This window comes from Tubulanus polymorphus, chromosome 4 (assembly GCF_964204645.1).
Source record: "Tubulanus polymorphus chromosome 4, tnTubPoly1.2, whole genome shotgun sequence".
NCBI lineage: Eukaryota > Metazoa > Nemertea > Palaeonemertea > Tubulaniformes > Tubulanidae > Tubulanus > Tubulanus polymorphus.
The window spans coordinates 20136759-20208677 of record NC_134028.1 but is presented as its reverse complement, the minus strand read 5'-3'; the positions used below and the strand labels follow the sequence as shown (position 1 = coordinate 20208677).

General features: G+C 38.6%; 4 protein-coding genes across 4 annotated transcripts in view; 2 read left to right on the top strand and 2 right to left on the bottom strand.

Moving 5' to 3' along the window:
• Positions 1–3522: 3522 nt before the first annotated feature.
• LOC141904396 (neuropeptides capa receptor-like) lies at positions 3523–4677 on the bottom strand. The gene has a single exon (XM_074792981.1). The coding sequence runs from the start codon at positions 4675–4677 to the stop codon at positions 3523–3525; it is 1155 nt and encodes a 384-aa protein (XP_074649082.1).
• Positions 4678–6667: 1990 nt separating this feature from the next.
• LOC141904395 (uncharacterized) lies at positions 6668–7567 on the top strand. The gene has a single exon (XM_074792980.1). The coding sequence runs from the start codon at positions 6668–6670 to the stop codon at positions 7565–7567; it is 900 nt and encodes a 299-aa protein (XP_074649081.1).
• A 3805-nt stretch (positions 7568–11372) lies between these two features.
• Positions 11373–51251, bottom strand: LOC141904733 (uncharacterized). The gene is made up of 4 exons (XM_074793380.1): positions 51176–51251; positions 23454–23760; positions 13973–14245; positions 11373–11509 (listed from the first exon to the last, which is right to left on the bottom strand). Exons 2-4 carry the CDS (start codon positions 23545–23547, stop codon positions 11448–11450), a joined length of 429 nt encoding a protein of 142 aa, XP_074649481.1. The 5' UTR covers positions 23548–23760; positions 51176–51251; the 3' UTR covers positions 11373–11447.
• A 13528-nt stretch (positions 51252–64779) lies between these two features.
• Positions 64780–71919, top strand: part of LOC141904394 (uncharacterized) — an 11679-nt gene continuing 4539 nt past the window's right edge. The window contains exons 1-4 of the mRNA XM_074792979.1: positions 64780–64797; positions 66325–66421; positions 70511–70576; positions 71360–71523. Of these exons, the coding sequence (XP_074649080.1) occupies positions 64780–64797; positions 66325–66421; positions 70511–70576; positions 71360–71523 (345 nt within the window). The remainder of the gene's footprint in view (positions 64798–66324; positions 66422–70510; positions 70577–71359; positions 71524–71919) is intronic.

Genomic DNA, 71919 nt, shown 5'->3' with positions numbered 1-71919 from the left:
AAAACGTGGCTACATGTAATAATTTATTGATTCGACGTTTCGAATTAAACCTATAATAGCCATCTTCAGGAATACTGAGTTAACAAAAATATGAGGTTTATATATACCAAGATCAAAGAGGCAAATTAAGTTATTTAGTGCGAGGCAAACTAGGGCTATTACAACATAGAAAAGTTGCAAACAAAACAAATTCAAGCAAAGCAAACTAGGGAGTAATTAATAGAACAATAGGGAATATAAGTGAAGTAACCATACCATATCATGCGATTAGTATTGACTATTCACTATCTTGTATGTATTGTGTTGATTTACGAAAATATATAGTATATAAATATCAGTGATGGTGAAAAAGTAGAGTGAGTAACAGAAAATGAGTGAAAAATATTACAAAAGTAAGGGAAGATACAAAAGATCAAAGGATACATTAGAGTTTAACCGAATGCGGAGAAATTGAAAATAAGTTCGTTATGAGAGGAATAATTGTAAATATCTCTTGATGTCACTCTCTGTATATCTTTTCGATAAGATGTATCTTGTCGACATCGTTGAGGTGATAAGATAATTTGGAGTTTATTTATTCATTCTATTTAGACAAATGCCACGTTGCATAATAACCACAAGTGGAAAAGAACACACGCATATATATCTTACATTGACTACTAACAATTACAATTGTATGCAACTCTCATGTTCTTGTAGCCTTATAAAACTTCGCTTATTCCGGGAACACCATAACCGTATTGTATTTTACAAACATAGATAGTACTCATGATAAAATATCAAATATAGCTGCAAAGCAGCGATAACGTGTTTTCTGCACAGCCGAAACCTTCATATTCGAAATGAAGGGAATCGAAAATTCGAACAAAAATCAGTGTCGGCGATTTCTTACCTGATATGATCCTAGAATACCTAGAATATCACTATCTAAACTTACGTGATTTTGAAAATAAAAACAAACTGAATTTCTGGATTCTTACTAGTATTTAAGATTAGTCGATAGAATTCAATTTGGATTTATACTCAATATGCTCACGAGTATTGTTGAACATAAAAACTATCTTACATTATTTTATGACAATAACAATTCAAAGCGATAAGCGATTACATCGGACTGGATCTGCTGTGTCAAGAACCCTGTTTCGTTCCCGGGCAGGTGTGGTAGATTACAAATTGTATCCCAATTTACAAAAGTGATCCGACCGATTAGGAGAAACGAGGTATCATTTTATTTTTGCCTTAATTATTAAGTTTAATTCGAATTTGCTTAGAAGTAAATGTTTTAATATTACGTCAATTGCCTTTTCGACAACATGTATAAAGCGGGTTAAACTAAAAGGATAAAAGAATATTTCCTACGATATTGAGGATTCCAATTCCCAGACTGCCGACTTGGAAGTCTATGGGCGACATTTCCCTAAAAAAGAATTTTTTTGTTTGTTTCACGTACCATAAAAGACAATTCCGCGCCGTGAAGTCATGCGCCAAAATGTCAGCAGATGGCGCCACGTACATGTAAATGACGTCACCACGGATAACCCGTTATTAATATGGTTTAATTCGATACAATATAAGCATGGTACTTAAGCTCCGTTTCATAGTAGATTCGGAATTTGATCTGTTATACTTCAAAAATAAAATTTATGAAATGGGGACTGCATGAATAAATCATTTAGAGTATATTGATTGTGACATCAACTATACTGACAAGATACATATGCCAAAATGTCATGCGCCAAAATGTCAGCAGATGGCGCCACGTACATGTAAATGACGTCACCACGGATAACCCGTTATTAATATGGTTTAATTCGATACAATATAAGCATGGTACTTAAGCTCCGTTTCATAGTAGATTCGCAATTTGATCTGTTATACTTCAAAAATAAAATTTATGAAATGGGGACTGCATGAATAAATTATTTAGAGTATATTGATTGTGACATCAACTATACTGACAAGATACATATATACATGAAGTATTACGCGGTAAGATTAGTATGTAAAATGCTGTATCTATTTCAGGTTTCCCCAGACGACATTTAAAATTTCGCACACATTTCTAACCGAAACGTCGACTAACAGCTATAATGACAACAATGTTGTAAAAATTAATGAAATTGATTCGCACATTTTGATTTCCGGGTTTTCCAAGATGACATCATTAACGTGTACGTGGGTCCATCTGCCGACATTTCGGCACATAACATCGCGGCGCAGAATTGTCTATTACGTGAAACAAAACATTGTCTTTTTAAAGGGATGAGTCACTTCAATTCCTGCTGGTAGGGGAGTTTCCTTCGACAGAGTTTTACATTCGCATAACATTGTTTTAATTCGAATTGGTATTAGAATTTTAGCGTGCTTATAACAGTACACAGTGAATATGTGCTTTCAAGGAAGATTGTTATATTTTCATCAGTATTAAGCATTGTGCTTAGTGAAAATTGCTGAAGTCGACTCGACAGGACATATATTCTATGAAAACTATTCATATAGCCGGTACTCATAATATTAGCGAGTTTTTGTGAGAAATTAGGACAAATCACAGAAAATCTTTGTGCAAGTAAAATGCCTTTGAAACGTTTTTGTTGAACTTTGAGGTATGAATCCAAAACATGATGATAATCACGACAGGGCTTCTGCCGAACGGATAGAAAACCTAAAAAGGTTAATCAAGAGACATAAAGGTCTTCGAAATTCTTTTTCGAAAAGCCCATACAGTTGCAGTTTCAGCACGCAAACTAATGATTAAGATGAGACTGCAGAAATAAAGCATGGTATACCATAAAACCGCCTTAGAATAAACTTGTTTGAGATATGATATAACAACCCTTATTATGTGAACCCAAGCAATTCTTTGAGGTAAGTAGGATCGAGAGCTTGAAAAATTCTAAAAGCGAGGAAACACCTCAGAAACTTGCGTTTACAGACCGGTTATCTAATGTATAGCTGATAATGGATTGCATGGAGTATGATCATATGTTCAGGTTTTTGTAGTTAGACAAGGTAATAAATAGATATTCATATACATATACGTATTTCGAACCAGTATTTCAATAAATGCTTCGACGAGGTCATCACCTTGCGCAAACGTGGGCCCCTTATCCTCTTTATAAAGATATACATTTTACAATTTATGAATACATATAGCTCGAATAACATAAACCCATTCCATCGAGACAACATACTACAATGTATATTAATCTTTGAAAAGAGGCTTGAAATCCGAGTCTCAATGAATTACATTTGAATAATCGTAATGATTACTCAGTTACATAAGGTGTAACGAGTCTGCATAGAGAATGGTGCATTACAAAAAGGGTACATTATCATTATTATGTATTGACTATTTTCAGTAGTACGCGCGAGACGTGTCTTATAATCGAAGGATAAAGTTAGCCTAATGTATAACTAGTCCTGTGTTATATACCAAGGATGTCGTTCCTCATAAATAGGGACGATCCCCACATAACGATACAGCGCGAATTTTGATGATTTAAATCGAATTTTATTGGAACCTTAGAGTTCATCGTTATCCGCTGTCCCAGCTGGTTCTACGGGTTTATCTGGTGCTGTTCTGCGCGGCCTTTGCTCTTCTGTATTAAACGCCACTGTTTCAGACATTTCATCGTAAGCGACGATCGTTTCACCGGTGAGTTTCGGGCAGACTATCGCGCGCGCTTCAGACCGGAACCAGTCCACTGTTAGGATATAGACCACGTAGTTAAAACAGTTATTCAAATAAACAAATCGATACACGAAATCTGCAGTAGCCCCGGTATAAGCATCGGAATACATCTTTCTCAATCCGAATTTATTATTCACGGTAATTTCATAATTGACCACACTGTCCCAGATACTGAAGATGGCGGCTGGAGTCGTGAACACTAGAAACATCGTAGAAACGACGATCAATTGTATGAATATTTTACGATTTTTCAAAATTCGATCACGTCCATTTTGTCCCTCATCGCTTTCCAACATGGTGACGTTCAGGTTCCGGTTCCGGTGCATAGCGACTAGGATGGCTCCGTTACCGAGCCACACGAGACTTACCGGTACCGTATAGACGACGCAGTAAAGAAAAAACGGCCCCAAATAACTGAATAAACCTTCATTTGAGGGAAAGTATAAACATTCGATGAATATACCGTCGTCATCGATATTGAACGATGTCAGAACGGGAACCATTAGAATTCCGCCCAGAACCGAGAAGATTGACAGCGTCACCAGACGACATTTTCTTGTTAAAGAACAATAATCAAGTTTCAAACGTAAGAATCTTTCAGCGGTAAAAATAACGACGATCCACGAAGCGATGAAAGCAGACGTATAACTGATATAAGTGATTATTTTACACGAAGCCGGAGTCGATACTATGTTTGTTTTAATGTCTCTAGTTCCACCAATAGCGTGCGGCATATCCAAGTGAAGCCACTTCAGAAAAGCCCCAAATATCAGGAACATTAGGTCGGCGACCGATAACGGGAATATATAATCAAATACATCCGTGAATCTCAATCTGCGGCTTTTAATGAAAACAAATATAGCGAATAGGTTGCCTGCAATTCCCTGTATGTAGAAAACAGGGAAAATGTAAGCGACAAAAACCAGTAATCCTTTACTGAACGCATCTGGAACTTGGTTGTCCGTGCTGTTTGTTACGTTATCCATAATTCTAGACTCGCAGGATTTGATTTCAACCCGTCGAATGGTCGTGTGCCAGTATCAAGTTTCTGTGTTCAGCTTCTTTGAAAACAGCTGATTATATTGTAGCCAATTGGTTATTGCGTTCACAGCTGTGTACCTAAGTTATTTTTTCCGTTGCTTTGAACTTCAGGCATTGGATGGAAAGTAAAATGTGACAGATGTCGTCCATTAGAAATTCGCATACATAATACGTACGCTATTGCTATGGAATCCGAGAGGGGTTGCGAGATCATATTTCCAAATTGTGATCAGAATGAATAGCTGAAAAATCTAAAACCGAAATTGTTGTTGACCCTAGAATATATTTTGCGCTGATAAGCAAAGCAAGAAAAAGCTAAGAAAAAGTTATTAGATTATACATGTGGTGACAGACCAGTCAGGAGAGTCGTAGTGACCAGTTGTGTATAATGGTTGTCGTCAAGTGCTCTATTTACTCACAATGTCCATCATTATCATTTTCTTCGATTGGAGAAGTGCATCGCATTCGGTGCATTCATCAGGAGGTTCTTATCAATAGCTTCAGGCCTGGTAATCTATATGATATATTTCAGGATTAGGACTAACGAATTATACACATCCACGCAACGTAATGTATATACTGAATTGAAATCTATTGAATTTATTTTCTCTTTCTTGTCACAGATGTCATTTTCTGCCGCGCAATGTTGTATGTATCGCAATATATTCGCATTTCTATCAAATGAACTCTATTCAGTTATAATCTATGTAAACCTTGTGCGCTGTAACGCGGTAAAGAAGCGCAGCGCTCGAATAAATCAAACTATTGTTATCGTTATCAATGCGCTTGTTTTTGCCATTCAATTTCGAGAAGATCGATAGGTCACGCAAGGAGATACCATTGTTTCTCATCAGCCTTTTGTGGAAAAGTGACGAGGGCAGCAGGTTTTTATTTCTACATCCCTCTTTTTAAAAAGAGAGCAAAAACCCTAATTCCAAATTCCATAAGTGATGAGGGCGACTATTCTCTCATTTTTGAATGGGGAAATTTAGGCCTTAACGCGGCCTTGAATCAGGTCGGAAAGCACTTCGTTACCGAAATACTCGCCTTCCACAGTAACAATTGGGTAGCGACCGCGAATAAAATAATCAAAAAAGTGTGATGAGGTTGTTTATCGTGTGCGGGAGTGTTTTACTTAGAAACGAAAACAGATTTTTGCATGCGGGATGCGCATATTTATTTTCATTCTTTACTGACGATAATTTTTGACGCGCGCGGAAAATGAAACTGATGAGAATTAGAAACAAGCAATTCTTTTTTTTGCGTGGACTAAGATAGGCGCTTCAGGTTCCCCGAAGAACTATCCCATATGACTCATATTCTGATTTTGCTCATACCATGAATATTCTGATCATGGTTTAACTGACATACATACATTCGTATTACGGTAATTGATTTGAATAAACCATTTGTGCGAACATTTCAAAGTTATAATGATAAAACTAGAACCACCATTCTACCTAATATTGTAAGCAACTGGGGACCATAGCTACATCCGTTTTACAAAATGAGTAAGTTTAGCATCAAGATATTATTGATAATACTTAAACAAGAACGTTTTCTATGACGTGAAACCATTGGAGGGGTATTTACTGATTTTTTAACAACAATACGCGAGAGAGGTTTTTGTGAACTTCAAAACGGTCGGACAATCTCAATTTTCATTGCTATTCAACTTTTGAAATGGACAACATAACCAATAGTACGGATAACCGAGTTCCAGATGCGATCATCAAAGGTTTGATGGTTTTTGTCGCTTACATTTTCCCTATTTTCTACATACAGGGAATTGCAGGCAACCTATTCGCTATATTTGTTTTCATTAAAAGCCGCAGATTGAGATTAACGGATGTCTTTGATTATATATTCCCGTTATCAGTCGCCGACCTAATGTTCCTGATATTTGGGGCTTTTCTGAAGTGGCTTCACTTGGATATGCCGCACGCTATTGGTGGAGCTAGAGACATTAAAACAAACATATTATCGACTCCGGCTTCGTGTAAAATAATCACTTATATCAGTTATACGTCTGCTTTCATCGCTTCGTGGATCGTCGTTATTTTTACCGCTGAAAGATTCTTACGTTTGAAACTTGATTATTGTTCTTTAACAAGAAAATGTCGTCTGGTGACGCTGTCAATCTTCTCGGTTCTGGGTGGAATTTTAATGGTTCCCGTTCTGACATCGTTCAATATCGATGACGACGGTATATTCATCGAATGTTTATACTTTCCCTCAAATGAAGGTTTATTCAGTTATTTTGGGCCGTTTTTCCTTTACTGTGTCGTCTATACGGTACCGGTAAGTCTCGTGTGGCTCGGTAACGGAGCCATCCTAGTCGCTATGTACCGGAACCGGAACCTGAACGTCACCATGTTGGAAAGCGATGAGGGACAAAATGGATGTGACCGAATTTTGAAAAATCGCAAAATATTCATACAATTGATCGTCGTTTCTACGATGTTTCTAGTGTTCACCACTCCAGCCGTGATTCTAAGCATTTGGCAATGCACCATCGATTATGAAATTAATGTGAATAAGAAATATGGACTTAGAAGATTATTCGGCGATTATGCGGTTGCTACTGGCGACTTTTTGTATCGATTTGTTTTTTTGAATAACTGTTTTAACTACGTGGTCTATATCCTAACAGTGGACTGGTTCCGGTCTGATGCGCGCGCGATAGTCTGCCCGAAACTCACCGGTGAAACGATCGTCGCTTACGATGAAATGTCTGAAACAGTGGCGTTTAATACAGAAGAGCAAAGGCCGCGCAGAACAGCACCAGATAAACCCGTAGAACCAGCTGGGACAGCGGATAACGATGAACTCTAAGGTTCCAATAAAATTCGATTCAAAACAGTTTTTAAAATTCGCGCTGTATCGTTATGTGGATCCTAAGTATATAACACAGAACTAGCTCTAAAAATATGCTTGTTTGATTCTGCGATCTTTTTGAGACACGTCTCACGCGTGCTACTGAAAATAGTCTATACATAATAATGATAATGCACTCTTCTTATATAGCACCATTCTCTATGCAGACTCGTTACGCCTTATGTGACTGAGTAATCATTACGATTATTTAAATGTAATTCATTAAAGCTCGAATTTAAAGCCTCTTTTCAAAGATTAACAGAATGTTTCATCTCGATCGAATGAGTTAATGATATTCAAGGCGTTTTCATAAATTGTAAATGTATCATCTTTGTAAAGAAGATACGGGTCCCACGTTTGTGCGACCTCTCCAAAACAATTATTGAAATTCTGGTTTGAAATACGTATATGTATATGAATATCTATTTATCAGCTTGTCTAATTACGTCCAATTATTGTCCCATCCATTATCATCTATATTTGATAACCGGCCTGTGTACGCATTAGGGTTAAGGTGTTTTTTCGATTTTATAATTATTCAAGGTCTCGCTCCTGCTTACCTCCTAGAATTGCTGAGGCTCATAATTAGGTGCTACATCTCAACCAAGTTGATTCTATGGCGGTTTTTATCGTAAAAGATGCCGCTTTATTTTTGCAGTCCCATCTTTATGAAATAGTTTGCCAGAATACCAAGGGGGATCGTAGGACTGCGTCTAACAACCACTTATTAGAAGATACCGTGACACTTGTATTAATGTCAGATTGAACATAAATGCACAATTCGTCGGTGGTTTTTCTGAACATGTCATCATCTCATTGTAAATACGGTAAGCCGAACTGCACCTGATAACCAGAGACACAGTCAAAACATCCCTCCTCCCCCGGCAGGGATTCGAACCTAATAGCATCGGGATTGCCACGGTACGAAACCCTGCCACACTAGATTGAGTGCGCAGATACTCGCGTAGTTTAGATTATGTCATTATTAGCCAATCAGAAATCCCGTTTTATTTTAGCCCGGGTTTTCCCATTCATAGTTCTTCCGTGTAATTTGCCTCAGCGATTATACAACGAGCAATCTGATTGATGCCGCAAGTTTTCGCACGGCAAAGCTGCGCGTGTTCCCGCGCCACCCGGTCTTCTGTGGTAGGGGTTCGTGCCGTGGCTGAGTGTAGCGATGCCATCGGGTTCGAATCCCTGCCGTGGGAGGATGAACCATTCTTGAAACCTGAGACGTATGCTTTGTTAAATCGATAAGTTATTCACTCTAAATTGAAATTCAACGCGAGCTGTGCAAAAATGTAGATCTAATGTTAATCAAATGAGCATAATTAAACAATATCTGTCTGCTTGATTTTTAACTGTGGTTCAGACTGTTGCCAGAGTGTCAAACTTGTGTCGTATGAATAATTTATTGCAAGTTTACGTGTGACTTTCTGTTCATCTACTGGTTATCTATACGATTGTTTCGTTTGTTCCAATAAGCAATAAAATTCTACTCGATACGGATCTCAGCCGTAGATTTCTTTTTTACGTCTTTCTTTGGTCTACAATGAATAGAGGCACCCGTTATAATTCTATGATGAGATTCACAATCCTGCACCAAATTCCACAATTCCTACCAAGTCCGATAATTCTCAGAACAATGTGTCAAGGGTAGTATAGATTGTAGACCACTTCCTTGGTCAAAATTTGTTCATTTTCAATGAACTTGGCACTCACTGTAATGTCACCTTGGGACGAGTTTTATTAGAATTTTGTATACACAACTTAATGTAAATACAATTCAAATGTTAATAAGAAAAATTCTAGGCTCCCGAATCCATATATTAACACAGTATCTAATATACAATATATTCATTTTTATTCTCAGATATCGGTATCATTTTCATTAATAATTTATTCATTTCAGAAAAAAACACCCAGTTTTAATTGAAATGTAGAATTCGAACGTATAAGACCAATTAGCTGCTAGCGAATCTGGTAGATCCTCGATTGCCACAGTAGCGGTGCCGGTACCCCATGGTGCAGTATTAGAGCATTGACGACAACGCGTTTTCATGTGAAAGAAAGCTCTCACCTTTTCCTGTGGCTTATATTTCATCCGATCAGTTTTTTAGTCTCCAGTCTTCCAAACTGTTTTTGTCATCAAAATGCATGCCGTATATCTTTTATTGGTCGTTTGTTCATTTGAAATTGAAAGGTTGGTCTACGTGTAGCTACCGATGCATAGATCGGTCTAAACAGGGGCGCATCTAGGAAAATTGAAAGGCCGAGGTCCAGCAGAAAATAAAAGATATATCTCAGATATAGCAGCTCTGTCAAAGGCGTCGGGATCCCGCCCTCTGATTTAGATAGCTTTGAAGAAATCAATGCGAAAAGATGCATTTCTCAGGGGCCAAATTTGCAGGTTTTAACAATCTGGTTTTGACAAAAAGGGGAACCTCGGTGAAAAGGGAGGGTCCGGACCCCAAGACCACCCCCTAAATCCGCCCTTGCCTTATAGTCATTCATCTTTGCACCTGATGCTGATTCAAAACGTTTAAGAATACCAAAAGGCAACAGTTGGACGTACAGATGTCTCGTTTTCAAGTGTGAGAGTTCCATCGTCGGCGTATAGTCTAATCTTTGAAATTACGCTGTTCGTTATGTCATGGCTTCTATGATGTCAGTTCTTCGTTTTTTTCAGCCGTTTTCTCTACGAGCATGGCTAAACCAATAACACTGCGGTTCAACGTGTCCTGGTGGAATGCGTTAAAGTGTAACAAATTACGTCCAGACATCCGAACCCAGTTTCTCAGTTCCTGGTTTAGATTTGACTCTTAAGGATCTTACGGAATCTCTCATTGGGGCTTTGGAGTCTTGTAGTAAAATTAAGTTCACGATCCTGTGGAACTAGACCCAGAACTATGACGCTGGGTCCAAAATTGTAGACCGGATCTTCCAAAATTGTAAAACTGGGGTCCATAACTTTACAACCGGGTCCAACACTGTGGAACCGGTTCCGCAGCGACCGTGGAACTGTATGGTAGCCAATTAACTCACTGACGTAGAAACCAAACATGGCGACGTCATCTACTCGTTCAAATACACGGAAAGTCGTTAAAAAACTGTGCCGTTTTAATAGATTATTCCAAATGATGAATCGTTCGTCTCAGCCGCGTATGGACGACTCCGTACAGGAAATACGGAAATTACCGATTAATTTTTTTCTGACTCCTACGTACGAGGTCCTTTCCGACGTGATTTCACGATTAATCTAAAACTGCATATTTCTAAATATTGTAGGCTTTATGGATGTATTACATCGCATGAAGTAAACCTCATTCATCCGACCTGACTGAATAGCGGTTCTCAGGGAGGGTGCGCACCGTATAAGATATCGTTGATTCACATGGCGAATCCTAGTCTGTTCCAATAACAAAAAGAACTATAGGAGCCGAGATAGAAATATGAGAACTATTTCGATCCGAAATTACCGATATAAATATTTCAGAATTGAGCTTTTAGAATTGGCATTTTACTACGACACTCCTCGCGTCCTTGAAACCATGACAACAAACGACAATAATTGCTTAAATGATACCGGATGTGACTTGCCATTTATAACAGCCGATAATTTATAATTCTTTACAGCGCTATTCCAATTACGCATGCGCAGTGGCGTATCTTCACAACCTAGATTCAAAATTCAATAAAAAAAGACAAGAAGTAAAACCACGCTCTTTTTGTTTTAATTGCGTTTATTATTAAAAGAAAGTATATCGATTTCTAACGAGGTTAACCGTTCACCACGTGACAGTAACCGGTGCGGTGATTGGACGCTTTTGGACGCAGACTACACCTGGTGATATTTCTCGTTGTATTCCAGCATAGCTTGAAATAAGATCCGCCAAAAATCTGAAAATAATGAATAGGGAAATGAAAAGAATTTTGTAGCAAGATAATTAGTTTTCGCGAAATATACAAAATCATTTTGGAAAAGATCTAACTAAGAAATTATTAACCCAGAAATATTGGGATTCGAGCTCACAGCTAACACAATATCAGGTAATACTAGTATGTATGCCTTATAAAAGGAAAAATCGTCTATGCTTAATCGGTAGAAAGTGTGTTACTTTCCAAAAGTGCTGAAATCCCCTCGAAAAGTAATTTTGTTTTTCTTTAATTTCTGCACTATCACCTTGAAAATATCTTTTCTTAGCACAAGTCATTTGTTTTTGTTGGTTCTTACAGTATTATTGTATAGATATGATATTTTAAAAAAGGAAACGGCGAAGAAATGATCTTTGCAACTACTCTCTGACATTTTGTAACTCAATATAAACACACACGCGTGCAATAGATACTGACAGTTTTAAACAAAGCCGAACTATCCTCTTTCGTCGACTTCCTTTTAAAACGATTCAAAAATGTTTTCAAAGTTTGAATAGCTAGTGTCAGACTGTAGAAAACGGTGTAAAATTGTTTCGCATAGATCTCTGCGCTAAGAAACAGGGGGACTTGTCAACATCTCGTATGACTGTGAGACTGTAACTGGACAGCAGTACGGATCAAATTCCTGCAACCCCGAAACAAGCTACATAAAAAGAGGAGTTTTTGATCTTTGAGTTTTCCAGAGTTATGGATTATCATTTTACTGTTGAACGGTTTAACCATCGAATCTAACTGCGAAATTAACGCCTGAACCGAGGGCATCGTCCTCCAGATTACAAAAATACCAAAAATACAGTTGATATTACTGATGTTCTAGTAAAGCGGGAAACCAGGAATAGGGTACAAGTTATATCTGGCCCAATTGCCGCTTTCTCGATTGATTTATATTTTTTTGTAAAATTATTCAATGCGAATTCTAGGTCCTTATAAGCATACATATAATTTCTTACACTATTTTCTACGATATGTTACCCTTAGGGGCCAACAATTATTTTCCAATTATTCAGAAGCGGACTATTTATTATTTGATTTTCAGACATTGCCTTAACTATACTATTATTAGATTGTGACATTCTTAGTTTGACTGAATTTTTATATATATTTTTTTTCTTATTATTTCTTGAAAGGATCGAACTTGAGTGTAAACAAACATTTGAGAGTAAACAAACATTTTTATACTGCGTGAGTAAGGTAATTTCAAAAGTCGACGGAAAGAATTATTGTACAGGGCCCAGTTCCACAGTTCCGAGTTAGGATTTAACTCCGAGTTAACTCATTAAAAATGAACTAACTTTAACGCAGAGTCAACTCTAACTCCCAACTGTGTGGAACCGGGTCCTGTACTCTTAATGTTTGACTCCAAGATCGAGTTGCACAACTATGAGTTATAGTTAACTAACTCTGAGCTAAAATCAGTTCATTTTCGATAAGTTTACCTTGAGTCATATCTGAACTCACAACTCTGTAACGGGTCCTTGTTGAAACATTGAAAACAAACTAATTAATTTTTTAAAAACTTTAGATTCCAATCCCAAGCGGGTCGATAAACCGAAAGGGGAATCTGTGAGTATATACGGGTATAAACCTACAGATTATAATGAATGTAAGATACGGATATGAATTTTCAGTGTTTCATGACGTTGTAAAGCGTGGATGTTATTAGCGACTCTTTCGGTCTTTCCTGAGAAAGTTCTAAAAATGAATTATCGCGGTCAGATTATGATTGAGTATTCAGACTTAAGACGCCTTGTTAATTAAGCACCGCCCCCGTTCGCAACTGTTTAGTTTATTTGCCCAACAATGAATACAATTGCACAGAGCACAATATGTATAAATTCAATACATATTATACAAATACTAATAATCAAATGAATAATATGAAAACAGTAATTTCAAGCGAAGGCTGGTAAGCATTCGTTCAAAAATATGGCTAACTTGATTAAAGTTTTTATGTTTGAATTTAGTAGCAGCTGTAGGGTAACGTCAGTTGGGTGTCGCCAATAGTAACTTTGGAGATATTTACTTCTTTGAACTTAAAAAATTACTTAAAGAATTCATCTCCTACAGCGGCTAAATTACACTTTCGACATATTCTGTCTTTCCGTTCAATCCGGTGCCATCGACCGGTCTCTATAGGTAACCGGTGATTCGAACAACGGAACCGACACAGTATTCACCCTCTCTCCCTATCTCTATGCCCTCGTCCCCTCTGCCCGCATTCGCGGGATTCAAAATCTATATCGGCAATATCGCATTTTATATCAGACAGTCGTCATTAAAATTTCTTATTACTACTTCTTCCGGTCGACATATAACAGGAGAAAATCGTTACCTCGTTTCCGGTTCACGTCACTATTCAAATATCAACTGACGGTTGAAAAATCAATATTCAGACTTTTAGGTTCAGTGAAAAAAATGAAAACCTACCGAGTGAGAGATCTTTAGAACGTGATGGATACCATTGATGTCCATCGGGTTGTTGATTTTGAAGGTGAAATCTGTCGTCGCTGCTGCTGCTGCTGTCGCTGATGCTGCTCCTTTTTCCGTAAACATGAAAAAATCTACTACTCGCATAAAGTTCGGGCATTTTGTTTTTGCCGACCGGTTGGTTATCTTTAGTTAATTTTAATCCACCACGTCGACTAACCGGGAAATAGTGTAATCTGTTCCATAAACTCCTTGTCGATGATAGTCCGCTATCTGGAAAATATAATACAACAACAATTTTATTGTATATTATATACATGTATCACCGGAGCCTCCCTCTCCGCTAGGAGCCACCCTCTTCATACAATATGTAGCCTGCGACCATCATCTGACCATCGGCAGCCTACAAACACTCCCTTCTGACAATCTGGGGCCGGTTGCTCAAAAGTTCGTTAGAGATAACCAGTGGATAGTTCGGTCGTAACGTATTTCTCAGTGTCGGCCATTTTGTAATTGTACCCGAACTACAGCGACCGTGCTCTATAGCTCTATCGACCAATTCCGGACCGTAGTTCCGACGAACTGACATTCGGTTTCGTTTAGTTCGACTATAATCGATAAACTCCGATAACCGAAGTTCGCCCTGATACGACCGCGAATAAAATGGTGTGGCCACTTACATTATACACTTCAGCCGTATTTGTAGCAACAAAAACCAACATTTTATACTCATTCATCCACAAAGGATACTCAAAATTGAGTATCCTATACTCGGTACATTTAGATATTGCGAAGAGTATCGAATGACTGTTACCGGGTCGAGTCTGAGGGTGCTGAGTCTCCGCTGCAGGTTTGATACCTGCGTAAGTTTAAATGAGCATAAGATTTAATGGTAATTCACGTGTAAACATTAACAATAATGAATGTTATTGGTCTAATAACGCAGTTATATGAATTAGAATCGGTCTGGTGCAATTATTCAAATTTCAAATATTGACCGTTGGTAATTATCGATTTGAAATGATAATATTAACTTCGGATGAATGCTGTAAATTGGACATCATTTACAAATTAATACACGCACATTTGGGGATACACACAGGCCCAGTTGTATATTTCCACGGAGCCGTCGGAAATCTCCGAGACAATCGGAACCAGACGGTATCGTTCGTTGTAAGCGACACGATTAAAAATTTCGCTTGAAATGAATTTTTACCCATTTCACAATTTGATATTTCCCCAAAGCGAAGCTCGGCGAGTACCTCTATTTAAAGTGGGCGATGCATTTTGCGACGAACGTCGCGCGGGAAACAGATTTAAGTAAATCGCAGGAAATCTTTTGATCTTTGTCTTGAGCGATCAGATATCGCGTCTCACAACAAAATACCAGCAGGAATTCAACAAGCGGTTTAAATTGTGAAATTGGGAAACGTCTACGCGAATTCCAAGGCATGCTCTCCGCGAGGAACCAATGTCATATTTTGTAATAGTCATTTCTTGGTAATGGCTTTTCTTTTGAAAAAGAAAATTCTGGGTTTTTAAATAGAATTTCTACAGTTTTTGTATTTTATTATGGATTTCAAATTCTAGTAATTATTCTATGGTGGTTGATCGGGGCAACATCGAAAAAAATATGAAACTCAATAGCCACCAATTTCTTCTTTACACTTGTTTGCTTTTCGTTTTAACGTTAAGTTAAAATCACATTTCTTGTTCGTTCGTTCCCGGGGGGTGTGTCGGGTTTTAGGGACACCAAAAAAAATCAATCGAGATCTACCAATCAAACGAATTCGTATTTCTGATAAAAGAAAACACATTTCTTTTTCGTTTTAACGTGGTCGTTTTTGTTGTCCGTCATATTTTTTTCAATGTGGCCCGAATCAGCCGCCATATTACCCGCAACGCATAGCGTATTATGCAACTTCATGGGAAGCAGTGCACCAGAGGCGGATCCGGGGGCTATATTAAACTACCTTCCAAATTTAAAAGGCACTATTTATGATGGGGTAAGGATGTGCCACAACATGACGATCCATGCCATGGAAGCGGCGTAGACGCGAAGCCAATATCGGGGGTTTGGGGGCCCTGAGATGCAATTTTAAAGGTGCCAAGTAGCTTGTAACTTTTAAGGAATTTTAAGATTAGATTCTCCGAAAGTTTTTTTTGCCCTTTTTAAATACTTTGTCACAGTAAACACCCCAGAAAAGTGCCCTTTTCTTTGTTCTTTTTACTTCATGTGCCTTTTTGATTGGATACGGAGCCCCTTTTATCTATGTTCACCAATCTCCTCAAAAGAAAGATTGATTTGTTTTTCATAAAAATTTACTACTTTGATTTCAAAAGGGTATTTTTGAAATTTTGCGTCATGAAACATGTCACGCTCAATCTATAATGAGATGTATGCTAGAATCGTATCAATTTGGTAAAAAAGGAATAAAAATTATTTAACACTGACGCGAGTGATTCGAACCAGTCTCGACGAGAGGCTATACCACTTAAATCACTGGGCCGAATACCGATCCATATAAGGACAGCTGAGTTCGCTGTAGTGCTCTGAATGCACGGCTAGGGCAGCTCCGAATTGTCGAGCAGCTCCGAAGCATTCGGTACCTCACGCCACAAGTCGGGTAGCATTAAATCTGAAGTGTATCCATTCAACGATGAACTAAGGATCCATTGACTTATCCATTGTCATTCATTGCTCGATGAAATCTTGAAACGTTTACGAATGAAAATGACTGTGGACGAATTTCAGTAGTAAAACGATACGTATAAGGTTCACTCTTCGGTTTCAGGCAAAATCTGTCAGAAAAAAACTGACTGAAAGAATAAAAACTATTCGCATTAGTTCAGCGTTAGTTTGGTTGTGATTTGAAAACGTTGCGGGTTTTCTTTATGCGTAGAATTTATCATGCATAGTTTACCAAGCGTGCAACCGTTTTTTTTGTGATGGGTTAATTTGTATGTTCATTACGCTAGCATACAGCAGGAGTCCGCAAAACCACTCAGAGGGGTCACGTTTACAATAGTTAATTTGTTCAATAACAGTCGTTTTAAATCTACAGATTCAGATCTGAATTCATTGGTCCGGAAATTTTATAATTTTTTTTGTGGACAAAAAATTAACAGTTTTCAGTTTCAGTTTCAGATCATTTACGATTACAAGAATAGGGCCGGGTCAAATTTTAGCTCGGGTAAAATCGTTCCGTGTTTCACCTCGCTTGCCACAGTACCGTTTCGATAGCATTTCAGTAACGTACGAGTAATTTACGTGTCAGCGCATTCTCGAATTAAGCACGGGACAAATTTGACTAGGGTCTCGTCGGGGCAGGTTTGACCTGGGCCAAATACGTGTGACCGCAGCTTCTTGATCTTAAAACCTACCACAATAAAGAAGTTTCTAGTTTCTAGGTGCCATTTTGTGGCGGTCCCTCGAGGTCCCCATTGTTGCGATAATTTGCGCTCATTTTTTCATATATAAGTTTAGATTGAATATCATATAGCTCTAAAGTCCCTTGCTTGATTAACTTGATTCATGGACCATTTCAAAGGAAATGAAATGCATGTATTTGCCGGTGATTCTTGAATTTTTTAAACGCAACAATTAAGAGCAGTGACGATGTGAAACCAAGAACCGCATATTTTAACCACGCGTCAAAAAAATTGCGATTGTTATTGATTTTAAAATATCTATGTGGATATTAGCGTTAGATTTCCCATTTTTACTGAGGTTTAAGAGCGTTATTTGCTTTGAGGGCCTACGCTGACATTTTTTGAATATCTTTTCTGACGACTGATCTGTAACCGCTAGAGTTTGAGATTACGCGCCAAAGGGGTCTGCCACTACGCACCGCCATTTGACTGAACATTGAGATTTGCGAATTCATTTGATCGGTAGATTTCGTTTGATTTTTTTTTCTGACTTGGTGTCCCTTACAAACCTAAACATTTACTGAATACCCTTTTATCGCGAAATATCACCAAGAATCCGGTGGTCAACCCGACACCTCCTCGGGAACAAAGAGTCCGAGGTTTTGGCCAGAATTGAAATTCTGGAGGTGTGGATCGGATAAACACAGAGATTGCTGTAAAATGAGCAGTTGATATGATTGTGTCTTATTTCTGTATCCGTCGTCTCGAAATACTGATAATCTGTTCGTGACATTTCCGCGAACATAAAATGCTTTGTAGAATTTCCAGCGAACCTTTTCATCGTTATACCTTTGAACCTTATACGTTGCAACTTTACCTCGTAAATGATGAACGCACATGGGACGGTATGTGAAACAGGCCACGACAAAACAGAGATAATTTGTTCGAATTCTAGTGAAATTTAAAAACGATTTTTCTCTCTACATTTCGTGACGGCAAATTTTCTGGTGTGCGAAAATCGGTCTGAACTAGATTCGTCATTTTTCGTTGAATAGTAAGTGATATTTCACAAGTCACGACTTGAGCCGCGAAATGGTGACCAATTATAGTGATTACCGTAACTCTAAGAGACTGGAGAACAGATCAGTAATAATTACAGCTATATCAGTGTGAACTGTACCGGATATACGTACTTTACGGTTCTCCACTTACAGACGCGAATAATATTACAGATGGATGTCTAGATGGACTGGGATAAAAGCCGAAATAAAACCGACTGATAAAGATCCTACATAGAGAATCTCACAGTTCAATGACTATTAGGTTATAGACGATACGTCGGATCAATAAATCATTAGTTTTAAGGAAGCTTTTTGGACTTCATCTCTCTCGTCATATCAGTGTGGTATTCTCTATATATCGTCACAACACGGTCATTGTGATGCACCAATGGTTATATAGATATATAGTTATATAGTTATATATATATATATATATATATATATATATATATATATATATATATATATATATATATATCCTGATCCATAGAGCATTAGATCTACAGGGTTAAAATGATTTTGGACTGGTTAGAAGATTGTTTAAATGAATCAGAACCGAATTTCCAAATCATGACCTTCTATTCAATTCTGTTTAATTCGACCGCCGATCACACAACTATATACGTACTTCGATTTCCGATTTCCAACTCAAACCCCCTGTTTCGATCCCGGCAGGTCTGGATGGTTTGTTAGGAACACCAAATAAAAAAGAATCAAACGAAATCTACCAATCAAATAGATAACATGGTCAACCGATATTTAAAGAAAATTATTGGGAAACTAGGCACAGAACGCTGAATAGGTCCTGAACTATGGAATCGGATCCTGAATTCTGATTTATTCAAATATTTCCGTTTTTCGGATAGAGATATGGCTACCAGCAGCAGAGGCAGCTGCTTGCATTGTTTTACCCGCAGAGCTCTCATTCATAGTTTATCATCACGAAACGTTTTATTATTAGTTACGCATTAAAACCAGAGACAAAGATATAAAATTGAGTGACAGTATGCTGCGTGGCGATGGAAGAACTGAGATATATCAGAGCCGTCTCCACTAGATATAGTCACGTTTCTACCGTAATGCGGGTATTAATTCTTGCAGAAAATATAGATTTCTATCCATACAGACACCGTTAACAAACGTCCAAAATCGAGCTTCTAGGAACTGAGTTTACGGAAGATATCGAAATAAAGGATCCAGTTACACAGTTCAACTATTAGAAAAATTGTGTTAACGCAAGAGTCGAATTTATCATTGATCTGTAGATTCGGGGATCCCAGATCCTCAGTTTTGGGCCAAGTTCTATATAACAGTAGTCGGTTAAGTTGAAATCAGTTCATTCAAATTACATTCAAATCTCAATCGAGAACTGTGAAACATTCAGATTTACGGAGAAATATATTTGTTTGAAAATCTAATTCCTTGCTTATAGAATATATGATTGATTTAACCTTTAACATTTGACAATATTGAGCTGCTCGTATTTCTAGTTGTAAGAGGCACGAGTCACGGTTTTTCTCAGTTTGCCAAAGAAAGCCGTCTGGAGAAACTCAGCCTGAATAATTCACAATTAATGGTAAAACATTTGCTGCAGTTCGGGGGAAAAGTTCGTTCGTTCGATCGTGTTTGGCGTTTTTTTCCGTATGAGATAAAGAAACAAGTTTCTTGTATTAATCAGATTTGAGGGATTTTTCATCAGTGTTCGATTGTATGCGGCGTTGCGCTAAGTCTCCGGACAGCGGTGAAAGTGACAGTCACCCCCGGCTTCAAAATCAAATAAAATTCAGTCTCAAGTAAATTAATCAATTGTGTGTTGTGTGAGTGGTTCTGAAAGTCGGGGGTATTCCATTGCTGAAGTGCACGAAGGTTTAAACCGAACGCGTCGTCGCGGAATCGAATGAATTCATATTCCAGATTCTGATGTTTCTGTCATTTACGGAAACATGGTTATTCCTGAATATCGGAATAAATGAACGTAAATTGTATTGAATATCATTTTGTGCATGGAGTTTTCATTTTAAAAATCATTTTCCGTGTGAATCTGAAATTGAAATTAGATTCTTTGGCGCCGGGTGTATTTTTGTACACGCGCACACACGAGTTGAACCGCGGCGGGGCAAATGTTACGATATTAGATAAAACGCGAACTACAAAAACGTTTGTGAAATAAGAAAATCTGTTCAAATAGCCAGAGAGACTGCGCACCGGTAAAACAGTAGATAGATAGATCTAACGTCGGAGAGACCCTCGGGTTTATAAACCATACTTCACAAACGGGTAGAAAAAATAACATCCAATAAGAAATAAAAGAGATGTTTGCGAGAGGCCTCGGGTAGATTTCAAATTCAACTCGGTTTGTGGTGTTGTTGTTATAATATCTGCGAGAAATTCTGCGTGTGTGTAATTCTATATTATGTAAAACGGCTCGGCCTGCGAACACAAACACCCCGTATATAAGACAAAACTAGAATCTTCTCTCAATTTATATCACAGATTCAGGACACGGTTCTACAGTAAATCTGGAGGGCCAGTTTCTGCGGAAGCGTCATGGGAGCATCGTTTAGAAGAAATGAGAATTCAATTTTTTGCCGAGATACGTAGATCTCAACATAAAATCATTTAGGCCGAATGGATAGTTCTCCCGATTTTATGTCTAGTCATCATCTCAACATTTAATTGATTTACGATTGATTAAGCCTTTTACCGATTTTCCGTTGTTATTGAGTAATCATTTCGAAACACAAACGATAATGATGATAATATATAGATATCTCGAATGTACGTAAAAATCCACCCGGTAAATATCTAAATTAAAACAGATAATAAATTTTACAGTAATACTTAGGGTAGGCCTACGTAGTTATTTTACTATCACAAACTAGAAATTTTCAAAACTACGATTATGTGATTTTTATGCACGTTAAGAGCTAAAAGTCACAGAATAATGTCATTGTCACGAAGCTTGGTAAAAATCACAGATTATCCGAGGTGAATATTGTGAAAAACACCACGGAAAATATGAAAATTTTTGAAAACTATTTGAGTTTTTTCAACATAGAATAATGTAGTTTCTTATGGACGAATTTTGCTGCGAAATCGAATTTGGGGGGATTTTTTTTCCAAGGGGGATTTTTACCGGGGGATTGTTACCTGTAAACACGTATCTCATATTAATTTGAACAGTTTTGATGATCAGCGGCCAGATTCATAAAAATAGCTATTCAAGCTCTCAAACTCTAAGTGGCCGAGTGGTGGGCGAGTACTTTGGGCGTTCGACACTGGGAAGCCAGGTCGTCGTGGGGTCGAATCCCGCACATTACCGTAGTGTCCCCGGGCAAGACACTTATCCTCTTCGCCCAGGAGTAAATCGGCACCTGGTGTGATAGATGCTTCCTGAGCCCCTAGCAGCTGCTCGGATACTTCTCCCCGGGGAGAGATGACTGATCGAGCTAATAATACCAATTTACTGGAAAGTGCCGTTTAACATCGCGTCACAGTGTGTATAGGGATTAAATTACTATTAATTAATTGATTCAGTTTTTTGTGACATTGATGTCAGGGAGATTGCAGTAAGTTAACCTGTGAATAACTAATGACACAGTGACAATATTGTTGACATTGACCTAGTTCTGCATCTCTGGGCCCCATTTCTCAATTTTGGCTCCTCTTTAACTGTTCTGGCTCAATATTTCCACGATTCTTATTTAGGATTTTCTGTACCTTCACTGAAAACCCTATTGATATTCGGGAAGTCGAGCAAACCGGAAAAGTCATAATTTTATTAGAATCTACTAGTAATTTACTGGTTCTGACTTGCAATGATCTATCACTATTATCAACGATATTTCATTGGCAAAAATGAAGATTTTTTTTTGAAAATTTCGTCTGAGCAGGCAGATTCATAAACCAGAGTTTTCATTTGAGTTCATTTTCATCATTAACAAGACTGGTATTTTATTAATTCCTGATGACGGATTATCAACAATATCCAGACAAGATCGAGAATACGAACAAGGCTGCGCAGAAAGCCCGTTATCGCTGCTTTGCAGCTATATTAGAAATTCGATTCTTGAGATTTTAAACAATGGAAACTGATGGTAAATCTAGTCAAGAACTGTGGTACTAAGTCAAAGACTATGAAATCGGGTCCCGGTGATGCATTTGCTGGTTAACTTTGACTGCTACCTTCGAACATTATATTTCCAGTATTGTAACTTAGTTTGGGGACGAAATTTCGAAAATAAACTTCAACCATTAATTGTATTGCAAAAAAGAGTCAACCATTAATTGTATTGCAAAAAAGAGTTATTAGGCTAATTTCTAATTCCTATTATTTGGCGCACACTGACCCTATATTCAAACAGTTTAATATCCTCAAGCTCAAAGATATTAATAAACTTCAGCTAGGTACTTTTATTTACAGATTTGTCCACTCCGAATTACCGAAATCATTCGAAAATTATTGGAGCCAAAATTTTCAAATCCACAGTCATAATACTCGGCGACGTCAAGATTTACAAACACTTTCTTTCAATAGTGAAAGAAGAACATTTTCAGTAAAAGTATCCGGCCCTTTACTATGGAATAACTTCAGTGAAAATCTAAAAAACCTGGAAAATTCTAAACTGTTCCTAAGAAATTATAGAAAGCAACTTTGTGCTTGATTATATCATATAGTTATTCGAACTAAAATTATTGTTTTTGAAATATTACAGAAAACAACTGGCTTATAAAATGATTACATCTTAATCAAGAATCAAGCTGTTACCATAGTTTACTTTGTTTGCATTTTGTGTGTTAAGGGTTGACTGTGAGCATATTTTTTTCTTTATTGCATTTCTCTTTTTTTCTTTTCTCTTTTGAGGGACCTGTTTTATACAAACTATTCCTTGGTTTCTACAGGCCCCTCCAGGTCTAATTTACTGTATTTTGTATTATGCTTTGTAAACTATGCTGCAAATTATATTTGAAAATTAAAGTGTTCAAATCAAACATCTGACCAAAGAGGGGTGAAAATCACATTTTGAAATGCTGGTTTTTTATCTCACCTGTTTGCTCGATCAGAGTAGAGTCATCGTCTGTATATCCATGAGTGAACGTTACACACATTAAAACTGTTAGAATTAGGATAACTTCGCCCATGTTGTTAACTTCCTCGAGAAATCAACTGCGGTATCACCGACACTCAACCGTCTGTCTGACACTACTGAACACCGGGTTTTTGTTGTCCACTTCCCGTAAATAAACCAATAGGAAATGATGTAGAATTGAACGTTCACAGATTTTCTTTTTTCGGAATATAAAAACGGACGTTTCGTTTGTCGTTCTTGCAGTTTGAACCCAGTTGCTTTAATCCTGTAAAAATAGGAAATGAATTGAGTAAAAAAAACAACGTGTAGCTTGTGTCGACTACGTAGGTAACAGACCCACGCAAAAATAGGACGTGGTTTATGAACACGAAGTCATGTGATATCCGAGGACGCATAGAAATGATATCGTCTAATCTACTAAGTGAATGATTAGTTTACGGCGAATGAGGAAATATATATTATTTTGTATATTGCCCGCATATTTTTTTCACACTGTAATATCCGTTACGAAAATGAATTTTTTATTGATTACCATCCTGCGTTATCCAAAGGGTATTGTGAGAGTCGATGTGTACTACGTCAGCAATATTGGGGTTAAAATGGTCGCCAGTCAATTCGATCCAATTGTCGACGTATTCAAATTCAGATGCACTTAATTGATTCTTTATACTGCATCGTTCATGCGTCGTTGCCTTCAAAGTTGAGGAATACAGAGGCGGATTCAGATATTGGAACAGAGGGGATGAAGCGTAGTGTTTTCCCAGATATATTATCTTTATTTGAGTCATTACAATGTTAAAAAATTTTCATTGAGAGTTTAAAAGGGTCCCAAACTTTGGAATCAGATAATCAATCAATAAAAACCATGAGTTAAAAGTTTGAATATTCTCAAATCAAAAATGAAACACCTTTATAAATCTACTTATTGATTGATTACCCTCCTTTATTCATTCACTTTAAGCGGTAATGTTTATTTAACATACTGGTGTATCTAAATATCTCTGTATTTATCGCAGTTAGTTTTGATCGAGAATAGTAGTTCCCTTTCGGCCAACTACTACTTTTTGTATATTGAGCATTCCATTTCAGGGTTTCAGTTTATACAAGCCTTGCATTTTCCGAAACCCAAGTTTCATATTACAACATTACGTATTATCTTTCATATTGTACACATTGTTGCAATTCATCTCTAAAATAAATAAATAAATAAATCAAGATCGCAATGAAAGATGCATTTTCCTGATTTGTCGAAACTTTGAAAATGTGTGCATTACCTACGGTAATTTCTGGCAGACGACTAAACAGCAATCGATAATGATTTGAATTGCGGTTTGTTACATCATTAATATGATTGATATCGCTATCTGAAAATTTACGGACATGGAGCAGTTCGAGGTCCCCTAAAACCTTCTTGGATCTATACCATTGCAAATACGTACCTCTTTTAAGAATTTATTTCAATGCCTAGATATACATTCAAGTTAGTTTCCTCGTTATCATACACGGGGAATGTTCATTTACCGGCGCACGCGCGGAAATTACATGTCTTCTGAATGAACCGAAAATATCTTCTTGTGTTCGGCAATTTATTCACGAGCGGTCGAAGGTGTTAGGGATATTAGGACACTGATTGGCTATATAAGGGTTCATGTTAACATCAGTGTTGCGTTCATTTCCATTGTTGCAGCTTTTTTCAGCAGTAATGTCCATCGAAGCCATTAAAGCATGAAATACGTGATACACACACTCAGGCCTACGCAAGTCGAATATCGAATGAATATGAATGTTCACTGTTACACGTGTACAAAGCTTGTTTGGCGTGCGTAATTACTGATGGATTATTGCTTGTAAATTAACGGTTTTAAAGTTTCTTTAATTAAGATACGGGTTTCGTATCGTATTCGACGTAAATTCATTCAGATTAACGGCTTACGTATCCGCGAGCGCAGAGGCAATTCGCACAATGGTATCTTAGTCCGAGTCCCCGGTTTTAGTCGAATTGTGCGGCAGACATATAAATACGAGCTCATTACGTAATAGGGACTCTTCCAGAAAGTTGATCGAGCTAAAGAATATCGAAAAACAAGTGAAATGCGAACACAATAGATCAAATTCATTCAGCTCGGTCGCAACAACAGGGAGGGGACTGTCCAGCAGACCAGCTCACACGACCCCAGACCAAATAGACCCAAGTTCGATCTAAACAAAAAATACGTAAACTCGATTGACGATCACACGACTATCTTTATACTTCGATATCCGAACTCTAACAAAACCCCTGTTTCGTTCCCGGCAGGTGTGGTGGATTTGTAAGGGACACCAAACAACAACAAAAAATCAAACGAAATCTACCGATCAAATAAATAACAGGGCCAATCCCTTTTAAGATAAAGAATGAAACTGGTAAAATTCTACCCCAAGTCGGTGTGAAATACCGTGGGATTTCTGGAATGCAGTTTATTATTTCTCTTTGTTTTGTTCGTTTTTCTTTATCTTGTTCCCTTTGTTTTTGTCTTTTGTAACTAATGAGGATGGTACATAACACAAGCACAGAGCTTATCTTGTTCTTTCATTTTATATTTACATCGAGTATTACGTAACCTATTGTATGAATATATAACGTAAAAACAAACGCAATGAATAAAGCTATTAATGATAACAAATCAAACCCCCTGTTTCGCTTCTGGGAAGTGTTGTGGATTTCTAAGGGGGGCAAATAAATCAAAACAAATCCAATCAAATCTACCAATCAAATGAAAAACAGGGACCAACCCCTATTTCGAGGTAACATACATGGAAAATAAAATCAACTAAGAACTGAGAACTGAGCCTACGTAAGTGACCCGGGTAAAGATCTATAACAAAAAGTTCAGAAATAACGACAGCTTCAATTTGTATACTGAGAAGCGAGTTGATTTAAGGCACTGTCGTGTACCCTGGAGTTTAGTTCTATTATTCTACAGAACCTTCCCGTTGTTAATTACTGCACAATAAAACGTTCCAATAAATAATTTTTCGCGACAGTTTCGATACAATACAAGTCGTCGCTGCTTGGTTGAGAATCCCCCGGTGGCTAGAACGACTTTAAATATAGCCTATACTTCATTTAGCAAACAATGAAAGGAGGATCAAAACCGTTTTATCGATGATGTAACGAACAAAAAAAGAATTATCAAGTAAAGAAGCGTAACAACATTTTAGAAGATATTCCAGGAATGGCCAATCGATATTCCAGATTTCACGATAGGTGGTTAAGTTGAAGCACTAGTAATGGAAGGGGTAGATAATAAATATGTTTAAAAACCGAGTGGGTGGAAAAATACTAAGGTTGACTACAAAGTTACAGGTAAGAATTTGACTGTATGGCCAAAACATTAACCAAATTAATGAAACTAGAATAACTTGATTCAAACTTACGCAACCATTGATTGTGGAACTTTATCCAAAGTTTTGGAAATGTGGAACCGTATCCCGACTCGATTTTGAAAGACTAAAACGCGCGTGATTACCACCATATGATCGCCCGGTAACAGGTAAAAATCCCCCCGGTAAATATCCCCCCGATAAAAATCCCCCCTAGGTAATAATCCCCCCGGTAAAAATCCCCTTAGGTGAAAATCCCCCCTGGTAAAAATCCCCCCATAATTGATTTCACTAAAATTTTCAACAGCTATTATGTTTAAAAAATATAGATTCGAAATTTTATTGCACTTTATTGCTTTATTTAACTCTAGTATAGTAATTCCATCCATTAAATACGGTTACCAAACGTTTAATAAAGAATAATAAGTGTAGAGACAAAATACTTATTCTAGGGGTACGAGTCAGTTGATTGAATTCGGTCATTTAAACTAGCCTACTTGCTAATTAAAGAGTGGCCACTGTTGAAAATGAATAATCATTACTTAAGAGTTATTTAGTCACAGAGCCAACCCATTTGATTTACAATTTTTTGGGCACTGGAGTGATTACCCCTAAGATAATTTAAGAATAATTACTGTAGAGACAAAATACTTATTCTAAGGGTACGAGTCAGTTGATTGAAATTGGTCATTTAAACTAAAGTGGCTAATTAGGTGGTCACTGTTGAAAATGAATAATTATTACTTAAGAATTATCTAGTCGCGGAATCATCTAGTTTACAGTTATTAACTTCTTTGATTTTATGTACAGTAAAAATGACATTATTATGTGACTTAGCATATACGCCATGCATCAAAAATGACACTATCATAATTTTGAAATTTTCTATAAAAACTATGGTTTAAAAGTAAAAATAAAATATCTAATGTACTTATGTATTCCTAAATAATGTTGTAAAAAGTTAATTTTTTCTACTCTAGTTTTATAGAAAAGTGGATATGGGGGGATTTTTACCTTGTGGGATTTTTACCTGGGGGATATTTACCGGGGGGATTTTTACCAGGGGGATTTTTACCTACATTCATGATCGCCCCACCCCCGCAAGTAACCGCCATGTGACAACGACATGCACCCCCGCCAGCATCGTCCACGTGACCAACCCATCTTAGTTTCACAGCTGTGGGCGTAACAAGCGAATAACAGCGAGAAATGGCATCGAATATTATTACTCCCATTACTGAAAATTGGTCAATTTACAGCAAGTCCCGAATGTATACACTGGACAGAACTGAAATCATTTAGACCTATAGACCCATTGCTAGTTAGACTAGGGTCCGAATCCATAGTCGAGACATAAGTCTAAAAGCGATCTCAGATCTTAAGACTGGTTCTAAAATGTTAGATTAGCTATACAAAGGAGAAGGAATTATACTGGTCTTAAGTCTATAGAACTGGTCCCAGGTTCTACAGTTCTCGGCTGTATGACTGAAAATTAGTCACCATTTTCATTTTTGTGGAAATGAGTCCAGAACTGTTGAGCTGGACCCAGTACTGCGTAACTAGCCTCAGAGTGGAATTGGATCCTGAACTGTTGAAATGATTTCGGAACGGGTTGGATCCATCAAAGTCTAACTAGGTCCAGCACTGTGGAACTGGGTCCAGCACTGTGGAATTAGGGTTAGAACTGTGGAACTGGATCCAGAACTGTGGAATTAGGCCCAGAACTGTGGAACTGGATCCCGAACTGTGGAACTCGGTACAGCATGGTCGAACTAGGTCCTGTGACTACGAACTGTTAGGCTGGTCACCTAGTCCCTTTATGTCATGTCATCTATTAGCGGAAATCAGTGTAAACGTTATAAAACTTTTGATTTTTAAAAATTCAAACACATATTCATTAAAAGTACATGCGAAATTTCGTCAACCCACAGGGAAACCAAAAATTCGATATAGAATCCTCCGGGTTTGTGTCTCTTCTCGCCATTGGGTTTAATATCAATTAGACAGAAAACGTAAGCGGATTTTCAAAGTTTGCGCAGCGTTTTAGATATTCTTTTTTCACGGGAGAAAATGGCACACAAAGTGATTGTAGCGAACTGATATAAATCTCAGTACAGTTAACAAATAAAAACCCCACAGATTTGTAGAAAAGTTTATTTTCTAACAGTTTCTAAACTAAAATGATTAGTTAATGATGAAAACAGTTTCAGGAACTAAAATGATAGAATAAAACAATAACTTATTTTACTTCCTCTGAAGATGAGGTTTCGAATTAACCTCGAAACAGTTAGAAAATAAACTTTTCTACAAATCTACTGCGGGTTTTTATTTGGGCACACAGAGCTCTTACTACCAAAATTACAATATTCTAATCTGTTTCGAAATTCATTTCTCCGTTATTTTTTTTGCGCAAAACATTTTCTACTATTGCAGGGATTTAGATGAAACCGAAGATTCATCTTTGTAATGCATTCGATTGAACCAAATGTCGAATGTCATATTTTAAAGGAACACATACTGTTATCCCATAGCGCTACCACTGCTAGCGAATACGAATACGAATAGGAAGCGCGCGCAATTCTAACACGCTGGCTACTGGGGAAAACTGGAACCACTGATTGCTACGCAAAGAACACGTGATCTAATTATAGTTTTCTATCACATGAAAATGAAATAACAATAAACGAACCATAGAAATTCGTGGTGTATTTTGTCACTCCATTTTAGCGCTAGAAAATGAAAGAGAAATTTGATTCCTGTCGATGGTAAAAAAGATAAACGATTTTTCTTTGCATGTAATGCAAAAATGTCGTTTTGTTATCGACGCCAGTCAGATAGATAATCAGTAGATTCTACGAGTTTATCTATGGAATCTTAAACGTGCTAATCGCACAGTGATTGACGCAGTTTGGCATAGTTTGTAATCTGGGAGCTAGGCGACATATTTAAACATACTTTCAGGTACAAAATGTTTGAATGGTTCATTTCATGGGCTAAAAACCTGGAATGTGCACCTTCAGACTTCACTTTACATCAGTCCAATCCTCCCAGGCAGGGATTTGAACCTGATGGCATCGAGATTGCCACAGTACGAAACCTTGTCACACTAGACCGGGTGCGCAGGTACATGCGCAGCTTTGTCGCACGAAAACTTGCGGCATCAATCAGATTGCTCGTTGTATAATCGTTGAGGTAGATTTCACGGAAGAACTATGAATGGGAAAACCCGGGCTAAAACAAAACGGGATATCTGATTAGCTGATAATGACATCAGCTAAGCTGCGCATGTAGCTGCGCACTCGGTCGAGTGTGGCAGGGTTTCGTTAAGTGGCAATCTCGATGCCATCAGGTTCGAATCCCTGCCGGGGAGGATGGGACTGGTGTAAAGTGAAGTCTAAAGTTGCACATTCCAGGTTTTTAGCCCCAGGGGCTCCCAAAATGTTAGAAAATTCACAATGATCATAGAAGTTGGGTGCAAGTTATCTATTATTTATAACTAATCTGCAATCGGAGGTCTAATCCAATTTCAAAATTGGAGACCGAAAATTCCCAGGCATTTCAGGATAAGATCGGGGTAAAGTGGGCCTAGGGGCGTTTTAACCATAAAAGTTTACAATGATAATTTAACAGTGGTGATCACATAGGTGTTGTGACTCTATTCACTAACAATCCTCTAGATACAAACGTTTATTACCGTTCAAAACTTGTTTAGCTGACCAAGAGAAAGGGTTATGTAAGTGTCTAGGATGGGGTGTGGTGGGTTACGTTGTATCAAGTACCCCGCCAGAGGTTCATTATTAAGTATTTATCCTCTCTCCCATTCCTTAACCCCTAACCTTCCCCGTCCTCCATACCCCCTGCTTCCCTCCCCTCACAGCTCCGTCTCTCACTCATCATATTCACAGATCGGGTCGATCGGAACGTCGGCTTTTCAGGAAGCGAGTTCGTGATAAGTTTGCAGAAACTAACAACAGTCACTTAAGTCACTTTCAACGCGTGGGATTTTTTTTACTCACAGAGAATGTTCTCGTTCAGCCTATACGACTTTCCGCTCTCAGGGGACCGTGAGGCTTATTTGCGACCACAAACCGGTCCCAGGAGAACCCGAGGTGACAGTGGTGCCGTGTACCGAGTACGTGAGAGCTACAATACCACTATTCAGGTCTCCTATCTTTAAGCAGTGAATGAGAAGAAACTCCGGAAAGTGAAGCCCCACTGTAATCCGATCGATTGAATCGTCGTTTCAGATGGTATTTTAGATTTTAGATCCAGACCGGATGTAACTGTGCACGCCCGATGCGATAATCGTTGTTTATCAATAGCTGAAAACCTTTCTGCTAAATCGATGGTCTGTGTTATATAATCATATTGCTGAGTGAATGGGGTTGACAGAGTGCAGAAGGTGGACAGCGTAGCGGAGCATCGAGCGCGTCTACCGATCCAGGAATTTAGAAGGGGGGGGGCAAAACATCACACGCCTAAATAAAGGATTTGGGCCATGAAAATCTGAAATTCAAAGGATAATTTTCTGAGCATCCATAGTGATTCTATGAGATACTTTTGGCAAAAGTGATATTGGTAGAAATAGGGCTTTCGTCCCTCTAAATTCTCCTCTGCTGAAGCCACTCCTGGATAAACATGTGGTCAATGTCCTAGAAAGTTTATGACGTGTGTTGTGTTACAGTAAGTGTGATAACTAACTTTAACATTCACACCTCACATCGATGGTGTAAGTATCTGTTGATTGATCCCAGAATAGCGTGATTAATCGATTACTCCCCTGCCCATTACAAACACTTGGAATAAGCCTATTTACAGTTTCCAGGTGCCATTTTTTTCGGGTACCCGCCGGGTCCGCATTATTGAATTTTTCGTCCCTATTTTTCCCCGTTTAATTTTTTTTATTTCGTTCATATCTCTGGATTCGAGAAAGATAGAAACAAAGTGAAAATATTGACGAACTCAGCTGATAATTAACTTTTTTAATATATCACTCAATCATAAAGTTAACAATGCGCGTTGGTGAAGTTATAAACATTGATATCATCTTCCCGATTATTCAACTTGAATTATTGCTCATCTCATTCAAAAGTTCGTAAATCTTACAAATTCTAATCTACATTTTTTTTTGAGTTTTCAGGATCAATAGACATCTATATGTGGTCTTATATACTTTTTACCGTTTTCAATTATCTTTATTAGTTTTTAAGTAATTGCGAATCAAACTTCCAAAACACGTTTTCTAGAGTATCATGTTTACACATATAAAGAAATTTTACAATTTAACCGGTCCTACTTAATTCAAATCAAAATTTTCAGTAACTATGGAAACAAGGGCACCTAGTTATTTGAAAAAATGGTAAATAAAGATATATTTCTAGTAAAACAGGGGCAGACTACGGGTTTGGGGATTGGGTAGTCCGGACCCCTGCACTTCCCATTAAGGTTACCATCTTTGTCAAGACAATGATCGCATAAAACCTACAAATCTAACACTCATTCTCTTGCAAATTACATCGTTTTGGATGTATTTGTTTCAACACTGAGAGGCACCTTACTCGCAGCCTTAATCTGCGGAAAATGTCCTTATTTTTGGAACCCTATCCCAATCATCTAAGATAGTCAAAAAAGTAGAAATAAGTCGTCTGGAGTCAGGCATTTAAGTTTCAATGATCTCCCGTCAATATTACATATTGTTTCACGGTATATTGCATCAATGAAATATGGAAGTTGGCAGGTGATTCTGGAGCCAGTTGCTCAAAAGTAAACCATCAGAAATACCATGGTGTAATGGCGAGCACTCGGTCCTCGGTTAAATACCGGTACCCGATTTACATTTTTTGAATTTTCAGCAGCAGCTCCACGCAAATGGAGGCAGCCATGGCTGTGTCAAACTTGACGCAAACCGTTGGACCAGGTTTGCTATTTTGAGAATGTTCGATGTTCGATCTTCATTACTGATCGTGACACGTGCTGGAAGGTGTTTCAAATTGAATTTGAATATATTAGCCTTAGTCAATGTGTTGGAAAGATTGGAACTTTGGAATATATTAGTATATATTGAGGAACATAACATTCGTTTACTTTCTGTCAAAATTGATCTCGTGCTTTTGATAGTTGTTTTGAGATTTGGCACGAATTTTAAGTCAGTTTTGATCATACAAGGTCTCTATTAGCCCATTTCACGTAAGTAGCCATGTAAATTTGCGACGGCAATACGACACAGCTTTGAGGCTGTGGTCCTCATACATGTGCCACATAATGTCTGACTTTCACATTTGCGATCGTTTACGTACGTGCCGTTTTGGAATCGAATGAAACACGTAAGACAAATTGATAATTTCTGTTGTGAAACTAGGTAGCTGGTTAAAGCAACACCTGGGTTATTTCGTTTATTTTGACTAATCCTAGAGAATATATATCTTTAATTACCATTTTTCATGGTTACTTAAAAAATTGATTTTCAACAAAGTAGGGACCGGTAAAATTGTGAAATTTCCTGACATAAAGATGCACAAAGGGGACCCAGGAAAACGTGTTTTGGAGCAATTACTTAAAAAGTGATAAAGATATTTGAAAACGGTAAAAAGTATATAAGACCACATATAGATGGCTATTGATCCTGAAAACTCAAAAAATGTAGATAAAAATTTGTAAGAATTACGAACTTCTGAATGAGATGAGTATGGTGGCTGATTCGGGCCATCCCATGTAAATTTTTTTTCGTCCTCAACGAAAACGCGCAAAAAACAAGTATGACCGCGCAAAAACAAATATTACCGCGCAAAAACAAACTTTTAACGCGCAATGATGCAATAATTCAAGTTGAATTATCGGGAAGACGATATCAAAGTTTATAACTTCACGAGCGCACATTGTTGCATTAACTTTATAAATGAGTGATATCATGAAAAAGTTTATTATCAGCCGAGTTCATCGATATTTTTACTTTGTTTCTATCTTAATCCAATCCAGACATATGCACGAAATAAAGAGATTAAAATGGAGAAAAATAGGGACAAAAAATTCAACAATGCGGACCCGGCAGGTACCCAAAAAATGGCGCCTGGAAACTGTAAAAAGGCTTATTATGTCCATATTCCTAAAGTCTTAGGCCAGAGAACGAGAGATTTGCTATCAGGACCCAGTTCTACGGTTCTCGGTGAATATTAATCTCTTCAAAACTCACCTATTCTATGTATGCCTCACGAAATTCATATTCCGTGGCATTAAGATAATCCTATAAGCCGGCGCGGATCCATCATTTTTTCCAGGAGGGGGTTCATAAAGAATGTAAATGTTAAACCCCCGACTAAAATCTCCGATACGGGGCCTATACGGCGTATTGTTTGGCCAAACATAAGATGATATGGTACCGATTATGTAGTACTATTCGCCCGCTTTGTCTTGAGTACACTCCTTCAATAAAATGATTCCAAAATTTATTTGGTAGCCGAGCAGGGGGGAGATGGGCCACGACCCCTGAACCCCCTCTGGATCCGCGCCTGAAAATGATATTTGAAAGCCCTCTTCTCGAAACTGAGCTGGGTTGTCTGATAGCAGGAGACTATCATCGAGTTGTTTTTAGTAAACCGATCAGTGAATACAGCAATCCGATTCTACCGCAGATAAGTTACTGTAACAAAACAACTTCCGACCGAAAAACACGTTTCTTGTCTCTTTCTTTTGTCTGTAAAATTAAGAAAGTGATCTGTATAAGATTACGTCACACACGAGACTTGTCCCTCACGCGGTGATAAAATCCGCTTGTCACCGGGCGCACAAGATGTCGCCATCTGCTAAATAATTAATCGCGCCTGGATGAAGTCTTGCTTCCAGATTCCAAGTAGAGCAAGACATTCTTCATTTGACCAATTCGATCCTCTGTCAGGTTTATACATTTTTGCGAATTCGATGTTATTCTATCATGCTGAAACTCTAAGTGTCGTTTAAACACGGTTCAAAGCACGGCAATAAAACGGATGATGATCGCGATATACGAATACGAATTACGCTCCAAACATTTCCATTGAATGGGGAGGAAAAACAGTACTTAAAAATAATTACATAAACGGTAATAAAAGCATTTAAAACTTAATAAACTGGACTCACACTCTACCGCAGAGGTTGCGACATCTACCGCAGAGATTCAGAATGACGATTTAGACCGGACCTGGTTCCAGTTTCTGTCCACACACGCATATTTAGACCGGTCCAAAATTTGGTCCGGACCTGGTTCGCTCTTTTAGACCGTGCCAAATTAGACCGGTCTAAACTAGACCGGTCTAAATTGGAACGGCATTTTTGCCCGTGTTAACGCTTAGTCCGGTCTATATTGGACCGGACCAAATTTAGACCGGTCTAAATTACGTCGTGTGAACGCGCCTAATAACCAACAGCAGTTCTCTATTTTTACATTCTGTTGTTTCGCTATTAGTTTTACAACTTTTTATGTGTAGGTGGTACATAAAGCTTTTGATTGTACTAAGCCGACGTTCAGAAATACCCTTTGGTAATATGGTTGAGGAAGCGTTTTTAAATAATGCATTATATTATTGCTATTATCGTGAAAGGTCATTTACGTGTAACTATTTATTCGCCGCCCCATTAATCAATTTACGGGCCCCAGACTTAGGGACCCTTCATCAGCCCTGAACCAGTCGATGGACAATGGTTCAAACGGTTCTCTTATATCACCCATGGACACTGCAGAAAAGTTTCGAAGTGATAATATTCATCTGACCCCTAGACTCGCAGGGCTCCGGCCCGTGGAAAATCTCACATTTAGAAACCCTTTGCAAAATATGTTTTGAACGGTGAAGTAATTGTGGACTAAGTCAGCTTATTCTGATGAGAACCTTTAGGCTGCTACCGCTTCTTGTCACAATGATTCCAAATTAATGTCAAATAGTTCTCGTTCTACGCGTTTGATATATCAAGATATACCATGAGCTATCAGCGGATTGAAAATCACGAGGGATCGCTGAGATATCGGAGCTATTTTACTTCTCGGGGTCACGAGTGCGCTAATAACCAGTGGTAACGGACCGTCGGTCAAAAATGACGACGCCGTTACTGGAAATACTGAATTATGGAGATGTTTTGTATTGAATATCGTATCGTTACCCATTGGGATTAGAGACCAGCGTCGCCGCGCAAGCGTTAGAAGCTTAGCCGTGCAAATACCAATTCTCATCGTGAATGGTTAATAACTTATAATTTCTCCTTTTCACTTCTTTTGCCGAAGAGGTCGCTGGTACGGGGGGGGGGGTGTATATGGTTGGTCTCATATTCAATCAATGTTTTATCACGATTTCGTTATATCGTAATATCATTTATGTCGAATTCATTAAAACGCGGCCCCTGCGAATTCCGATGGAAAATTTAAAAATATCCCTACCGAAAGAAGATGGCAAATTTTTTACGTTCGTCAAAGGTCATATAAAAAAAAACATTCTTAAAGTGAATCCATCTCGTTTAGTTCAAAAGGAAAGAATTTCGATTTTTACGGAATTATAGAGAAAACGAAAACATGTGTACATAAACTTTTAACTTCTAAAGGCGAAATCTAATTCGGATTAGAATTAATTAAAGAGAATTAGATAAAAAGGCTTCGACGAGTACGAAGGTCAGGATCGAAGGCGACGTGCTTTGGGAAAGTAGTGTTAAAAACAACAGAATGATGATTTCCCCTGTGTCAAAACGACTATTTGAAATGTTGTCGGATAATTTATTTAGATACGGTAAATATCAATTCGGGAGTAACTCGTTAGTTCTCTGAAGTAAATCTATCTAATCATCCTAATAGGTACATTTATATAGGCAAAAACAGTATAAGCCGAGCCTAAAGTTGTCTCGCTTTGTAGATTGAAGTAATCGACGATTATTTGTACTAATATCGTGCGTATTTGTTTATACTGATTGAACGCGTAAGACTGGAATACTAATCTACGTAGATATATTATTCATGTTCTTGCGGTAAACTTACGCCGGGTGTAAACCGGGTCGATACGAAATACTATGTGACACCATCTGGGATGAGTTCAATGTGACGTGGAAATTCACGTGACAACATCCCAGGGGCAGATCTAGAATTGAAAGAAAGCAGGGGTCCGAACAGGAATTCATGGGCAAAAAGTGACTTCTACCTTTAACAGCAAGCCGCGCAGCGGGAGCTCGAGGGGGTGTCCCCCCTCGACTAAAGCAATTTGGCTCAAGTAGGGTATTGCATAGAATAGTTCCTTCGCGTATGCTAACTGCGTTGTTCGGTTTATGTGTATCCCAAAGAAAGTTGTCATGTCGACACATTCATATCGCCAGCCATTAACATTCCATGTGTCAACGTGTCGACGTATCTACCAACCAACAAATTAACTATCAACGATCTATTAACCTCATACACCAAACACACCACGTGACCAAACACCAGGCCCTTTAGTCGACAGCCGCCAAATACAGCGACATACAAAAGGCTCTCTAGCTCAACAAATTATAGGTACGCTATGCTCACTTCAAATTAATTACATGTTATTTTACATTTTACAACAATCGCAATTAATCTAAGCAATCCACATTATTATGTTGACCACAGTATCGTTATTTCAATTTCAGTTGAACTGCAAGCACGAGAGAGTGCAGGATTCGGTAGGTATACCAACCGCAAAATGCGCAACGCTACTCGACACATTTTCTATGAACCGGCACCGGAGACATTGGGACCTGATGCGACGCAGCTTAAAAGTGCCGGAATAAATCAGGACACTTATACCGCGAAATTCTGTATACCACCGGGGTGTCTGACCAACTAATGGACTTATGCATAGCTGAACATCCTCACATAGAGCTTCTGAGAGACTTACTGACTCAGGCAGCGCAAACTGAGGCCGAAACTGATAACAACGATGACGATGATAACTAAATTTCATTGTGTAATCATTTCGTAAAGAAAACCTAATACATTAATACGTTGTTTATTTACTTCTCTTGTTTGTTTGTGTTTTGTGGTCACCCGTCAACCAGTGAACCCACGATCCTTACATACATTGGCGTTAACATTGCGACGTGTCGTCCGTCGACCGTCAACCAGCGGATCATATAGGTCTATGCACTCTATCGTCTCTCATTTTTGTCACCACGATCCTTGTACATTGGCGACAACATTGCATCGTGTCATCCGTCGACCGTCAACCAGCGGGTGAGATATGCACTCTATCATCTCTCCAATGGGCCAACCAACAAACAACCAACAGTTGTCAACTGTCACTAGTCGTCGGTCAACCTGTACATGAACTGTTCCTTTGCCGCGCATTAATACCCAATTATCAATGTATTCATGCGCCAATGTATTAATGCGCTGATACATTAACCGCACAACTTATTAACTCTACGCCAAGGCACTATACTATGCTATATCTGACTTGGGCCAGAAATTTTTTGAAAAATTTGGTAAAAATGGCGCAATTGACAGCATCTAGAACAACAATATGAATGTTAATTCAAATGCCACGAACTGATAAAGATATATATATATATATATATATATATATATATATATATATTCTGACTGATAATAAAACATATTGATATGAATTTTTATATAAGATTATCTCAAGATTGTGTATCAAGCAAACAATTGTCGAATAGTCGTCGCGAGTGTCGATCTTTAAACTCTGCAATTCTTTCTTGTACGTTGACCTGAAACCAAGTACAGTGACTTGGGTTTAATGTAGCCTAAACTGAAATGATATGAAAATTCATTTGAATTGAATCCTAAGAGTATAAACCTCAGGAAAAGGTTGTGGTGGAAAAGGTTGATGAGTGAATTTCGTTAAACGTGTGGACAGGACAAATATCATATAGATATTACGTTAGCTGCGTGCGTACATAATTATTTAACCGCCAAAACCTGAGCGCGATAACCCACTTCAAAAACGACCTTAGCAAGTTGACACGGCGATATGGACAGGGTAGAATGGTTGAGCATTATGGATGATGTCCAGTTAATGTCCCGAAGCAACGCTTCACGTGTGTAATTATAGAGTAACGAGTGTCCGATCTGAACGTGAAAACTAAATTACATACTACTTATATACTGAAAAAAAATACATCTAATCCACGTTTCTTAGATTTCAATTTCGATAACGACACGTTTTTAACGATCGGGGAAAAGAAAACGGTTCTATGTAATAGCAACCCACACAACACCCGGCCCGTCCAACAACAGCCACCCACGGGCATAAGTAGTAGCTTATTGAATGGGGACACATATTGCAAAGACATCGATGTAATTCAATTTGACCGCGAACAGAAAAAGAAAATAAACTTTTGAGGAAAACACAAATGTTTAGACTCAATCATGTTACTACCGGAAAGATGTGGATGTCGGTGATGATTTTAGACGCCATCAACAAAATGAAATTCGTGTTGTACACATTTAATTTTTAACTTCCAAGTGATGAAAGACTAGTGTCGAGTAGGCCTAGCCCATTATTTGTCTGACTAGATATTGAAAATAGAATCCAATAAGTCATTGTAACAACATATTGCAGGACAATATTTCGTAGTCGTGGCACCCTGTAATAGTGTATACGTAAAATCACTTTTTTAATGCGAGCACAGTCTTCGAAATCACGTTTACGTCGAGACAACAAATAAACAACTATCCATTTATCGATTGACCGAATACATCAAATTCGGACTGTCCTGGTAACAAGAAAACTAACTTGAAAGTTTAGTGACGCCTAGAAGAAAAATGAAACGATATATTGCTTACATTATCATATTTTAATGAATTATAGTATATAATGCTTAGTATCAATATAGATTTATTTTGAATTTGAAAGTACCGACAATTGAATCGTACTGACCGGTAACCAGTCTAGCCCCAATATTGACAACGTCGGGCACATCCGCTCAAAATATATTATCAATAAAAGATGAACCTTAATATTGAATAGAAAAATAAGAGTCTAGAAATACATTTGATTTCAAAATTAACTTCAAAATTTATAATTGTAAATCTATTATTTTGAAACGCCAATACTGATGACGTAGTGCACTTGGACTCACACAAAACCTATATATGGATAGAAAGACATCATTGTACGGTTTTGACGGCGTCAGAAAACCGGTTTCGACATGTACGCCAATTAAATGTCACACTCGAGATGAAGGCAGTGGCTTCAATCTATGCCTTTCAAGAATTGAAGAGATGTAACAATGAACACTAATATATACCTATGTATAAACAGTACTAGTTAGCATTATCGTGTACTAAGATATCCTCCCTTGATGTATAACAATAATGTACGAAACTTCCACGACGTATGAATCGTTTGCTTTACATATCAGTGAATCCTGTATCTCTCTAACTCTCCATCCTCTCTCCTCAATAACATCCCTCCCGAGTTATACCGTCAAATTACACAGATGATAACGATTAATCTGATGTCGTCGTTAGTCAGTGATGTTTATTATGTTTGTGGGTCCTGAGATTCAGTAATTTGAATACTGTATTTACCCCGCGGGTGCACAGGACTGAATTAGTAATTACAAGCATTTAACAATTCGAGTCGATGATGACACAGTTATATGATCATTGGATACCTGTAATAACGTAATATTGTGTAATTTGTTTGATTTCACAGTTCAGTGTTCGACACAAATATTACAGGGAAACAGATTCACTGCCGATCTGCACCGAGCTATAATCAAACGCTAGGAGGTGTCCTTATCTATATTTCTAGGATTTACCAAAAATTTTGGACTATCTTAACAGAAGAATGCATTTTGAAAGAGAACCCCGGGGCCGGTTGCATCGTCATGTCTTAGACTTTAGACCAGTCTGGTTAGACCAACTTAGTTCCATAGCCAATCTAACAACTTTAGACCAGTTTTAAGATTTAAAACCACTTTTGGACTTAAGTTGCGACTGTGCAACTGGCCCCTGATGCTGGGGCCGGTTGCCAGTTGATTTAGACTAGACTAAGGGAACCATAGCCATGAAAGCTTTAGTTCTAAAGCCAGTCTATAACGACAGAAGACCAGTCTCAGCCCGCCAGTTTCGTGCTATGACCTATCCAACGACTTGAGACCAATCTTAAGATTAAGGACCACTTTTTCTCTGAGAAAAGTTGACTTGATACATACACTATAGATAAATTGTGTTTAGCGAAACAGAGCCATTTTTGTCCCACTAGCCATGTCTTTTTATTCAATAAACTTTCATGGATACTTTAGCATTGGTTTTTCTTCTCGAAATGGCACTTTATTAGAAAGGCTACTTTCCCATTACGGAGTTTCCCAGCAATGGGGTGCTCCAGTAAGGAGGTCCTTGCAGTAATTGATACCGGTACTATATAGTATCTGGTTTGTGAGGAATTTTACTTGATGTCGAGTTGTACTGCTGTTATACGTCACACCTCGAGGCGGCTGTCGGAGTGAAACCGTACAAATCTCTTTATACAACAAACCACATCAGTCGTCAAAACATATAAAATCTACGTTTCCGTCGCATTGTCATCAGCGACACCACGAAATAATTCATACTCTAGGACTAATTAGCGTGTAAGATTAATCAGTTTACCAAACGGACTAATATCTAATTCGATGCGCAGTTTTTCACGAGCATTTTCGTAATTTGTTGGAATCGTAATTTTACAAGGGATTTGATTCGATTCGATAATTTTCTTCGTTTTGTATGGAAAATTCTCGAAAACATCAAAGGCAACTTTTAGTGAAATTAATAGCGACTTAATTGTGATTCAAATTAATTCAAAATTCGACTCTTCAGTTTGTGGATTAGTATTCGGTTCACGGGTTGTCAGGAAATTACGGGAGTCGAAGTTTTTTCTTATTTCCGCGATCGCGCGCAAGCGAGATGTTAGAATTTTTAAAATTAATTTGCATTTGGATGATTAAGATGGTAAGGTTGGTCTTTGCCGAGCAATACGACCGCCGAGCGCCCAGTGAAATATATCACCATCAATCATGCCTGTGAAATTATAAAAACCAAGCACAGGAGACATCAGGGCCAGGATGAGGTATGTACTCATCCCAAGTCAGGTATAGTCTAAGCTGGATACGGTGATACGGTGGAGAGAGAAGTATATGTGAAAGGGAGAACGTGTTTACACAAGGCAAACCTTTGAGAATATGCTCTCACAAAAAAACTATCTGGGAGCGGGGAGAAAAGGGGATGATAACCGTATATTAATGGTTGACCATTAGCTGTTACGCAATGGAGCAGTTTGGTAGCATCAAACAGTGACCTGACGACGAGGCAGTTGAATTTATTGAGCTTCCGACAAAACTAAGATTTCTCCGTATACACGGACCTCACCTCCAGCTGAACGCGATCCATTATACAAAACTTAATACTAAACGCAAGCTCTTCGTCGCGTTGATATTTAAGAAAATCTGGCTCGAAGTATTTTAACACGGCGATGAAACTTTTGTGAAGTCTTAATGTAGTGTTCGTTTTTGCAGTCTCTATCTTTGCGACAAGGCGACCGAGAAATCAGAAATTTCAGAAAGCTGAAAATCTCAAGGAACGAAAACGACAACGTATCGAGCGTGTGAGAATTATTAATGCTATAACGGTGTTGTTGATGCAAACGTTAGTGTCCATAGTTACTTGCAGATACTTGCCGTGAATTCTCCTCCAACTCGGCACTAATTCCGGTCAGCCGACAGTTTCATATTTTTATTTCTGCCTGAAATGCTGTATAACATATCGTTAGAACATCTCCATCCCCTTAGTATTCGTAGTAAGTTCACAATAAGGTTGACTTGTCAATAACACACGATTTCCACTGCTATACAATATTTCATCAAATACTACATAATGAATTTACGAAAGTCCATGAATGTTACCGACGTATTTTGAATATAATCTATATATTATCTATATATACTGACTTCGGGAACACGATGATGGATGAAGTCACACTTTTCCATCAAAAAGACGTTGGACCAGATCACTGGGTAAGTCTATATATAGTGGTCAGTACGCTAGCATTGCACGCTGGAGGTTCCACGTTCGAGTCCTAGTGTCAAGCTATATAGATAAAGGGCTAAAACTTTGATGCCTTTTAGGGTTAGTATGTATGAAACCCCTTAGAATTCCTGGCTTAGGGCTGAATATTCACAATAAGGCATATTGACATTTGTAAAAACAGTTGATCACACGTAGACAACTCGTGCTATAGATCGAAAGAGAAAAATTGAGCTCGAGAATGAAACTTAAGCATCAAATAAAGCGCACGTAAAACGGAATAATTTGATGTTTTCACATGAGTAGTTGAGTATTAATTGCGTTGAAGCAGAGGAAAGCAGGTTCACAATATCATATACAATACGTGTGTTCAGGTGGTTGTCATCGCTTTATTCAAAGCTATTTCGTAAGTCCCGAACTTTATGAAACCACAGTTATTTGACGTTTGAGGGAGTGATGAAATAAGATCTGCGTTGGGCCTTCCACAAAAAAACCCACTCGGAACGGGTCGAAATAGAGATGAAAATGAATCAACTTTCAATTTTGAGGGAGTTATGAGTTAAATCTATAAGGAACAGGGATCAGCTGCTAAGTCAAATCTTGAATTTAAAACCAGTCTCAGTTCATTTGTGTTAAAAAACCAATCAAATAAGCTATCCAGTCGCGGCAAATTTCGGTTCGATAGCCAATCGAACAACTTCAGACTACTGTCATTTCATCTCGGTTCGAGGCCGATAGCCGAACTCACCATCAACCAGTATTACGAATCAAGACATTTTTTAGACTCATGGATCGCACACAGGACGAACTTCGGTTATCGGAGTTAGTCGACTATAGTCGAAAGTGAAACCGAATGTCAGTCAGCCTGAACTATAGTCCGGAAATAGTCAACGCTGCCAAATGTGTTAAGACCGAACTGGTGTGCTATTCGACTAGTCACGAAAACCGAAGCGCGCCCACGGATATGCTGTCTAGGGTTTCCCTCTATAGTGAAATAGATTGAACCGTAAACGAGACGTTGCCCAAACCCCAATGACGTTTCGTCTGTGTCTAATGATAGATTTCTCTATTGATGGAATTTTGTATAGAAAGAAGGACTGAAAGTGAAACCTTTAGAAACTGATTAATCTACTAAACATTAATATCCGATCCGATTCACCAGGAGAATCGCATACACGACGTACTATTTTTACGTCGTACGTTTTCACGGGAGAAGAAAGTGATTCTGAATGTCAGCTTCAAACAGCGAGTTTCAAAACAGCAAAGGTCGCAGGCGGCAAAGAAATCCACAGTCCCTTTTTACCAACTGCTAGAAGAGTTTTTTCATATTCCCCATTATCGAAGAGGTTCTTCGTTTCCTCATTTTTATTGACACCCAAATTATTGTCGAATTTTCATCAATCCTTCCCGCCCTCGTGGTGAGCTATACGCGACAAAACAATTTGTTCAGCTTCACCAGTAATGTATGCTTTACACACGTACCTCGTTACTGAGGCAAATACGTCTGAAGTGACCACTTCTTCTGACAGCGCCCTCTTTATTCACTCATGTGTAATACGTACACAACATAAATGGAAATATATGCGATGAAATTTATTCATGGGTTATTTTTTGCGGAGCGCATGCGATGTGGCCCCGGTAACAGCAATCACCACGGGCAAACAATATCAGCTTTAAATATCTACACCGGATTCTTCCCTTACTAAATATAATTAATACTAAATAACCACAGGTCCTTACACAAGACGGTCGAAAGAGTAAGAGTTTTTTTCCATTAACACTTAAGTGGCTGCCTGGAGGCTGTAGGAATTTCACCACCATCTGAATGTACACTCACTCTCACATGCTCTCCAACCTCTCTCGCTCTCTCGCTCTCCCCTCCCCACCTCTCTCTCTCTCACTCACTCTCACTGGCTCTCTCTACTCTCTCGCTCTCTCTCCCCCACCTCCTCTCACTGGCTCTCTCTACTCTCTCTTGGTTTCACTGGCTTTCTCTCCGCTCCTTTTGAGTGTAGTGGTATATTTCGACGCAATCGTTGTGTTATCTGGTGACCCTTATATATAAATGAAATAAGAAGCTCGGAAATCAAACAAAGACTTAATTCATTTACGGTTTAACTTCAACCCCCACACCCCCTTAAAGATTTCCCCTGATGTTTCACACATTAATTTAAAGCAATAGGCCTATTCCACGCAAATTGAATCCAACGGCAAACTAGCGCGTGCATGCCATTAATCTATAATCAGAGGTCATCAGTGTATGAGGAGTATTGTTTTCATAGGGCATCTGCAAATACAGATATGAAGAATACAGGAAATATCAATTAATTCGATGAAAACAACGCTATTGTTGCGCATGACGATCTAGATATGTTTGAGATCGGCCGTTTAATCCCAATCGACCATTCGCTTCAGCATTGACGATACAAGACAACTAACTTGGAGGTTTATTGTAGCCTTTTTCAATATCAACGATCGATGAATTCATTTTGAATTTGAATATTTCGACAATTGAATTGAATTGGTCTAGCCCCAGTATTGATGACGTTAAGCACATCCGCTCAAAATTCATCACTAAAACGACAGGCAAATTTATCGAATAGAAATTAAGAGTCATGAAGTATATATTTCATTACAAAATAAACGCATCAATTCTTAACTGAGGTTACTATTTTAAATGCATTTTGATGACGTAGTGCGCACATCGACTCACGCAGTACCGTTTAAATCCGCACGGTAGTTATCAACGTATATAAACATTACTGTAACGGTTTTTTCGGCATCAAAGAAAAACCCGAAGTTAAACAGTGACTCAAATCATGTCAGTAGATGCAACAATACCCGATGGAAACGACACAACTGCTCAAAATGCTTCGGCTATTTTTTCCATCTGCTGACATATTGCATTCTAATGTTTAGGGAAATTGTCTGTATTTGAAAAACAACAAAATAATCTTCTCTGGAGTCTAAAAGCAGGTATCCTCTTACACGAACACACGACGTTCTATTCATAAGTTCAAAGAGTCTTTCAAGTTGTCATGTTAGCAAACGAATAATAATAAACCATTTTACAGTTGCTAGCCGCCATTTTGTTAGGGTACTTTTGCCCCGTATTGTTGGGTCATTTTTTTCTCTTTTTTAAAAACCCTCCGTGATGTGTATTGTATCATATTTCATCTGCCCATGGATGGATTTTGACAGTTTCAGCAACATTCAAACCGCATAAATCTCTAGTTTTCAGTTATGTAAAAATCATTTCTCAAATTTACAACAATGCGACATGAGAGCAATATAAAAATCGGTGGTCAGTTTTTGCCGTGCGCATAGAAATCCAGGGTACTGAAATTTGAAGTTCGTTATTTTCAGAAATAATTTTCTAAAAAATCCAAACATTTCAAGCACTGTGCGCATAAACGCCCCCTTTCAGGTGAACTTTGAAATTTTAAGTTATCTTGCCTAGTTTTTTTCCTATGGCACTTTAACTGCAGCGCGTGTATTGTCATTCCGAGATTCGGCGCTGTTTTCTTTGCGTGTATTTCAGTATATGGGTGTTATTTCTTCATTTTCACTACATTTGTCTCTACGGAAAATGGTTTTAATTGTTGGTACGAGTATCAGGTTTAAATATCACGTCGTTTATGCAATATAATAGGTGGAAGACATTAGAGATGTTGGGGTTTAAGGGATTTTTCTGACCAGTTTTAGCAGCGAGACTGAGCGGCATTTTGATCACGCATTCGAAGTTGCGCGCGGGAAGAGAATATATGGGCCTATATTGAGATGGAAGAAGAAAAGAAATATATCACTCAAAATCGAGTATGATGACCATTTAAATCAGTAGTCTATCAATAAATTTACATAAAAATCTACTGAAATTAGATGGATGGAGAAGTGGTCAAAAAGCTGGACAAATGGGGTGGGGCAAATATTCAGCTACTTTCTATGAATACTTTGTATTAAGTACACACAAGATTGATTAGATTGGGAAGAAAATATAGGAAAACTTTCTTGTTTTGGTGGTGAAATATCAAGTATCAAGTTCGAATGTCAGACGCACGTGATAAAAAGTAAAAAGTGACATCTACCATCACAAAAACGCAAGAAGTGTGTGGATTGCATTTACAACAAAAGAGTGATATTTTGGGTTTTCTTGGGTGCATGTACGTAAGCCTCTGCCTGCCGTAAAAGCGGCTACCATTACAGCCATTACGAACTAGCGCCGGAGAACGGAATACAGTATTAATGCCGTAATATTTAAACCTGATACTCGTACCAACAATTAAAACCATTTTCCGTAGAGACAAGTGTAGTGAAAATGAAGAAATAACACCCATATACTGAAATACACGCAAAGAAAACAGCGCCGAATCTCGGAATGACAATACACGCGCTGCAGTTAAAGTGTCATACGAAAAAAACTAGGCAAGATATCTTAAAATTTCAAAGTTCACCTGAAAGGGGGCGTTTATGCGCACAGTGCTTGAAATGTTTGGATTTTTTAGAAAATTATTTCTGAAAATAACGAACTTCAAATTTCAGTACCCTGGATTTCTATGCGCACGGCAAAAACTGACCACCGATTTTTATATCGCTCTCATGTCGCATTGTTGTAAATTTGAGAAATGATTTTTACATAACTGAAAACTAGAGATTTATGCGGTTTGAATGTTGCTGAAGTTGTCAAAATCCATCCATGGGCAGATGAAATATGATACAATACACATCACGGATAGTTTTTAAAAAAACGAAAAAAATGACCCAACAATACGGGACAAAAGTACCCTAACAAAATGGCGGCTAGCAACTGTAAAATGGTTTATTGTTTTCTTTTCTTTTCAATTCAAAAGACTTATTTCAGAAACCGGTTTCACCATTTCTTTTTTTATTTAGTTTGAATCAAGAGTTGAAATAAGTTCGTAAACCTGGAATCAAATCTTAACCCTTTCAGTGCGTCTACACCGTGTATACGCCGTGTATACGCACTATAGCGGTATTCCCGTTATACAACACACTAGGGTGGAATTTAAAAGAAAAATTCAAATAAAGGGTACTGATTAGTCAGCACTGAAAGGGTTAAGCGAGAACTGTTGAACTGGATCCCGTATTATTTCAGTACCTAATTAGCCAATAGTTGATTAAAATCAGATCAGGGACCAGTTGCTCGATAGCTGGTTTTGTACTTATGGCAAAAATGAAAACTGCATTCACTATAAAACTAAATATAATATCGCTCACGAAATGTCAAGTGTCGAATCTCAGCTGATGTATAGCAAAAATTGTCGAACCAATCAGATCAGTCAAGAAAATTGTTCTAAATTTGTTTGTGTTCAGATAATAATAGGGTTCACCCACAACTGTATTTCGATATCATAATCAACTCGTCCCCATCCCCTTATTAAAGTTCAGCCGGGTCCTATTCATTATTCGTGAATTTTCGTCTTACATTAGCTTTTCCAAAGACAACCGTCGACTGAGACGGATCGGGGGTTGGCGGATTTTAAAAAAACAATACTTCATTCTTTACGGCCATGAGATACACCCGAGTCGCGACGGTTCGTATTCCAAACCGGAGGAAATCATCGCTCTAAAGCCGTGGTCATTTCACGTTGAAATATTCATGAAATATAAAATTGCGATATTCTTCCTCCCAGCAAAACTGCGTGCATTATTGACTAGATGAGATTGTGTACGGTATTATTTACAGAGCTATAATGGTAACCTATGATCAGATCGGGAGGGGTCTTAAACAAGTTTATCTGATTGAATCTTTATATCTTATTGAATGAATGACCTATCTATTGCTGTAGTCGCGGATTCGTTGACTGACAGGCAAACGGGCCGGACCAGGGACATAGTATTTGTCAAATAACATGATGAAAATATTGTTAGTGAGTTGAACCAACTCGCCTGACTGGTCACCACGCACAATGCCATCCACATTGAGCGGACAAATTTATAAAGTTCGTCAATATGGCCAAGTGGTTAAACATGCTCGACTGGCATGCAAGAGGTCAGGGCCCTGTTTCACGAAAAGCTTTGACTCTTAAATCGATTTAATTTCTTCATGAATTCAGTTTATCTTAGATCGATTGAGTCCTCAATCCTTTTTGTGAAACTGAGCCGTCAGGGCCGGATTTAGGGGGTGTGGTCTCGGGGATCCGGACCTTGTCTCCCAAGATAGAAATTGTTAAAACCTGTAAATTTGCATTCATTCATTCGGAATTCAGAATCTATCGGGGCGTGGTTCTTCAAGAATATATCAACTCCTAGGGTGGGGCCAAGCTAGTGGCTGCCTTATATCCGAGAAATGTATTTTCTTTTCTTTTGGACCCTCGCCTTACCATTTTCCTAGATCCGCCTCTGGAGATGCCGGGTTTCAGTCCTAGTAGGTACGATGGAATTAAGGTAAGCGATGTTGGGTTAATTTTTTCTTCTACTTAGCCTTAATTTCTTGATGATGGAAAAACCTTCCTCTGAAACCGGCGCCGATCATCTATGGCTATAACTGGTGAGATTCAACTCATCATAGATGGCTAAATTCGACGTGTTTTGTAGAGGACAACACGTTTAAAATCTGCGCTACACTAGGTTTTGGATAGTTATGAAATACGGTTGACTGGAGTTAAGTGAAAGCGCAGGATTGGATCCGTCGCACCTTATAAATTCACTTCGAACTGAGAACTGTGCATTAAACTGTTATGAATCCATAAAAGCAATTTGTCCGCGGTACATTTTATGGTATAATCGCCTGATACTAATTACTATGGACATAGTCGATTTGTTATATCTGTAACATGTTATAACCCACTATAATTCTGTTCGCAATATATACACCAGAACCTACGATCAACCGGAAACCACGTGGCTTCCTGATTCTGTGAAGTGAGGACAGACTCTGGGGGTTATAACCGACGCACCACAAGCGGCTTCAATTCATACGACTTAATCGCTAATTTCCAACACAGGTTGATAAGTAGTTGACTGTTAGGCTGATATTTATCTCAGATGAACGGCTGATGTTGAAAATTTTATGTTCCAACACTTTCGGGGATTATCTATTAATCCCATCACCAGAGACACCGAAATGATTATGACCATGATGATGGGATTTAGATAAACCCCCGTTAGAAATAACATTTCAATATCAACAGCGGGTTTTCACTTGTAAACGGTGCGAGAACGACGATAAGGAGATGACATTTGAAGCCAGAAAACTTTTTTTTTCAAATAGTTGAAATTTAATATTGCGATTAAAATTCAATGATTACCGAATAAATGAAATCGTAAACGTGCGCGGATTAAAACAGATTCAATCGACGATAAAAAAGCGATTAGTGTAAACCCATGCGCGTAATAACTTCTTCAGCCCAGCGAATTTCATTGATAGAATTTTCGATGCGCGTTTAATTACTTTCTTTTGTACTTCTGGCGTATAATTTTTCTTGTATGTAAGTTGTTAAAGTGTGAAACGTCGTGTGGCGTTGAAGTTATTAATTAGATGTTTTTCTTGCTTTCATGTATTCTACGTAGAGAACGACGGGATGAACGTCGAAACTTATCTACGACTTATCAAGTGTAGGCGGCCGTAAAACAATCAATTTCTTATCGCAGTTTTATTGAATATCATATTGGATTGATTAACGCAAAGTTGACTCAACTATTGTTTGACTCAAGATTGATTTTTTGTGTTATAAAGCTACGTGCGCGCTGCATGTTTTAGGAGTCAGCACTTAGTCCGGATGATTTTGGACCAACAGAAAATGGTTCACGGCAAATCCGGATTAACATTTAGTAATTTTCCTGTATATCAATGAACTAGTGAACTGCAAATTTTGCCCGGATAAGACGAAAATCCGGACTGAACCGATCCGGATAAAGCGGGTCTAACTGTAATTCTTTTCTCGTTTGAAATGAATTTTAATATTTATTCCAGGACCCAGCTCCGCGATTTCTCGGTCAGAATTTGACTCCGGAGTTATCAAAACGATTGAAATGAACTAACCTCGCTCGATAAAGTGAACCAACACCGCGGAACTGGGTTCTAGCTTCGCGCCACACTCAAACTACAAAAACTACAAGTTTAACGTAACATACTTTTTACAGGAATTTCGTATATCTTAATATTTACTATAAGTTTTGTCTTGTATCGAAAATTCGGAATGAAGCCTCAACTTCAGGATTTTAGATACGATCATTAACATTATAATATTATAGTAAATAACCCTATATTAACGTTTTAACGGGAATTCAAAGTCTAACTTGTTGAAACTGTTTTGGCTTTGTTTTATTTTCTTTAAATCTATATCTGCTATTCTGAACTTACCATACTTTGTGACTGTTGAAATTCCAGGAGATATTTTAAATCCCGAGACGATGCGGTCAGGTTGTAGCGAGTCGTGTGATCAATGAAGTTGTCAGCCAACACGCCGCGGAGAGGAGGGATGCGGAGGATGCCGAGTGATACTGAGCGTTCAGTGCACGAAGCGAGTAAAATAGAAACTAATGGAAAGCACTAACTGCACGACGGCTCTCAGACGCTCTCAGTCTCACTGACGCGTGGTTACTGATAATAGGTTCATGCGATACCACGTGAATTCAGAGTCAGAACCGCCGGCGAGTGCGGGCATGGGCGTCACCGGGGGTCGGGGGCGCCGAAGACCCCAAATCTTCAATCCAAGTTCCGCACTTTTTAGCTCCGAATTTAGTTTTTTTCACATTCCGGAAATCTTATATCAAATATTTTGCCTTAAGAAAAATGTCCCAAGCTTCGAATTTCAAAAATCAAGAGACTGAGAACATTAAAGTAATTCTAAGAATTCAGAAATGCTCGTTTGCTTGGCGAATACGGTGCGAAGTGTGGCATATTGTTGCGCTTGTATGAGTTCTGAACCCCTTTAAAAATCCTAGTGATGCCCCTGGTGAGTGATCCTCGCCTGAAGTATATATGGGTCCCCCCGGGTGTCGGGGAGGCAAGCGTACCCATCCTGGGGTTACGTTCACCCCAAGTGTAGCGCGAATTGGCCAAATTTGTATTCATCATTTTATGCAAACGAATCAAGGTTACCGTTCGGCTAAACCGCCATATTTACCCCAGACTTCGACCAGATTTTTTTCTGGCTGACATAGAGTGCTTATCAATAATATACAGTCCGAGTGAGTGGTAGGCGCATAATGGGACCGGATATAGAGGATGTACGGTATATGTGCTCCGCCAGGACCTAGTTCTACAGTTCTGGACCTAGTTCCACGGTTTTAAACTCAGATCCACTCGGGATACAGTTCTATGTAGTTCTGGAACCGACTCCACAACCGCCGGTGGTTCTCCACGAGTCTAAAACGGTCCATACGGTTTTTTCAGACCAGCCACTGACTCGGGGTATCGGCACAAACCAGATGGCGCTACAATACACTCGCAGTGAAAATTAGTTCATTTTCAATGAACTTTGAACAGGATTCTTAGGATTTCAAATGGAAATGTTGTCAAATAAGTCATCCAATAGATATAAGATTTAAGTTCCCAATAAGCGTATGGTATAGTTTTATAAGAAATTGATTTACTAATGAGAAAGGTTGACTCGAATTTGATTCAAATGTAGAAGATATTGAAGCGCAGTAACCGAGAAACCACTAGCGAACCTGGCGGATCCTCGCCTACCATACGCGGAATCCTTGATTGCCACAGCAGCGGTGCCGGTACCCCAATGGAAAATGAACTTAATATCAATCTAATAGAATTATATTTTTCAGGTGAATCAATATAAATGATTAGTTTCATATTTATTTCTATTACCGGTCATATTTTGATGTATAGCAGGTATGCAGCTAGTGAATAAACTAACCAATCGCTGACCTCGATCGCCCGTCTCGCTTGCAGCATCGCGGCTAAAACCTCCTAGATAGATAGATGAATGGATAACTTTTATTTTTCTGAAAGATTGTAACAAAACATATAAAATCTATCATCGGATACACGATGGGGGATTATTACATACGATATCATATGCAATATCACAGACGGGTTTAGGCTAAAAAAATTGATACCTTGTTTCTCCGCTCTGCTGAGCTTAAATGTTGACCCGACCGGCCGCCTATCTACCCTATACATTACTTTTTAAAAAATCGTGATCAATTTTACCATAACAGACCCGGCCGCTATAGAAATGAACTGTTTATAAATTTTATCATATTTTACAAAAATGACCCGGTCGCTGCGGAGAAACAAGGTATCATTTTTGTTTAGCCTTACATAGGAAACAGAGCTTTTACTCTATGTACACCCATGAGAAAAATGGATACTGAAATAAATGAAAAAAAAGAAACATTATATTTATATATTGTTTATTCCTCATCAAGACTGCACTGACTAATATTTTAGTTTCGGTTCTATCACCTTGGTTTCTTAACCAATCTAACAAGATAACAGATCTAACATACAAATTCAACCCTGCTCCATGGTCGAAAATTTTCTGATAGTATTATCAATCATATCAATGATGAAATTAACCACAATTCAAATCTCTACCGATTGCTGTTTCGGCGTCTGTCCGAAATTACTGTAGGTGATGCACACATTTTTAAGAATGCATTTTTCATGAGAATATGGAAAATTTATATCTGGAAAAACACAGCGCTTGAATCCTCCCCCTATGCACAAAAATTCTGGTACCGATCCTAAATAGTTTGTGGCGGTACGGTCAGGCTAGGATGAACAAGGCGATTCTATCAGGTCACTTCTAACAATAAGCCGGAGTCCAGAGATATGAACGAAAGGAAATTGATAGGGAAAAATAGGGAGACAAAATTTAATAATGCGTACCAAAAACATGGCGTTTGGAAACTGTTAAGAGGAAAACAGTGATTTTTTTGTGATTATTTGGTGGAATAAATTGTGCTAGATTCACGCTCAAGGTTATCGAATGAAAGATAATGACACTGGACCACCGCTGGTTGCTTAGACACTGCGCAGATGTATGTACAGGTCATTGACCCTCTATAACCTTTGGTAAAATGACAAACTTTTTCGACATTGATACGACTTCGGTGATATTTCATTAAAACCACACACGTTTGCGGGATCATGGCGCAAAGAAATTACTCTGTGACTGTCTTACCCTGATCTTTATCAGATCTTGTGCTTCTATCGGCACGATGCGACGGCGAACTGATATCCGTATTCAGGGAAAGATGACCGTTTATATCCAGTATATCTGAGTCATTCGTTAGATCACCGATATCATCATCAGCGTTACCCCTCTCTCGCCCTGACAGGTTGCGACCAGTCTCCCCAGTCAGCACCGGATCCGAGTCCGATGTATTCTTATCTAACGAACATAATATTAATGCTTGATAGTAACTGTCGATTCACAGTTGTGTGGGTTTAATTTGACTCTGGTCCCAGTTTCACGGTTATGAGGGCTTAATGCTGTCAAGTTCTGAATCCGAATTAAACGCAAAACAAAGTGGATTACACTATCGTGTGATGACGATATTATAGAGAATCCCACACTGATATGACGAAAGATAAGAACCGAAAAGTGTCCTTATAGGTAATAATTCATTGGTTCGATGTTTCAAACATAACAGTATTCAGTGGAGTACAATACAGTATATAGTCGAAACGTCGAACCAATGAATCATTGGCTATGAGGAAACTTTTCGGACTTCATCTTTTGTCATATCAGTGTGGGATTCTCTATCTAAACTCACTGGAACTGGATCAAATTAGACCCACACAACTGTGCGTACTGGGTGTTCAGAAGAAGGACTGCGGTAATAGATACTGATATACTAACTTGTCTGATGAATAGGCCGATGTTTAGTTTGATGTTGTCCCCAACAGCAGATGTAAACTGTAGGCTCATTGACCCCTGCACAATGTCGGTTCCTTCTCTCTTCCCACTTCACAGCGAACTCCGTCCTTTCGGTAGCAATCAGTAACTTAAATGTGAAATTTCGCCCGTTTCTAATCCGAGTGTGTCCTATAACGGAAAAAATTACATCATATTAATTGATTATAGGGTTGTACGGTTGACATGTTGTCCAATATTTGAACAAAAATTTTTTTTTACTAATCAATGCATGCTTATATGACGTGGAGTGCTGAATAAACTCAAAGCTCCATAAACCTTGACAGGGCATAAGCGCTGACACGTGTATTGATGTTACGTTAATGTTACATAAACTGAAAAAAGCAGATCGGAAACATTAAAATCAAGAAATATCGTCAGACTATAAACGCGAGGAATCCCAAAATAATTCAGCTAAAAAGTATTCTTAAATAGAAGAGTATTTGAGCAATGTTTCGGCCATTATCATTGGTACTGGAAAAAAACGTTGCGCAAATGCATAGACGATAAACTCGCGTGAAATGTCGAAGTGAAAAAAACGGCATAAATCAATTGTCAGGTTCCCAGATAAGCACGTGTTGAAATGTCATTGATTGTGACAGTTCGCAATCGATATGATGAAATTTAGGGAGCAGTTATAGACCGGGTACTATCAGTAATCAGTAAATACCACGTGTATGATCTTCAGCCATATGGAGTCGTTGTAATGTTGATTTATGGTTCGCGATATTTGTCTTTCAATCTTATATAAAGTTAACGGTGTTTTTACTTGTCAAGAGGGCGTACGAGTTATTTTTATTAAATATATAACGGTTCAGGTTCGCAAAGGCTAAAACACGGTTCGGACTTATGTCAATAGTTCCTAGCGCATTTGTCGCAGTAGTCTAACAGGAAAGTCCAAATAAAGGCCTGTCTACGCTACAAATTGATACCGCATTATCCGACTACGTATTCGAACGATACCGTCCTTTGATAATCCACCTTCTCTAACGACGGAATCGCAACCTATGTTACGATAAACCGCTTTTTGATAATGCAGGGGCGGATCCAGGATCTGATTCGAAATAGGGCATATCATAAATGATAAGAATGATATATTATATCATTCTTATTTCGTTCATATCTCTGGATTGGATTAAGATCGAAACAAAGTAAAAATATCGACCCCGATCATCGGCAAATATTACGACATTTTTGGAAGTACAGAGAACATGCTTATGAATTTGAACATTTTAAGTATCAGTATTTACCCTTGTTCCTTTAAATTTTCAGGGCAACTTGGTATTTTTTTAGGTGGGTGCGCAGCCCCTGCGACTCCCCTTGGATCCACCTCGGTAGTGCGGCAAAGTGTACAAGTGTATATAGCAGATTTAGCCGTGGTTATCTATAAAACCAGAGGGGTTTTGGCAAGCCGGATAAAGGATACCAGCCCTCCCACTCCCTCCACTTCAAACAGAAACTTGGCTCTATCGCGATCAATGTGCTATTTACATTTTACTATAATCAATTTCTACCCGTAAACTATTTACGAAAATACACCCAGAACAAAAGACGAACTCGATTTTCATGAGAAGTGCGTTGCATTTTCGAATAATGAACTAATCGATGAATAACTTGACCCGAGGGTTCGATTGATATATCATATGAACCGCTTTGTATCCGTAGAAAGATTTAATTTGCGTCGCACCTGTCATTGATAACTGATTCAACTTCATTTACAAAATACGTGGAACCCATTCCCCGCACAGCAGCCACCAGTCTGTATATCTTAGCCAATCAGATGCGTTATTTCACCGGCAGATTCGTATCCGATCGGCTAGATATATAAACTGGTGACCGCCGAGCGGCAACCTGTCTGCCCAAGGAATCTTGGGTGTAATCATCCTCCTAGCAACGAGGATTCGAACCTGATGGTATCGAGATTGGCTACGAGTACGAAACCCTGCCACGACTATCCTCCCACGGCAGGGATTCGAACCTGGTGGCATCGCACGAACCCCTGTCACAGTAGACCGGGTGCGCAGGTACATGCGCAGCTTTGCCGTGCGAAAACCGCACCAATCAAATTGCGCGTTGTATGATCGCTGGGGTAAATTTCACGGAAGAACTATACATGGGAAAACCCGGGCTAAAATAAAACGGAGATTGGCTGATAATGACATCGTCTAAGCTGCACATGCATCTGCGCACTCGGTCTGATGTGGCAGGGTTTCGTGCCGTGGTAATCTCGATGCCATCAGGTTCGAATCCCCGCCGGGGAGGATGTGCCACACTAGCCCTTGTGCGCAACTTCGCGCGCAGTTTGGTGCCGTCGCTAGGTCTAGCTATTCCATCAGGTTCGGATCCCAGCCGATAGGGATGCGTTGTTATAGACCAATCAGGTCCTGAGACCAGGGTGTGTTGGCGTGAGTTTCGGTTGCGGGCGATCAAGCCCTGGCAAGCGAGGATTAGAACCACATGTCATAGCCCGCGGTTATAGAGTTCCACAGTTCCACAATTATTGTGAGTTACTGAACGGGGTATTTACCGATCCACCAACCGTTTCCTACATGGCCGCATTCCAGTGCTGATCTTAAGAACCATTTTCCCAGATTCGCGCAGTTACCAATCACGTAAATCTTCTCGGTTTTGCGAGGGAAATATTGGCACATGAAAATACAGTCGATTAAATCATTGATGGTCCGTGTAGTCATCGAGCGCGCGGAGTTTAAACGAGTAGCGATTAGTCCGTTTAGAAGACTTTCTGGCACAGTCGCGTCTAACAGTCGTTTCACGGCTAAAAATATAAATCGTAGACAAGCAATTGAACGTAGAAAACTAACTTGAACATTTATTCGCGCTTTGAAGAAAAAATTCACATATATTACCGACGCTATTGATCAATGATTGATCGATATTTCTAATTTGAATACGTAATCGAAAACATAATCGAATTGACCGCTATCAGTCCAGGCCCCAGTACTAATGACGCAGGGCACATCGACTCATAAATTTATATAAGACATGATAATCTAATAGGAAGGCTAAGCTTAGGTCGAACTACGCAGTATTGCTCCGTCTCTGGCTACGACGATTTGATCTGGTCGTACAAATAGAACTCGTTCTGTCCTTGCGGTTTGGCTTACGCGATCGGTCTGCGATCAATTCATCGCGGTCGTTAATTCGTACGCCGATATTCACATTTGTTATTGTTATTTTGAAACACCAAAAGTACGCAGTACCACTGGCAAATAACGCATAGAAGTTATCAATGTATGATAACATAATTTTGACGATTTTACGGCGTAAAAATTTTTGCGCGTTTCGAGAAAGATCGCCTTGATACAGTGGGTTACAGTGTTAAGATTTCGGCAAAATTTGGTTAATTGACATAAACAAAGGTTTTGATACTAAAGATCAATGTTACTTGAACCGAGACAACTTACTGCACATGCGCGATTGAGAAAAAACATTCTTTTTCGAAACATTCGAGTCGTTCAGAATACATCGCACGCCACCTGGCGGAGTACCGTCCTGTTAAATTATAAACATACTGTTACATGTACTTATTTATAACTGAATTTACACATAGAATATGAATATACATTTCTATGAATCTCGATGTGGAATAAAACATTGAATCACAAAATTACAAACCCAGAATCTATCATCCATTTCTCGGCCTATTTTCACGTGACAACTGTTACCATGGTGAAACCGCTCTTCGCTACGAGGTCCTCCGGGGAATGGGACTTGGCACTGAACACTGGCGGCCCTTGGAAACAACTGCGGTATCATAGACCAGTGATCCCATCGTATATCTCAAGCCGGGCGTGGGTCGGCCTTGCGACGCGATGGTTGCGTTGCGTCGGTGGAGGTGTAAGTCGGCTGCGATGCGATTATAGGCAACTGTGTGCGACTAGTTTCTGCCAGTCGCAGGTCGTATCGTGTCACTGCGACTGGCGTCGCTCGTAGGTCGTAGCTGGTAGCGTAGGTCGGTTGGTCGTTGCGACGCGATCGTTGCTGGCGGTCGCTGTGAATCGCGTCGCAGTGAGTCCAAGCCGTCGCAAGGCCGACCTGCACCCGGCTTAAGAGATTGTCACCCTCATGCGGACACGGGCTCCGCCGGAACTTTCTCGCACCCACTCTGCGGGAGTCAATGGCTATATCAATTTCTTGGACTTATGCACTAGCTTGCCATTCGTATATTCCAAACTTTTTTTTGGATCTGAGTTTTTTACTCTGACCTGATGCGGCCGGGCCAACATTGGTTCAGCACTGGCAAGTTAGTAGGGACCGAACCGCACTAACCAACTTCTAGCCAGGTAGTCCGTTGCCGGGTCACGCTTTTTTGGGTTTGGCTATATAGTATCACTCACAACCACCTTTTGATGGCTAGGCCTAGTTCCTATCCATCTACCCTCTCTATATAATAAAATGTAATAAAATGTAGGTACTAGTTTAAGGGTTAGGGTTCTGCGTTAGGGTCAGATCAAATGCTTCAAAGGGTGAGAAAAGGGTCCAGAGGTAAAGGGTTAAGGTTAGGGTCCGTCTTACCCCTAGGGTTAGGTTTAGAGATAGAGGTTAGGGGAGCAAACCGAAGGTTTGGAGACCCCACTAGTGCACGGGCAGCGGGTATCCCTGTAAAGAAAAGTTTGAATTGATTTTTGTGGTGAGGCGGTCTACGGGACGTTGATGCCTCGGGGCGTGTTCGCGTCGAGTCGTCGTATCCAGTCTTGTTCGGTCTCGTCGAGCCTGGTAGATGTTGGAGACCGTACACCCGAGAGTGTTGGCGGGTGTGGTCGACCTGATTGAAGTGGTCCGAGACTGGACTCGAATTCTTCGTTCTGATGCGTGAGACGTGATGTGTGACGCGTTCTCGTAGAGACATTCCGGTTTGGCCGACAATTGAACGATGCAAATGAAATGATCAAATCTGGAGTTTAGGCCTTTTTTTTAGGCGAAATTCCGAAAATTTTTGAGTCTTGGAGCCTGGACTATTTGCTTTAGATTAGTCACAGTGAAGAGTAAAAACATTAGAGTAGCGACGATGGATGTTTTCCTCGCAGCTGATGAAACCGTGCATCCCATTGATGATTTTTGAAAAAAAACGTCACCGAAAAAATCATAAACAACCGTCAACAATCCGATCATTGATTTATTCACTCGCAGTTTTATTGAATCCAATTATAACACGAGATTTTACAACTGAGTTACAAATATAAATTCAATTCGAGCTTGTTTTTAAATTAGACGACCTAGTTGAGATTTATTGTATTTTTTGTTTGTTTCTACTGTTGTAAATCGTTTCAACGAGATTAATAAAACGTATTATGATAGTGGATATGAAGGTTGTCGATTAAGTGTTGTTTGGTCGTCGGTTACCACAGGTCGAAAGTAATCTGCGTAACACCCCCACTTCTGATGTACGACATAATGATCCCGACGATAAGGATGATAGGTGGCACTCGTTCAGATGAATACATATTTACAGGATTTTGATAAATCCATGTGTAAAAGAACACTGTACGTAAATTAGATGAATTTTAGTCACAATGTTAAGCCGGGCGTAGGTCGACCTTCGTAGGTCGATTGGGGGCATAAGTCGGTTGCGACGCGATTGTCAGCGACTGTGTGCGACGTCGCTGGCAGTCGCAAGGTATCGTAGGTCGGTTGGTCGTTGCGACGCGATCGTCGCTGGTGGTCGCAGTGAGTCGCAAGCCGTCGCAAGGCGGACCTACGCCCGGCTTTAGTATGTAATAACATGTATTTCTGAAATACAATTAATCGAATTAATTCGTTCAATCGATAACAACGACGTAATTTTCACCGGTAATTGCGACTTATGTTGATCATTAGATACTATTGTTACATTTTCCCAGTTTCCCTTCTTCAGATGACGCGGCACGGACCGCAATTGCAACAATAGCACATACACGCATAATTAGATAAGCAATAATTTTCATCTCCTAGAATTTGACTTAAATGTATTAGCAATGAAGCGTTTAAGAAATCACAAAAATCTGATTCTTTAAACAATTCTCGGTGAATAACCCTTATTTCAGATAATGTACCAAGTTTGAATTAATGCTGCTCAAGAAATAAAACTGATAATAGATATAGTGCAAAGCAGCCATAACGGATTTTCTGCATCTCGAGTTTGGATGCGTACAGAGTTTAAGTCAATGCTAGTCACATCAGTCCGTTACAGTCAGAATGAAAATAACATTTAATACAGTGAATATTTGTTTGTGACATTAGATTAGTTCGAAATCAACTGAATTATATGATATAAATTTTTAGTCATTTCTGTGGTTTTTCTGGCCCTGAGCGCGGGGCTGCCACATCGCTTGTGTTTGTCACCACAGAACGTGGAAACAAGTTTGTGTCTCCAGTTTCCCCCGCTTCTGCTGCGCTTTAAATGTAATATTGATAATCATTAATAATTTTTTCTAGCCTTAAGAACACGAGAGTCGCCATTATCTAGTCGAAAATTATTCATTTAAATTAGTGCCGCACCTCAGTTATAAAAACATAAGGTTGTGAATTTTATGATGCAGCTTAGATTGAAATCCCTGATCTCGATGAAGATCTAGGAATACATAGAATATCATACTATGCTAAATGGTTTCAAATACTCACTGACATTTAAGCCCGCCGCTCACGGTACCGAAAACAACGTTTTTCCTCGCGAAAAACGGTCTGGATGGTATTTGTTATGCCGTGTGCGGGGGAGGCAAAACACAAAACGCCGAACAGAAAAAAAGTTTTTCGTCAGAAAAACGTTTTTCACCATTCAAGCACTGCTTGTTTCGCGAAAAACGTTTTGTGTAGTAGAAAACGTTTTTCGTCCCGAAGCGTTGAACGTATTATCGTTTGCGGGCAAAAAGTTTTACGAAAAACGTTTTGTGAAAAACGTGTGTTTTGTCATGGCGAAACAAATATTATGCCATGTGCAGCGGGCTTGACTACCTATGTTATCTACTTACAGTTTTACCTTCGCGTATTGAAGTGTCGGTTGCTGCATTCAATATAGGGAAATTTATATGGAAAATTGGCCATGAATTTTGCATTTCAGATATTTACTACTGTATTTAGTTTTCTATTCAAGTTTTTCAAATAGCCGGGTGTAAATTTCAGAATTGAGTAGTGACTAGCAAACTATGAAAGTACATCGTATTCTACTAAAATTATCACGTCATCTTAAGAACGTATTCAACCATGACACATTAAACACACAAAACCCGTGGCACTGAATCCAATTCAACCTACATGCTGTGGAACTCAGAGTCAAATTAAAGCCGCGATCACACGTGCATATTCGACCCGGGCCAAATTTGGCCCGTGCCAAATTTGGCTCGGAACAACTGTTCACACGCGTGCCAAATGGTCCCGAGCCTGTTTGGCCCGGGCCAAATTTGGCCCGACCAAAAACGTCGGACCAGGCCCGAGCCTAATTTAAGCACCAGACAAATGATTACGTTTGAATTGCAACTAGCACCGGAAATGATCCACTTCGCTTTGTTTGAGCATTGTTGAGTATCGAGTGAATGATTTGCGTGTGAACACACTCTCTAATTAGGCTTCTAAAAAGGCATATTCATGGGTAAATCTGACGTTCAGTAAATTTAGTTAAACACTCATCAAGACCCTGTTCCAACAGACCAAAATTATGTATCATCTACGAATCTCTTCCACAATTTAGGTTTATGGGTAGATTTGTCGAAGACTTCCGATTCTAAAATATGCATGAATACGTCTACCAATAGCCGTTCCCGAAATTTGCACAAAATGCATGTTGTAAAAAATTTACAGATATTATTACTTAGAACTAATATCGATAGTTTCGCATATAATATGCCCCATGTATCTGACATAGATGCATGTGTTGAAACTCATTAACAGCTCTAATACCACCTTCGATAGGTATACTAGGGTATAGAGCCACAACATCAGTGAATAGTATTGTATTGCTGCTATCTACTGCAGTATTTTTCATAATAAGTAGGAAATCTAACGCTTTCTCAATGTGTATGATGGAACAAATTTTTCAAAGGTTGAAGATGATAATCTACCCGATTAGAACGTCTCTCAGTCGGCGTACTACAGCCCCGAAACTACCGGTCTACCCGGCACGCCTGGCATCGTGTGAAACTACGGAATTTATCATCGGTAGAAATAAGGATGAAAAAATTACCGACTGAATTGAAAACCGTTGTAGTGAGAGCGAATTGATAAAACATTACTTGCAATCTATAATCGCGTATTACAAAACCGTTTATTTCAAAAAGTCGCGGCATTGTGGCCGGGATTTCGCAAATTAGAAAAAAAGCGACGAGCGCAACGACATTTCTGAGAGCGCGGATATCGATGACATTCTTGCGGGCGACGGAATCACTTCGACGAAGAGACCGTCGAGCTGTGGTCGCACGATATAAAACAAACATTAACAGAAAATTGACAACTATCAAAAAACAAGTAGGGAATATTGACGTTATGAACATGTAAACATAATTGGTGTAATTTGTGATGAGTTTTGTGAGAAAATCAGTATATTTGAAGAGTATATAACCGCTGTACTGGGTATAAACACGAATATCTAATCTAAGACAAGGCCAGCGATAAAGTCCTGGGAATGAGCTTCGTATGATATAATGCCAGTTTGCCAACGCGCATAAGGTAACCACACAAATCATTATTGATAGTAGTTTTCTTCGTGTCCAAAATCGCACCGCTCGCAACGGAAATGAAATCACCACTAGCCGATCAACACTGAGCAAAACAACCGACCAATTCCTCGATGCCTGTAACCAGAGAAACATATATGCAAATATGAACAAAATCCAACCCCCGAATTTGAGCGCGTAAAAACGAAACATGACGTCACCCATAATCGCGTAAACGTACAACGCCCGAATCGGGTACAAAAACGCGAACGAAACGAGAAACGATAAATCAAAACAAGCTACGAATTTGCATACGTAGTATGATTTTCGTTTCAAACGTTCGATCGTAACGATAGTGAGTACGTTCGATGCGATTCCGACCAGCGACAGCGCGCCGTATACAATCGCATAGACGTAAAACGTATCGATGTAAACTTTTCGTATCGGTAAATTTTTTACGCACGACACGTCAGATGAATTCGTAACAGACGTCATCACTGAGTGAAGGACCCGAGGTTTATCAGCTGGAGGGAATTCGAGATATTCTATTGGCATGAGCTTTAACTCTTATATATTCTTTCATTGAATTACAGGTTTTAGATGAGATATTTGATACTCTATTGATAGCACAAGCTTTTTAAATTGTATAGTCGATAATCTAAGACTTCGGGTTTTAAATTCATGAAACGTAACACATGTTGACTCGGTATTGAGTTATTACGTTACCAATTAGTCCGAGGTGAATTCTAAAAAAGAAACCAAATCTCCTGGATGCAAAATATCTCATGCTAGCAAATTGTGTCTATTCAAAACCGAAGGATGTAAATTGAAGGCAATTCTTTTTAGAATACGCCAAATGTAACCACGTTTGTGCCGATGAATTGGCTGTATTTGTGGACATTTTGGTTAGATACACCAATCACCAATATCAGACATTGATAGAAAACAACACCATCACTTGGAATATCTTTCACCGACTTATCTTTATTACGTACTACCATTAACTGAGTCCATGGTACTACGCAATAGTGTTATAACACGGTCATTATAAGTTGGATCATGATAAGTTTACAAGGTTAACAAAACTTTCTTCTAAAACTTTTGATGATGAGGTACGACTTATTTTCTTCAAACAAGCTTGTCGCAAATGTCTGATGAAACCAACACTATCCGCATTGATTGGCCACTGTAACTTGACCGACTGATACACGACCCAAACCGTAGCGGCGCGGAGTTAAAATCTCTAACGGTACTAAGTCCTAGTAAATGAGTGAAGATGCAGTCAATAATAGGTCCGATGCGAATGGGGAAGCCTAGGTCGATTCCACCTGTGGGGAGGACATAATAAGGGGCCAACGACGGCATTAGACTGTAGTGATAATCAGTTTAAATTCGATTTTCGGATTTTCAAATACAAACGAAAGACGAACATAAATATGTTTTTGAATCTTTCGGTAAGAAATCGATCTAGAGGGAGCAGTATCTTGACATAAACCATTGTGGTGCATACATTTTTAGACCGTTTTTACGGTAACTGCCTCAAAGTATTTAATATATGCACCTTACAGAAGAGTACTTGACAACTGTTGATAGTGTTATATATCACTCTTGTTGAAAATCTAGAGCCTATCACAGTGCGGTACACAAAATGGCGGCTCTTTCAATCGCCAATATTATGGTTTAGAACCCTAACGTAAATGAAAGTTTTTTTCAATATAGATTGAAGACAATAACTCCTTTCGGTCTAAAATACGACATGTTCGATTCTGAAAACAAAGGTCCGAGACATCGCAAAACCGTGTACTAACTGTAAGCTTTCAGTAGCATCGGATATTTAGTTTTCACCTGTCACCATTTCAATGCTATGTGTGTTGCTACGTTGTCGTGTCATCGCGACAGTTCAAGTCAAGTATGGAACAGTACAAAGTTACATTATGAAAAATAAATGAAGTATGCAATTCAGCTCCGCACATTGAAGTTTCTGGGCGGACAGACCGACAAACTGACGATACCGCCAAATACAGAAATACCCATATGTACCCATACAGTTCCTTATTGTCCTTCAATTAACATGCGCACACATTTACTACCTAATCCAGTGCCTCCCGATCGCCTGTGGATGGGTTTACTAGCCATCTACCGAGAACACGTCGTTCAAATAAGATTTTACCAACTTCACAAACCGATTTCCTTAAATGGTCTATATTTTCTTCGGACACCACCCTTTACACTGGCCCTTCTAAAATGCACCTAATTTTTATCTCAAATTCTAAAGATCTTTGGAAAATGTCTCTCAAGTATTGCGACAATCAATAAGCCACGGTTATTGTTCGAATTATGGCCTAAGTATTATGATGGCGCAATGTACAGGTTGGCCCGAACATTTCACGACAACAATTCTGAATATAGCGTTCGATCTCAATTGTCCAATATTTCATTTTGAAGAGTGCGCGTTGGTCTAAAATATTTAATGAAATATATGGAAAAAGCTCATGTTTACACGCATTATATGTTTTATTCATGTTCACGCTGCGAGTTGTCGCCTTGTTGAAACTATTGCCACGAAGTAAATAGTTCTGAATAACGCGAACACCATCGAGGATGCAGTTACATCGATTCAGCAATTCTTCGTAATAAGGCAAGTTTTAAAGAAATAATCACTTATGCATCCGTGGTTAAAAGTAGTAAATAAAAGGTAACTACGTGTAATATAGATTGTTCTGCGAAGTTCGAATGATAGAAAATACTTTGAGTTACTTCTCGCAACCTGATGAGACTGATACCAAATTAGGCCAACTTACAACTCCATTCGATCGAGTGAGTTTCGAGAAGGGGATTTGAGATGTTGATCATTGTTTTCATTTACAATCACGTACTTAGGATTTATTATGACAAATAGAACGAAATTGAATTATCATGCTCTCCACAATAATGAAAATCATTTTTTCATGTACAATGTATTTTCTTATTTCTCATTCCAGAGTAAGGAGAAAGAAATCATGTTTCTTTTGTTAGTGGTTTTTATTTATATACCGAGAGTTCTAACGACAACCCCTGCTCCACCAACAGACGGCCCAGGTAAGATTCGGTTCGTTTTTATATAACGATCCAGAGATGATCTACACGATTAATTTTTTTGATATTTAGGTCTATCGTCGTTCAAATTATTTTCTTCGTAGCATATAATCATTAATTATTTGTCGGGCTCGGATCATCAAAGTGAGCATTTTTGTTTTTACTTTTTCGCTACCACAGATTATGTAACGCCTCTCACCGGAAAATTTTCTCAAATTTCAAAACTTTTTCGTGATTTTATTTACACCTCAGTAATGCTTAAAATCACCCATAGAAACCATATATATATATTTGGAAAGCTTAGGTCGGGCTATCAGTTGGTTTTTTTATAACCAAATAGATGTAACAAGAAATTTTTCACCAGTGATTATTGGTCAATTTGTGGATCGATCATTGTATTTTGATCGAATGGCTTAAATTGATCACTTGTGATTGTCTGATTTCTATCAGTTTCTTGCTTAAAACTGATTTCCTAATATTGAACAAATAAACATTAGTGCATGATCAACAATGAGCTTGGTAGATCATGACATGTTTTCAAAATACTGCTAAAACCTACGGAAAAAACTAATGCATAGTGCCTACTTGTTTGCCACTCAAATTGAAGTTGTCAATTTAACTATAGATATACGTCTTGTTAATATTTTCTTCCATTGGGCGGGATTCGAACCCGATGGCATCATTCAATTCTACAATTGAGGCGCTCGTCATCTATGAGTAAGTGAAACTAGATTGAAGGCGACGTTCTCCACGGTTACACACCAGCGGCGCGATGCCTCACCACACCAGCAAATTGTCAAGTGAACATATTATTTGCGACGGAATAATCCGTTAAGGGTGGTCAGAAAATAGTCCCCTGTGGCTCAGTTGCTCGTAGCTTTTACTAACGCTAGAAAAGTTATAATGTAATTTTTCATTTTACATTATCCGACATCAACATTCAGTGTAACAGCGATTTAGTTAATACACGCGCAGCCTTTTCTCCAGGCGAACTATGCGCCTCAAAAAAATATTAATCAAAATGAACTCGATTTTGGTCAGTTTTAATGAAACTGTCTTTTACTAGAGTCAAGTTCTAGAATTATATATTTATTCGAAAAATTGATTATGGGAGATTCAACGAATGTTCATAATTCTAATAAATTTAATAGATAAAATTTTGATCAATCGGAAGTTAATTAGTTCGTCAAATTTTAGGGCAGTGAAAATTGAGCAAGGCTGGTTACTGGCGAAATCAAGTTTATCGACTGACTGCGGTTCTTAATAGTTTGACGATAGGATATCTTCTTTCCAGTAAAAGCCAATAAGGCCTTATGTCCCGGTCTAATGTTCCGTGTTCAATATACAAAACAGCGTGCACATCATAACCAAACATGAAAAGAACCGGGAGTTTTACGATTACGAGGTTAGCTAAAAAGTTATGTTTATCGAATACGTTAATCGTCTAGAGAAGCAAGCGTACGATTTGATTTGGAAGAATGCGAACATGAGGCAAACCAGTGCCATCACGGAAAAATGCAATAGTGTCTGTTGACATGTTGTTCATATATCAATTTTTTTTGTATCGACGGAACCGAGCTAAATCGACAACTGAAGGTTCGGAACATTTTGAGTCCGATAGTGACAATATATTATATGCAATAGAAAAAGCTATTGACGTATATCTGACCTGGGGCCTATTTTCCTTATTTCACAGGCTTTGTCGGATGCTTTGAGGAAACGGAAAACACCGCACTTACCGTAGCGAGGATCGGAGCCTCCCTTTCTCAGATGGAGCCGTCAATCTGCCAACAGCAATGTTCTTTGATTGGCTACGGGTCTGTTTGTTTCTTTTTTATTCATACCCACGAATCAGAATGATATAATGCACATATAAAACAGCGGGGTAAATAAATCATAAATATTACAGATATGCGGGCGTGACAGAAGGTAGTGTATGCCTGTGCGGACGCTCGCAACCTGGCAATGGATCATCCCAATGCACGATGCCGTGTCTGGGAAATAGCTCCTTTTATTGCGGTGGAACTAAAAACGCTTGGTCAGTTTACACTGCGCCCGTTAGCCTGAAGACAATAGGACTTAATGTAACAGGTGGTCGCCCAGACGGTACGTATTTCAATTATTGCGAAATCAATACGAAAAGAATAGAACGCGGGTCCCAAAGTAAAAGTTTAAGGATCCCTGTGCAGTTCAAAATAACTGTATAACCAATCACAATGATATTAATGTGCGAGAAACATGAATTACGTGTAACAGTAACAGTCCTGTTCTAAATAATTCAAAATTCGTTAACTTTTCTTTCATCAGGAAAATTTGACCTATTCAGTGACGCAAACGTGCACACCTACCCATCTTCACTGACATCGGTAAATTCTACGGTAAATTTTACGTTCGTATTTTCCGATCGGCCCCGACGTGTACCTCAGACAACAGGTAACATCACAACGCAAGTCGTTGGCGCCGGGAAACAAGCGATAGGGGTCACTGTTCAGGACACGCTTAACTTCAAGCGATCTTCGAAATTGATTCAGGTACGTTTTGAAGGAAAATGACGACAACACAACGTTATATAGACACCAAACACGAATTGAAATATACGCTCAATGTCTAAACATAAGTCATCGTTCGTCATAAATGCCGTTCCAAAAAAGAAACAGGAAACAACAAACCAAATAAATGTACAAAATTACACATTATCGCAAGTTAATGATAACCAGGAATTCGAATATATACACAACCGTATTCATACGATATCATCCACTTAGTTTTAACTAGAGAAAATAGTCAAGAATTTCACAAAAAAATTGAACAAATAAGATTTGAGATCATTAATAGGAACATGAAATGACCACAGCGTCAGTACACCAAATGCGAGATTCAATACAAAGATCACTAGATCTCATTCATGAGTTGTTAGTTACGCACTAAGACTGAGCATGGACGTATAAACTAGATTAGTTTATAAGTCTTTATATATTAGTTATAGACTCTTAGTTTATACGTCCATGAACTGAGCATGGACGGTAGAACTACATGAAATGTAATAAATAATACAAATATAAAAACGACACACGTATTACAACATAGATTTTAACTTGTACAACTTTTTGCTGCATGGGTTAGAGATATAGCGTATTGAATGTTTATATTCCTTTTTAGGCCATATAATATGGTGGCTAATTCGGACCATACTAAAGAAATTTTCTGTACGGCTAGAGCAACGATTTAAAACTGTTCACATTGGCCCATTTTTTGGTTTCTCGCGCGAGAATTCAAAACTTTTTGAAGTCTCGCGCGAGAAAACCAAAAGTTTTGAGGTCTCGCGCGAGAGAACCACAATGTTTTGAATTCTCGCACGAGAAAACCAAAAAACGGGCCAATGTGAAATTTTTTAGTATGGCCCGAATCAGCCACCATAATATAAAAACGCGTATAGCATAAGTTCGGAATAATAATTGTATAGAAAACCATGCAAAAATTGTTTGTTTCTCATCAGTTTCATTTTCCGCACGCGTCAAAAAAGTTCGTCGGTATAAAAATGAAAAAAAATGCGCATCCCGCAGAGAGAAATCTGGTCTCGTTTCTTTTTTTAAACTCTCCCCTACGCACCCCGATAAACAACCTGGTCACACGTTTTTCTTTTTTTGCTTCACGGTTGCTACCCAATTGTTACTTAGAAGGAGTAATTCGATAACGAAGTGCAGCTTTACATTACATCATGATACATGGTCGTTAACGCCTAAATTTCCCTAATTAAAAGATAAAAAATAGTCGCTTGCCTTAATCAATTTTGGAATTCGGAATATGGCTTATCATTTTTCTCTTTTTTCAAAAGCAATGTAAAAATAGATAATATTTCCTTGCATCGATATTCGATAAGCCTATATCTTACTATAAGAGATGGGATCATAAAGATCATCTTTTTAACCAAAAGATCTTTTTTTTTCTATTTCGATACGTATATTGTTGTCAATTGGGTAAAAAAGCTATTTCGTCATCAGGTTGAGGAAATATTGTTTAGACCGCATTTGCAATGCCCATCTTCGGTGAACGAGTCGCAGAGATTTGAATGTACCGTTCAACTTGTTCAAGGCGTCAAAGCTAGAAAACTGGAAGTTGATCTAGATGACGGCACCGTACTGAGATTCGACAATCAAGGTATCCGAAAATGACAAATTTTCAGCAACTCAATCGATACTGGGGCCGGTTGCTCAAAGGTTGGTTGAAATAACCGGTGGATAAGTCCCTAACCATCGGTTAGTTAACCACTGGTTAAATTCAGTTCCTCAAAACCTCGGTTTGCCAATCGGTGGGTCAGATTCCTCAACCAGTGGTTAAATCATTAATTCACTCGTTGGCTCAGTTTTCATATGCCCTGTCGTACTTTGAATGGAGTCTGTTTTGATTGATAATGACAGGAAAATTGAAAAAAAAGGGAAACCAATTTTAGAGAAAAAAAAATTCAACGCTTTTAATACTTGAAAGGTAATGTTGTGGCGCGATTTCTATCTGTGCCTCTTCCAAGGTCCTCTCTTTCAAAATGCAACCTTTCTCATAAACATTCTTCCGAAAATTGATTTATTTAACTTTCTAATTCTTGACCCACCCAATTTAAGCGACGGTTAAAAGTTTGACCAACCTTTGAGCAACCGTTCCTAGGTATATGAAAATCACTCACTAACTTACTAACTAAACTCACTAACTGACAATTTGACTGAATTGCGTTGAACATACGATCAACTAAATTACGTAAAACGTCTTCAGAAAAACTTGACACATAAGTTAAGGTCTAAGTAACTACCTGGCCTAATAAAGCATGTACCGAGGCGGCTAGTGCTTAAGCAAACCCATGGTCACTCAAATCCTCAAAAATGCTATAGAGTCTAGAGCAAACTAATTCTATTGTTTTATGTTCTTTCCATTATCTGATCTAAATTGCAGAGTCAACCGTGTTCTCAGTGGGAACGACCGAATGTCCGGAAAACAATTGCACAACTGCAAGCATCGAGAAAAAGCATTATCTACTTAATGATATCATTAGATATCACGGCACCATAGGACAATATGAGATAGACGTTGGAAAAATCGGGGATTTCACATTCGAGGTGAGGTTTATATTTTATCAATGCCCGGCAATCCATCATCGATGAAAAACCGAAATCAAGGACCCGATATCATAATTATTGTCTGTTATTATGATCACTTTTCATTTCTTATCTAACCTATCCAAAATTCCTCCCAAAATTGATTAGGGAAAAAGGGCGCTGATATCCCTTAATTAAGAAACTACTTGGTTTAGGGTTTAGGAAAAATTAAGTTTATTTGAAAAAATACTACTGTTCTTCAGTGACACATCCTGACGAGATGTAATTTTGATGGCGCTGACATTTCAAATGTTCAAAGCTTTTGTTTTAAACGATAGATTATGTTACATAAATACATAATAACCATTCTTGAGAAACTTCAGCTTTAATGAGTGATGGATTATACTGAAATATGAG

Excerpts from the sequence above, each read along its gene's own strand:
- LOC141904733 (XM_074793380.1), bottom strand. The coding sequence starts at position 23,547 with ATGGGCGAAGTTATCCTAATTCTAACAGTTTTAATGTGTGTAACGTTC. Across the intron at positions 14,246-23,453 it reads TACTCTGATCGAGCAAACAG|ATAGCGGACTATCATCGACA; the intron begins GTGAGATAAAAA and ends TATATTTTCCAG. Across the intron at positions 11,510-13,972 it reads TTCTAAAGATCTCTCACTCG|ATTTTTGGCGGATCTTATTT; the intron begins GTAGGTTTTCAT and ends CATTATTTTCAG.
- LOC141904395 (XM_074792980.1), top strand. The coding sequence starts at position 6,668 with ATGCCGCACGCTATTGGTGGAGCTAGAGACATTAAAACAAACATATTA.
- LOC141904396 (XM_074792981.1), bottom strand. The coding sequence starts at position 4,677 with ATGGATAACGTAACAAACAGCACGGACAACCAAGTTCCAGATGCGTTC.